Genomic DNA, 62,631 nt, shown 5'->3' on the forward strand with positions numbered 1-62,631 from the left:
CGCATATTTGTAGAGGCTCTTGACGCAGGGCCGGTCACCGAGATTGGCAGAGTGAAGTTTCCGATTATTGAAGTGTCATTTCCGGGGAATTATTCCATCGATTAGGTGCCGCTTAATGGAGAGCAGTCCTGAAATGTGTTGCTCAAGCGTAGGCTACACCTCGAGAGTCGAAACAGCGCCGCTTGATCTTCAAGCTTCTTCGTTTCAGAAGTCACGCGCTAACCAACTGAGCTATCAGGGCGGACATGCATTCTCTTTGAGTTGTAAAAGGGCCCAGTTTTGAGGGAGTAACTTCCCCATAGTTTTTCCGCAAAATCATGTCCGAGTGGAATTTTCATGCATAATGCTTCTTATCAGTAGCCTATATCTCAGCATATAATCACTATCGAAGTCCCACCGCTAAAATAAATAGCCGAATTACATGAAACGTATTTATCTCGAAAACAACCTTGTGGAACTTCACAATGTAGATTCTAACGATCTGTTTTAGCCTGATGCTGCGAGTTCGTTGTGGCAATATCGAATTACACTAGCTTTCGGAACACAGTTCCTTAGTCATGTGCTATGAGTGATGACGAATGGTGTTGAATTCAGTGAGTGGTTCTTTAATGTGGCTCTTTGGTTTAGCTTGAGGCTGCCGGCTGTTGAGTTTCTGTGTTGTTAGGCGCTATTGCTATGAAATTTTGTTGAATCAGTTGTTAGTAGATTAGGTGACGTAGTTCTTCCCTTTCGGCACGGTTGTTGATTTTTGGATTTTGTCTGCTTATGAATATGGCCTCTTTGAAACGTAGGCTAATTGTACCGCGTCATTTTCTCTGGCAATAATTTTAAATTCAAAGTCGGCGTGGCACTGTTGTTGATGATCAAAGACCGAACTTTTATCTGAGCTGAGGTGTTCTTTGATGCGGGAGTGGAGTGGGCAGATCGTGCTGCCTATATAGCTTTCCTTGCATTTTTTGCATGTGATCATGTAGACACAGTTCTTGGTGGTACACATGTCGTCGTTTCGTAGTTGGCAGTTTTGCAGCCGGCAGGGTTCGGATTTTTGTGTTTTTTTAAGTGCGTTTCGGAGGGTTCGTAAGCGTCGAAAGAGGCGGACTGGCAAGTCCAGGTCTTTGAAGACTTTCTTTATTTTACGATCCGCAACCTTGTGGAAATTGGGCCCTTCTTGAATTCACGTGTTGAGTTGAACATACGGTACATGTAGCCTAATCAACCAAGTCTGGTTACCTGTGCAAGTTATTGCGCAATTTTAAATGCAAATACTGTCCAAATAATTACCACAAATGTAATGCCTTTTTCTATTCGTCGTGCTTGAGTACGGATGAAAATACAGTGAAGCAATACAAGAAGCTCAATCATGGTCTGTTACCAGACTTATTGAGTTGTAGTCGAGATCTAGGACAAGAATAGTTTACCGAGCCTTCTAGATCTCCAACAAGTGGTGACCCAGACCTGATCATTAGGGTGGAGTGAAACATAGGTTAAAAATGAAAGTTGCTAGAATCAATCTGTAATAGTTACTAAAAGTTGTGATGTGGTAAATGTATTCACATGCTGAAATATTTTTGATTTTGATCAACGTTTACGTCTGCCGCAAGTCCATTGAAGTTTTCACTGGTATTTTGGAGCTATGACGTCATCACAATTAGCAGATCGTCACTTTTATCTAACTTCTACCTTCGGTACTTCTATCTAACAATATCAGAGTTGTAAATTACACATAAATCGTTGCAATGCAGTGGAAAATACGTCTTTTAGAACGCTTGTTGCATGTATATGATCAGCTGATAAGAAAAAACACGGATTTTAAGCTATTTTCTTCAAATTTCTGTTCCTTTCACAAGTTCATCACCACAGTTTAAGCAAGTATGTGCAATGAAGGTAAAGCAAACTACAGTAGAAAAGTGTTTTTCTTAATATGACAATATTGAGATTTCGGTTGCCTGTTTACTTTTGATCCCATATAAATATTGTAAACGCTTTTTAAATCATCAGCTTATACAGTACATGGGCGTTGGCAGAAATATTGCAGGGGGAGGGGGCAAACATCTTTTAAGCCAAATTTCATCTTGTGAGCTACAACGAGTGCAACGTAGCTAAGTGTATTGATGAAATGTAACGTAAATTTGGACGGCACGAGCGAAAACGTTACAATTAAAGATATTTCCAAGGCATACTTAGCGATAGTTTCCGAAAGCGCGAAAAAATAGTCCTGGAAAAATGTTGGTTTACTTCGAAGAAAATTGGATGAAAAAGATATTATCGCCCAAAGGTAAGAAACATTTTTGAAAGTATCGTTTTCATAAGGAAAGAAACGTTTATAAAACCCAAATCCAGGGGGACAAGTGCCCCTCTCTGCCGACTCCCATGAGTTTAAATCTCATTAAGCACACCATTTGCCAAAAACTCTCGTTTTGTATTGAATACAGGCATTTCTAATTTTGACTGCAGTCTACTTCGAATGAATCCGTCCTGTTGTTTCTGACCACACTCCGCAGATGCTGCTTCAGTAACGAGGCGCACGGCCCTTTCCATGGCTTGCGTGTGATACGGATAGCTAGGAAATTCAAGCTCTGGAGCTGCAGCATCTTGAATGAAGGACATTAACTGACTCTCCCGTATGTCTCGAGTTAGCGGTAGTTCATATCTCTCTGTATGCTGCCAATCAATCAGTTCAAAGTATTCGTTTGCTTCAAAGATCAAGAGTGGAACTTTAAAGAGACGAATGGAATCTCCATGACCTTGTTTTCTGGAAAGTATCCTTCTCAGTGCTAATTTTCTGTTGTACAGACGTTCATCTACCAACATCCACAGCAATAGGTTCTCTTGGTGAGCAAAAAAGGCATTTCGGTTGATACCAGGGACAACTATTGCTTTTAGTTCAGCGCTAAGACAGCGCGACTTTTTAACTACGTGAAACAAAGTGTTTAGCTCCTTTACAGTAAGTAGTACAGGAAGGTTGCGTTTTCACTGCAAACCACGTTGGAGCGTATAACTTGGCAATGTAGGCTACTCCACCAAAAGTTTCCTTGCTTCAGTTGTCCCATTAGGTCATGACGATGTCGCCGCCAATGTGCGGGTTCAACTATGGCAGGAGAGACTGGCAGCCGGACCGACATTGGCCAATATGGAGCTCACACCCATGGAGAGCCTTCCTCCCAGAAAACGTGAACCGTGGAAGTATTGGCGATGCCTCAACCGCTTAAGAACTGGTATTGGCAGGTGTAAAACCTTGATGAGACACTGGGGGTATTCCATGGGGAGCACAAGTTGCAAATGCGGACAGGAGCAAACGATGCAACATCTACTCGAATGCCCTGACCTAAAAGCAAGGTGCTCTGCACAGGATTTGGCCGAGTTCAACGATAGAGCAAGAGCCTGCGTGATGCTCTGGGCTACGGCCGTGTGATACACGATGAAGAAGACCAACGCTCTCAGATTTTACAGGGATTGTTTCGTGAAACATAAAGCTTCAAAATGCGATTGGTTGTTGTCAGCCATCTGGAGTGATTCATCTTTCTTGGATTACAATAGGCAAGCTTGGCATCACAACGCCCTGAGCTAATTGCTTTACAGATGCCATACAAGTACAGTAGGCTACTGCTGGTCTGTGCTTAAGCTCACGTCAATTGAAGGCAGTTGAATATCAACAGCCTCAAACTCTGTGACTGGTAAACTGTCACAGTCTTCAAGTTTTTTACCAATGGAGCCAGAAAAACTTAGTGGACCAGATGTAACTCCATCAAGATAATGCATCAAGTGTCTCAGTGGTAATTCATTAAAATGCAACAGACATACAAACCGCTGCAATGGCTTTTTCAGGCCCTTTTTAAGAATTGCATATTTCCGATTATGTTGCTTAAATGGACTAATTGAATCGTAAGAAATATCCTCTATGACGTCACATGCGATGGTTTTGTTGCGGAAAAAAATCTGAAGCAAATTGTGATATTTAATCAGCACATCCCTTGTAATCTTGAACTTGCTTGCGGCAGACGAAAACTTTATTTTAAAACGCTGAAATTTTCAAAGTTTAATAGTCAAGCCACACTACAACTTTTAATCGCTATTACAGAGCAAAAATCAAAATTTTCTTTTTTCACTCCACCCTACTGATCATTGTACAATTTAAATAAATATTTGTCTTTCGATGTGGATTTAAAACTTGGATTAAGTTAGTACATCAGTCATGGCATTTTGGCTTCTTTCTTTTGTTGTTTAAAAAGAAATTGGGCCCTTTTTGAATTTATGTATTCAATTGCATTTTCGTACAACTTATTATCAGTTTTCGTAACACGAAGGAGCCAAAGCATAGGTTGGGAGACAATAACTGTTAGTTAGTTATTCGGCTACTAACTACTAATGTTCACCTGCTACAAGCAATCGTTCTATCTTCAAAAGTTGTTAATTTAAAATTAGTTAGCCTACAACTCACTTTTTACAAAATTTGCGTAGGTTGTGATTACGTTTATAAATGTCAAAAAGATTCATTCCGTCTCTAAAAAGTTGTTGTTGCCAAACTGAAGCAAGCTTCTCGGCTGATATTTTTAACTGTAAAAAAAAGTTGGAACTGCGCTGCAAAATCGAATAGCACAACATCATAGAACGTCTTATCACATTCTTACCGTATTATGACCAGATGACACATTACAGTACGACATAACCACTTCCACCATTACCAGGTCGGTGAGAGAGTTCTCCACTGAATTGATTATACGCGGGTTCGATACCTTGTCAAGCTATGCCAAACAATAGTTTAGCTGTAATTTACTGCATCTTATTCGCTCAGCAAAGGAATGGGCTCAGCGTTATCATGTACTTGGCTGAGCCAGTGTTGCTGTCTACTTCGAAAAGCACCGAAAGCAATGCATCTCCGACAGAAATACAGCGCTACATAAAAATACATTATCACTGTATTATTATTATTACATGTAACAATTGATTCAATCATTTAATTACGACTAAAACCAATGATTTCATTAATCAAAAAGAATATTTATACAATATTTCACTTATTATTGGGAGTTTATGCCGGAACGTTAAATTCCGGAGTATAAATACTTTGAAATCCAATTTATTAAGACAACCACGAGTAAAAGAATGATTTTCCTGCACGACGTTTGTTATAAAATTGAAATTAAATTACTCCTGCCATGAAGAAGCCTGGTCAGGCAACATCGCATCAAGTGAATGCGGCTGGCTATAAATATCAGGGAGATATTCATTGAGTGCGGTCGGTGATGAGTTGATCTCCAAACATGAGTTGACTTTTGAAGTAGCTCCAGTCATGTTACCACAATAATGATCTGGTAGTACTAAGAAATTTGAAGCGGTTCTTGGAGGCTGAACAATACATGGCGTTGCAAAATATGAACGTGACGTGGCTGGGTGCAAATCAAAGGAATTTCTAGAATGACTTGATTGTAATTGAGTCGTTTGTGATGCTATGGACTTCTGAAAAAAAAGGCAATTGTACCTAATAAAAGATTATAAATTTTGACTATAACCAGAGCTGTAAGAACTCGATTAGCAGTTTAAAAAGTATTTGTCCATCAAAAGTGTTGACCATCTTTAGCATATCACTTTGTAGATCTTCTTTGCCCTTGACGAAATTTTAATATTAGCTATCTTTCTTTTGTATCATGCAAACAGGTAACTTCCCTCATAGTAGTGGCTGCGGTTTCCACCGTGCGCTTTCGTTTTTATCTTGTCTTTTTTTTTCTGTGGTCGGCAACGCGCTTCCCAATAACAAGAGCCCCAGTGCAAGGTCCCAATAACAGGATATTATTCTATTGACAGGAGGGAGAAGCGGATTATTGCTGGGGATGAAGGTTTTATGAAGCCCAAGTTAGGTCTTTTGTGGTACTTTTGTTTAGTAAATTAATATGACAACGCTTTCACATCTACTGTAATAGAATGAAACCACGCCGGTAAATGAAATAATAAATGCTATTAATATTATAAAAAGTTAGGCCAAAATTGATCTATAGCAATTTGCAGTTATGTTTTCTTGCAATCAGATTGTAAATTTATTTACAAACGTAATTAAAAATAACTTGCTGAAACCTGTAATTTCTTTTCAAACTGTTAGTTCTATGTATAGGACAGGTTAAATTAGCATGCACTATGGTGGTTTAATAAGTGGATAAAAATTGGTTTAAATTTACTATTGAGCAAATTTTTCACGGGCAAGTTTTGATTGACCATTAGTGTAAAATAATAATTCCTTCAAGCACTTGTTTAAACTCACCCTTTGCTTGGCTGGTAGCGGAACATTCCGGACTTCAATGAATCTCTGCCTTACGCAAGTGCCTCGTTATCAACACATGGCAAAAACTAACGTGCTTACTATTTCCTCCTTAGCATGCAATCGATGTTTTGCATCTAGATGTTTATAAATATACGCGGATGATGCAACTTTCTTGACAATCTCTTACCTTGCATACAGTCAAAATGTTATTCGAAAGCATTTTTGCTTGCTCATAGCTATGGATGTCGACAGATTGGAGAACGGTGTCGTTATCGTCACTTGTACAATATTCTTGGCACGCTTGTGGCTCTGTAAATGATGTGCAATTTGTGCATGTCCAAATTAACAAAATATTTCCTTTAATTGCTCTCGTTAAAAATTCGATTATTGTGTTTATAAACCAACTGTATTGCCATCAGAGATGGGCAAGATCATCTGTTTGGATAATCTTGAAGATCAAGATCACTTTCAAGATTACTTTTTGGGGTAGGCTACCGTACTTGAAAAAATGCAGTTCTTGATCGATGAGGGTGCAAAACAACAAACAAAGTTTGTTTGTAAGCAACCTGATTAAAGGTAATTGGTATTACAAACTTTTGTTTTTAACTACTCGAACACTGGCCTAAAAATTGTAGAAAGTTAATGGCTGTTGCTATCATCAATCGTTGCTGTAGTTTGAATAGGATCGTAAGTTTGCAACCTCAAAGCCGAGGGTTATTTTTGGACTACTTCGGTCGTGTATAGTCGACCCGTATTGGATGCCTGCGCATAATTTGAGCTGCTATACAGTTATATATATTCATCAAAAGCTTTCAGACCATCCAGCTCTGATAGAGGTAAGCGCAAATGGTTGTCTTGATTTGCATCCAATGGAGTAGTTCTCCAATAGATCTCTTGGCAAAGAAACCTCAAGATTGAACGGCGCTGGTTCGGCTCTCGGGGTATGTGCTTAACTACGCATTTCAAAGTCAGCCCTCTAATCAGCGGCATTTAGTGAATGGAATGATTAACGGCCAACAACATCAACAATCAGAAACTTTACTCAACCTATCTCGGTAACCGGGCCTGCATCAGTGATTCAAAGCCTCTACAAGTATGCGAAACTGCCAGGATTAAGCTCTCAAAGATGGAATAATCTCAAAGGGGGATAATCGGAAGAACATGTTTGAACTAGGCTACACAATTTTTCATCAAACTATTGTCTGGTTAATATTCAAAGCTTTTATTCGTATTGCAAAGTAGTTGTCGTAAATAGGCAAATTATTTAAATTAATTAAATTCTAGGTAAATTGGTTAATTGGCTTAGGCTACCCTAACCATGTCTTCCTTTTTTTATTATTCCCAAATGCATTGCTTTAATTAAAACATGGGCTGCATTGCATCGCAGCCCCTATCCATTTTATTAAAGTCAGACCTGATTTTTTTTTTCAACTAAAGGTTATGCCTGGTGTTCATAATTTAAATTTTTTACAATTTTACAGCTAAATTTTTTATAAATGGTTTTTATTTTATTCGGCTTATCTCATTGAGCAAAACAAAAGCAATTAAACACAGCTATCAGCAGCTATTTCATCTACAGTCGGTTTTTCATTGAGGTTAAAGATAATGCAACTATGTGGCCTAAGTAATAAAAATTGCAAGCAATTTAAGAGAATTTGGGTAGAGAGGTAACTCTTTTAAACCATAAACAGACATAACTAAGCAACAACACTACATTTAACATTATAAAAACAAAAAACAACAAGCGAACGTTTTCGGCTAGTCATATAGCCCTTTTCAAGCCTATAAGAAAAATACATTATTGAAAGAAATGCTAAAGAATCATATAGTATCACAGCAAAAAATATGGTCAAATCTAAACATTTGAGAAACTGCCTCGCTCACACAAAATGATAACTGAAAATTACACAGCGCAACGGGTCAAGTATTTCAGAGGTAAAATTAATTGATTGTTCAGACAAGGACTCAGGCAGATTACGCAAGAATGACAGAAGCACAAGAGATAGTGGCACAAAACAAAGTAATGCGAAAAGCACAAGACGTGATAATTTAATCAAAAAACTGTTAAAAGGTAAGAAGCTCCGCAAGCAAATAATTGCCTGTTGAGCCCTGGGTTTAAAGATTTGATGATCAATGCCTCATGAATTTTGGTTTCGAATTCGGACAAACACTTACGTACAATTTTGAAAGACTGCAATGACGGTTTATTATTTGAGCACGATTGGCAGTTTCTAATATGGTCTTTAATTGCACTGTTTTTATTAAAATTAGCCAAATTCAAATGCTCTCCCACTCTCGTCACCAAATGTCGCGTGGTCATACCAATGTATGACGATCTCGCATCATTTGCCTGCCTGAGTCCTTGTCTGAACATTTGCCTGAGTCCTTGTCTGAACAATCAATTAATTTTACCTCTGAAATACTTGACCCGTTGCGCTGTGTAATTTTCAGTTATCATTTTGTGTGAGCGAGGCAGTTTCTCAAATGTTTAGATTTGACCATATTTTTTGCTGTGATACTATATGATTCTTTAGCATTTCTTTCAATAATGTATTTTTCTTATAGGCTTGAAAAGGGCTATATGACTAGCCGAAAACGTTCGCTTGTTGTTTTTTGTTTTTATAATGTTAAATGTAGTGTTGTTGCTTAGTTATGTCTGTTTATAATTTAAGAGAAATACCGGAGCGGTATACCAAAAAAACTTTTGCTCTTGCTTCGCTCGCCGGTGCGCCACGCAGTGCTCCTGGTAAAAAAGGTGAAGGACCACTCTTCTATAGTATAGAACCTATGCTTTTTCTCTATCTATCACTTTTTGATATCCTGTTAGAAAGTCAGCCGCGATAGCTCAGTTGGTTAGCGCGTGATTTCATAAACGAAGAAGCTTCAAGAATCAAGCGGCGCTGGTTCGACTCTCGGAGTGTGCACTTGAGCAACGCATTCTAAGGACTGCTCTCCATTCAGCGGCACCTAATGAATGGAATAATTCCCCGTCAACAACATTTCAACAATCGAAAAACTTCACTCTGCCAATCTCGGTAACCAACCCTGCGTCAAGAGCCCCTAAAGTATGCGAAACTACCAGGAATATCCTATCAAGGCTTTGTCAGTCCGGGAATAAAGATTCAAAACGAACCAACCAAAAGTCGTCGTATGATGTTGATGCAATCAGACGGTAGCCACTTTAACAAGTCGAAACTCTGCCACTGAAATTGACTACAATGCAACCGCCAACCAATCAGAACGTGTTATAAGAGGCTACCGTCCAATTGTGACGCTTCTAGCATTCATCCAGAGAGTTAATGCTTGTTTTGAACTTTATTTGGTAATTACAGAAGAAAAAGAGCAATAGCAGTGGTGAGAATCGAACACGCGTCAATGAAATGACTACTTTCTAGCCCTAACCCTAACCCCTAAGCCAACCAGCTGACAAAAAATCCATCACTTAATTTGCTTTCTATGATGTTCTTTTCGCCAATTTTTACGTCACTTTAACCGTAGCTTATGATTGGTTGGCGGTTGCATTCTAGTCAATTTCAGTGGCAGAATTTCGACTTGTTAAAGTGGCTACCCAATCAGACAGCCCAGTGGTTGCCATACCAACAACTCTTATTGTCTCACAAGGCAAAAAACAGCAGAAAAAAAGTTGAAACACAAAGAGCTATGCTTTAAAGTGCTCAAAACAACTATTGTACCGTACCATTTAAAATATATCAGGGTAATTTTGACCCTAGTCATGCATAGCCTACTTGATGAAGTGCTGCAAAACGTCCTTTCTCTCAGACCTGATGCAACAAACTGAGCTTGCAGGGTCAATTTGACGCTGGTTGTGCATCCGAAGGTTAAAGAAAAGCTTGTACAATGTGTACATCGACCAACAATCAGTTTGATTTACATTGATCGATTGGAATGATCAAATGCTTATGAATGTATAATTTACGTTTGTAAACGTTTTTTGCATTCTTATTTAACTACAGGCACCCTGCCTTCTGCGTTTGACGAAGGTCAATGTAGCCTCATATCACTACAGTATTGTTAAGTTTGTTTAGGCGCTGATTTTAATAAGAGAGCGAAAAGTCATTTTCAATTATCGGTATTGCACAACTTAGTCTACTTTTCTGAATGAAAACTTCTGTCGTTGTCACACATAACTGATGACAAACGAGAGTAAAGGCTATGTACAAATTCCATCTGGCAGAAATAAGGCCGGCTTATCAGTATTTTTAGAGATAGGGCCCACACGCACTGGTTTTTCATTAACTTTTTTAAAAGTTGCTGCTCATCTAGACAAGAGAAATTCAAAAGCAAACTATAGTTTTTGTGTAAACTAGCATATTTCATTTTTAAAGGTTAGATGCTGATTGTTTATTTCTGACATAGAACTGATCTATAGGCTGTTCCAAAATTATTGTCTCACCTGAGGTAGAAGGTTTTACGAAGCAAGACGACGCCGGATCCAAAGTTTCCGTTCTCCAATTGTCGGAACCAAAATGGCTAACCGGCAAAGGCTTCTGGCTTGATACTCTCGGGCGCCATTGCTGTTTATTTGAGTCTCGGAACCCTGCTAAGGAAACTGAGGTAAGTCGGTACAAATTTCTCTTTCCAGCCATAAACAGCAACTTACTTAATCCAACACAAAAAACTTAAAATAAAAATATCAAAAATGTCAAAGACTAGGTTATAAGCATTAAAAGATGCACATTTTAAACAAAAAAAAATGATAAGAAAAATGATTTAACATATGCGCTCACTGATATGAACGTATCTTGACCTTGAAAAGTTATATTCTCGTTTGCTAGTTTTTATTTTCCAATTTTTTTAATTTTTATTTTCATTTTTTACTTTTTTATCAGATTACCATTAACTTGCTTTTGTGAAATCATTTACTGTAACGCAAATAATGACTGGTGTTGTTTTGAAGACAGCCTGATTAGAGAGAGTCTGCAATTGTGTTAATTGATATATGTTAACTTAGGCCAGGGGTCACCAACATGTTCCAGCTGTCGTGTGTTAGGTTCCGAAAGTAAAAAAATTGATCGGTGAAGCGTTTCTTTAAAAAATACACATTTGTGAAGCAAAGCAACAACACTACTCTTGCTGTCTTGTTTCAGTAGGCTATCAAGCATGCTATATCGTTCCAGTTTTGTCGCTTTTATCTTTTTCTGGACTTCTGCTATGTTTTTCATTTCATTTCGGTTCAAAAAATATTTTGAATGCCATCCTTCCACTTTTCGATAAAACCCTACGCACGCCACTACAAAGAGGTATTCGAGTCTTGCACAAAAAATATGCGCAGCACATAAAGTTACTTCAGGATCAAGAGGCGCTGGTTCGACTCTCGTGATGTGCGCTTGAGCAACGCATTCTAAGGACTGCTATCCATTCAGCGGCACCTAATGAATCGAATAATTTCCCGTCAACAACATTTCAACAATCGGAAACTTCACTCTGTCAATCTCGGTAACCGGCCCTGTGACAGTGGTCAAAAAGCATCTACAAGTATGCCATGTAAATCCGTTGTGAAGATGCTTGACAAGTGGTACCCTGTTACATAACCGTTCGCAATTTCGAATTTATTTCTTTGTATTATTCTGTTAAATGCATTGTCGTTGCTTGTCTTTAAAGCTTTAACAATAGGCCTAATCGACATTATTGAATTACTGTAGTTTAGGTAACTGGAAATAAATATTGGATAACACAGACTTGATAAACTCAGAGTTAAATTTGATAACTACTTAGTAGGGGAAAGTCGGGTTAGTTGACTCAGCAGGTTAGTTGACTCAGCAGGTTAGTTGACTCACCGCCAGTTTCTAACAAGCCATGCGTAAAGCCGCGAAAGTTATTCCGTGGTTTCATTGGTCAGATCATTAAATGGCGGCCATGAAAGGTTCACTTGTCTGAATGCAAGGGTTGAAAAGTTATGCAAGAAAGTATATTTTTGACTACAGAAAGTAAATTTTGATAGGGGTGGTACGTAAGGTTGTATCTCTTATTGTCGATGAATGTATAAAATGTTTTTTTTTTAATGTTATACCTTAATTATGATTGCAAATTGTATATAACTTTGGTTGGTCTTCTCAAAGCAGAAAATCAAAGGCAGACATTTTTTCTGATTAAGGCACTGACAGGTTAGTTGACTCGTTGGCGATCGTCCTAGTTGACTCAGTGAGTCAATTAACCTACTAGGTCTACATATTAGTAGATTTGTTTTGAATTGCAACCAATTGTAGTGTTCGTTCGTTAATTACTACTGTGTTTTGTTTGCTACTAAAGGGTGGTTTCAACTGTCCGGCAGGAAAATGCCCCATCAAGTGTAATACTGTATGGATGCACCAGCTGGAATTATCTCAATTGTACAAACACAACAGCTGATTTCGTTTGTCAACCATTAACTAGGTGCTACACACAATTCCTTTAATGCCAATACATGCATTTCGCATAAATGTCCATTTACTATATACCTATTCAGCGTGAGTCAATTATCCCACAGGGTGAGTCAATTAACCCACATCATCGGGTTAGTTGACTCAATTCGGTAACAGTTTTGAAGCATTTGAAAATTATACCTGAAAGCTCATTATCGCACTGAAACAAGTCCTGAAGTTAAAGTGAAGCTTTCTTTATACTTGCTGTAGTTTGCAGCTTGGTAGAAAGAAACTGTTTGGAGTTAGATGCATTTAAGTAAAAAATGAGTCAACTAACCCGACCTTCCCCTACATTAAGGTCTCAGAGAAGCTTTCTCAGTTCGAGGATAAAAATTCAATCAATAAATTGCTTTTTTGTAAATAAAACGTTTAAAATAAAAGTAACCTAATTTCTTACTTCATGAATATCGGAAGCAACAGCACAAATAACTTTTCATTGACTTTGCTGCCTCACAATTAGCCTGCTGTATAGGCTATGAGCTACTATTTTCTTAAAATGTATGCTGTCAATAATAAAATCATTCTCTACACCAAGCAAAGCTAAAGCTGACAACTTTCTGCCCATGAACGTTCTCAGGTCAGACAACATAAGGTTCCACTGACTAAAAGACACTTCACACATGGCAATAATAACCTACATGTTGCAAAATATAGAACATTCTAAACACCAATTCTTAGACTTAAAAATGCGTAATCTCCATAACAATAAAACGAATGTATCATTGTTAGAACCGGAGGAGGAGCTGGAACTTTATTGTTAAAATCTCAAGTAACAGCTGACTTTGATTTCTTCTTGAATGTGAATTGTTATACAAAGGTGATAACTCTCAACAATATCTTTTAATAGCTCTACTTTACTTTGTATAAGCCACAATCACAAGCAAAGTGACATCACCACTTTGTTTGTGGTCGGGGTAGGACTTGTCAACCAGGTTTAACCGCGTCAAGCGTGGAGGAATGACACAATAAAAGCGACGACGTTTAACATTGCTTACTTCACAATGTATATATTAACGACCTATTTCAGCCTGATGCTACGAGTTTGCTGTGGTAATAGCGGTTTGCACTAGCTCTCGACACACAGTTCCCTAATCATGTGCTATGACGAATGGTGTTGTGAGTCGTTGTTGAATGCTAAAAGCGAAACTCAATCTATTGCATGAAGTACTGTATATAACTGACTGATTATCATGTATATTGATCTGAGCAGCGCCGGTCTTAGGGTATTTCGGGCCCTGTGCAGAATATACTTTGCGGGCCCCAATGACAATGATCCAATTTCAGTAGCGTAGCTAGGTATTTTGAAAGGGAAAAGGGGGTGGTTTGGCGGTCAGCAGGCGAAGCCTGACGGTGTGTTTGACGAAGGCGACACCTAGCGGCGGAGGGTCTGGGGGGCGTCCTCTAGACAATTTTGAAAAATTACTTTGAATTTGGGGCATTCTGAGAGCACGTTCAACAAAAATTTGGGTATAAATATTATGTAAAATGGTGCTGTCCGGGGGCATAGCAAAAGGATAAGATCATGTTTTCTTTGGCATTTTTCGGAAATACAGCTATGTCTCTATGTTGAGTCTGGATGCAACCTATTTCGTCCCCTGAACAATTCGCACCCCGATTTCGTACCCTAACCCTGGTACGAAATAGGTTGAATTCTTAAACATTTCTAACGCTGACGTGATTGCATAGCACGAACAATTGTTGAGAGAATATAATTTCCAGCACATTCTAGGGCGCAGCTAGAAAATGTTAATACTGTATCCCTTAGCTTCCATTTAAGCAGAAAAGCTTTGGATTTTTAGGCTGCTTCAACGTTTGATGACATTGAATCAACATAATAACGGTGAATTCTTCGCTAAAACTGGATGGGAGTAGCCTACCTACTTCTACACTAATCAGCGCAGTTTAGTTCAAGTGTTACATCACAATGTCTGGCTTTGATCTCCGAGTCATATTGATCAGGCAAGGTTGGTTACAAAATTAAATTAGCCTATTCGAGTGGGCTAAGTTGTGGTATTACAGTAAGAAAGAAAAGGCCCAGAAAAAAATTTATAAGTGAGAATGAATACGATGAACCTACAGTAACAGTAGCCTACTTGCTCTCCATCACTTTCGCTTACATCATTACATAACACGCAAAAATAAACCTAAGGATAAAAGCCTAGTGAAACTTTGCACAGCAGAAAACAATAACATTAGTGCAGAAGTTTTCCGACTCCTGCCCAGAGCATTGTGACGCAAGATAAGCCACACCACCTCGTTTGGTGGAGGTTAATCAGTTATGTTGTGTATTGGGCAGCTACAGGGCGCTTTGACTCTTCAATGGTCTGGTCTGATGAAGGCCTTTCAGAGCGAAGAAATATCAACATAAAGTAATTAAGCATGACAATCGAAGTTAAATCTCGTGTGTCCGCCGTGAGACTTAATTTGTCCGCCTAGATAGCTGCTCAGACTGGACACGTTTGTCCGCTGTCAACAAAATCGAATTTCGACCTATTTCGTCCCCTGAAAAGATCGAAAGAAATTTTAAAATGTTTGCGACAACTCCGATCAGCGATTTCGGCTAAAAGTTGTTTTTTTCCCGATCTTTTCAGGGTACGAAATGTTCAGGGAATGAAATAGGTTGTTTTTTTATGTTTTCTTGTCGCTAATTCCTTTGTTGAATTCACTTGTTGAATTTTTCCATTGGTAATGACAAAATTACTACATTTTCTGAGTAAATTGCGGGCCCCCTAATTTGCGGGCCCTGTGCAATCGCACGGTTCGCACACCCCAAAGACCGGCACTGATCTGAGCATACAAAGTTTTCATTTCAATAATTTCTTTAACGCATATCCTCCTAGCGTCCGTTTAAACTGATAAAAGTGCAGCTTTTGGAATTATCTGATAACGATAAATTTAGCTAATTGTTGTACCCCTTTTAAGATGACTTTTGTTTGCTTATTTGAGTTTGAAAGTTCAATATTTTTTTGCAGGCTTATATGTTTTAAAAAAGACTTTGTAAAACAAAGCAAAAAGCATTCATTCCTTTTAAATTACACCTATCTAAATCTACCTTAAAGAAATAAACAAAAAGCTTGGATTCAGGAGAATATAGGTTAAAATCAATGTTAAAATCAATTTTTGCATTGACGACAGTTCACCAATTCAACTTGCCTTTAGCAAACGGATTTCGATCTATTTTCAACTTGGTTATTTGTTGGTTTTGGTAGGCAGTAACTGTTGTGAAAACACATTCTTCAAATATAATGGTTGTGAGATCATCCCGGATGACATCATCGACACGGCGATATTGTGGCACTAATTTTGCTAAACTGATCGGCTCGTTCTCACTGCACTTAATGATATGTATTCTCGGCAGGTACTTATGCATAGAATGAAGAATTACCTAGAACAGAACAACAAATTACGTAGTCAGTTGTGTGTGTATAAAACATTGGGTGAATAAAGAAGTAAAGAATTAAGAATTCCAAGCTGAGTAACAATAATTTAACCAAGCAACGCCATGGCACTAACAACTAAAAATGACAAACCTTTATACAGCATGTCAAGCATATGAACAACTGTTTCAAATTTTAATGAAAGAAAATAAGAACTGCAAACGCAATATAGGGCCGCGAGAGTGAGTAAGCACTTTAAATGTTAATGTTAATTTAAAAGAGTTTAAATGTTATACGGCAGAGGTCACCAATAGGTTTCCCGCCGGCCACATGCGGCCCGCCACGTTGTTATGTGCGGCCCACAGAAGGCATCATTATACGAGTGGCCTATAACCAAACATAACAATCAGATTGTAGTTCTAGGTGGGGGTCGCTTAAAGCTATTCAAGCGCAATAACCAGCCACACGATCCCAGTAGGTTGGTAAAATCGTGTACAAAGTGGAAGTTTTTCCCGGGATTGATAAAATTTCTGAGAACAAGATTTCAGGGAAAGAACAAAAATAAAAAATAAATTGCGTGGAGACCTGTTTATTTAAAATGTGCCTATTTGTGAAACAAAGAGACAACACTATCCTTGCATGGCAATCCTTTTCTTTCTTATAAGAAGTTGTATTAGACTGAATTTCATCGGGGTCAAATATCTGGGCATTCTTCAAGCAGCCACTTGATGGTAGAGAGTCCTCTAGCGTTGATAGACCAACTACCCTTGGCGAAGTAAAAATTGGACAGTGGTAAAGTGTAGCCTACTGTGTGCGGTTTGTTCCTCTGCACCACAGTTGCATGCCGCATATGCTGAGAGCCCCATTTGCGTATCAAGAATCCGAAGTGACCAACACTGGGGCAATTCAACTGTACACAGGCAGGTCGACTAAATTTCTTTCCTGGTAGCATAGGTTCAGCGTCCGGGACAAATGAGTGGAGTCTGGCAGTGTTGTGTGTTTACTCCTTTTTTCAGGTTTTAGTGAGCATTGGCAAAGTGCGCAAACCTCGTTAATTAGGCAACTGTTGAAGAAGTCAAAGATTTTATTGAAAAGCTTGGCCTGGCTGACAGTAGCGTTTTTTGATTATTGTTGTTGCTACTGCAAGATAAATACTAATAGCATGTAACGCTGGATACTGGATATAAAATGCCCTTTTTTAGCATAAGAGTCAACTAATCTGAAATGTTATTAATGCTGCGGCCAAAGCTTTTCTTGGTGTCAAAATGGCACGCAGGGAAAAAGGCTGACAACTCATGTTTTATTGAATTTGAAACTAAAATGCACATTGTTTGCCGTAGGTGCGCACTGCGCAGTGATTTTGGTATGTGGTCTGCTTAATCTCTTTTGCCACGTTAGTTCATTCTTAATAATTTCTTATTTTATTTCATGTATGTGCAAATCCGTTGTTAAGATGCTTGACAAGTGGTACCGTGTTACATAACCGTTCGCAATTTCGAGTTTATTTCTTTGTATTATTCTGTATGCATTGTCGTTGCTTGTCTTTAAAGCTTTAACAATAGGCCAAATCGACATTACTGAATTACTGTAGTTTAGGTAACTGGAAATAAATAATAGATAAGGCAGAATTGAAAAAACTCAGAATTAAATTTGATAACTACTTATTACATTAAGTCGATAATAGTAGGCTACATAGTACATTTAGTCGATAACATTAAGTCGTTTCAGGTCGATAATAGGTTCCAACATAGAGATGTGTGCTTCAAACCAGTCTGTGTTCTTCACTCTGCCAATTAATTGATATAACTCAGAATTGTTCATCTCACCAGTTGTTATACATACATTCATACATGCATACACACACACACACACACACACACACACACACACACACACACACACACACACACACACACACACACACACACACACACACACACACACAAACACACACATACATCATATAGTGTATAGTGTTCCCAGTGTACCTACTGCACTGATGAGACTGTAAGGCTGAAACGTTGTGCCACTATCTGCAGTTACATCATAATTCATCAACAACTAATCACAACCTAATGGATGGAATAATTCCCGAGCAACAACGCTTCAACATCGGAAACTTCACTCTGCAAATCTCGGTAACCGGCCCTGCGTCAAGAGCCTCTACAAGTATGCGAAACTATCAGGAATAACCTAACAAGGCTTTGTCAGTCCGAGGATAAGGATTCAAACAAACCAAATATCACTAATTGCAAAAATAAAGTTTAGGTTTAAATAATTTTAACTGCGTAAGTTACATGTTAACGATAAATTCTGTCGATTGTCTTCAATTTTCCTCCACCAACTTACGTGTCCCTTTTTGTCCATTTCATAATTAGTGAGCTTCATTTTATCAAAAGTTATTGATCGTCTCATCCATATTTCTCCTTTAGCCGGAGAGTCAGGGTGGATGTACGTTCTAGGTGTGAGGCAAGCGTCTGTAGTGCCGGCCGCCATCCATTGCGAGCTATGGTACACGTATCTAATAAAACATTGCATTTTGTTCACTGATCCATATAGGCCTATAGTGTGGGCACATTTGTCATTAAAAAAGGTTTCGTGTTTTTTTTTTGTTAAAAGCAAAAACTTTCTTGATTTTGTCAGATGATACAATAAAGATGAAAAAAATTAGGGTGGCATTTTTTCTGTGCACTCTAATGACCTGAAATTCCCTATCAAAATGGCCAAAATGAAATTTTGGCCCAATTCATTAACAGTAAAAAACTTACAAAAGTACTTTATGACGTAATACTTTGTAACAAAGTTACTTTGTGACGCACATACAGCAAGCTTATTGAATCATTTTACTCAGCTGTTTTTCATCATTTGTGACGTCATAGATGAATGACAGTAGGCTACCAGAGAGAACCCAAGCTTGTGTAACGGTTTTTACAGGTTTACTCAGGCTGCTGGGTAAAAGTAACAAAGAAGTGATGCCGGAGTAAAGGGCGAAACAGGCTGTTAAAGATTTTTAATAAATTGAAGAACTCATAGTGGCTGCTTTTTATGTAGAAATAGTTTCTGGCGATGATCTGTGAAGCAAACAGTCTGCGAGTAGTCAGAGTGTCTAATGATAACATGTGATGCACAAATAAACCACTATTGCCCATGAGCCATGATCATTTAAATTATGCACGCCTTTTACCACTTTACATTTCTACAATGCAGCAAGCAGAAAAAGAGCACCCAGAGATCTTGGCAGAGTTCATGAAAGGGAATTTCTGCGTAACCAAAGGTGTTGCTGGATTCACATCAATAGGTGCAGACCACGGGCTTGAACAAGAAAATCGTGAACTCAAGGTTATTGGAGGCATAGTTGGAATTACACAGAATCAAAAGTCACTGGACAAATGCTTTCTCATCGCATCCGAACTCTCAAATTTGCAGCATGACTTTGAGAAAAAGTACTACTCTGGTAGCAAGGCAAAGAAAACGCAACACCATGAGCTCACAGGAGGAAAACTCTCCCGAATAACGCAAAATGCTATCAAACTCAGCGTAGTATTTCACGAGCATAGAAACCCATTTGAATCCTCTGACGAAGATAAAATTTACAATTTGCTCACTAAAGCAGTTATAAATGAAACCGCTACCAACGACATCCTTCGGCGTGATGAGATTGAGCAACAGATTTTCGAAAGTTTCGTCACTGAACGAGTGAACGTCTTGTAGAAGGAAAACTTTCCGTGTGGGACAAAATGACCAGAAAGAAACTGTCCATATTCGAAAGTGCCAATGCTAATGCAATTGCAAACATCAGCATGGGAGACAAGGTAATCAAAATTAAAGAAGAGCGAGGACTGTTGCAGCGTTTCATTGTAATATCAAGAAGTCGACCGGAGATGGACCTCAAGGAATGCATCAGAACGTATGAGTTTGGTGTGGTGCCCCGATCCCTGTTTGCTTCAGATAGATCCCTCCTGCTGGCATATGATAAGGCATCAATGCTCCGTCATCTTGAGAAGCTGATGGATACCGGTAGTAACAGACAACGGGTACAAGTTGACAAGATTGAGGTAACTGTTACTCAGCGGTCTGATAACCATTCATTCCAAGTACCTTTAAAGATGACGGACACAGCAGTTGGATATACCACTGTGGACATACCAGATGAACTGACAACTCACCAAGTGATCATCATTGATGGGAGGGCTATGGTAAACGCAGTTACCAAAACGGAACAAATGAAAACATGCCAAGACTTTGCCGAAGCCTTTCTTCAGATAATTTGTAACATGGGTACATAGTATGACGAGATCAGGTTAGTGTTTGACCGGTACATCGAAACATCACTCAAGCAACAGATGCGGACAAAGAGGACCAAAGGAAAGTCAACATATTACCACGTGAAAGACAACACTTTAATCCAGAATATTTCCCTGAAGGACTTTCTCTCAAGTATCCGCACCAAAGGAGAACTGACCGAGTATTTAGCTGAAAAGGTTGTACATCACAGCAAGAGCTCCAAACAACAGACTGAAAAAACTACTGGTGACATCGGAAACACAAACCAAGGGCAATGTTAATATTCCAGACTCGCTCCTGACTCACAGCCAAGAAGAGGCAGACACTTTGATTATTCTGCGCGCTCCAACTGTTCTCAATGAAACAGAACTGGTTGTCAGTTCCCCCAGACTCGGACATCTTGTTGTTGTTCATCTACATGTATCCACACTTACCCTGGTCTACAACTTTCCTTACGGGAAAGGGCAGATTGAAGAGGGACATTTGTGTGCGAAACATATACAACAACTTGGGACCAAAACGTGCTTCTGCACTTCTAGGTTTTCATGCTCTGACTGGTTCCGATATGACTGGGAGATTTGCTGGCAGAACCAAAGACTTAAATGCGAAGATGCGAAGGAAACATAAATGCGAAGGAAGGTGCAGCTGCCACAAGAACAATATTCCATGTACAGAAGTCTGTGGCTGTGGTTTCAGCTGTAAAAACAAAACTATCCAACCAGTGATAAATGACGACTGAAAAGTTGAAGATGAATTGCTTTCTTTGACATTCAATAAATATTATAAATTCCGTAGATGTCGGTTGTTAACGATAACTGCCATTTAATCAGAAGGCCTAAGACTTCTTACATCTTTCGCATGTAATACGACTTGAAGGATCGAACATTAATTCAAGTTTCATTGTATTTATATCAGTTCATTGGCTTTCTATAGTTGCGTATTCTTTGTGAAAATGCATGCATTTAAGTTAATACAGTCCTTTGTGTAAAATTACAAAATCACGTAAATAGCTTAGCATACGTTTCGGGTGCGCGGGGGGTATTTTGAATAACATTTTAAAATTTGGCACATGTATATCATATATGAAACCTAAATTCGATGATCCCATTAGATTTCCTGGCTCAGAAAACATATTTTCAGATATTTTATTTGTAATTGTAGCCTATATACTTGCGAAAATATTGCATAATTAGTGTTGTGCCCCATTTTGGACGCCATCTTGGATTTTGTGGCCCAAAAATGTTCAAAAAAAATGCCACCCTAATTTTTTTTAAACTTATCATGTTTTCTTTCAAAAACAAGTGAGTTTTTGCTTTTAACAAAAAAAACACGAAATTACAAATATGCCTTCACTACTACTGTACTTGGTACATCTACAATTCTACTTTGAAGGCATTACGATCAATAAGAAAAAAGTAAGGAACAGTGCTGTGTTAAGCCTTTTGTGGGCCATGGTCCAGAATAAGTTTGGGCTCCTTTTCGTAAACAGACTTATGATAATATAGCGACAGTGTGTATTTGTTTATATTTTTACTTCGCCGATATGGAAAGTTGGTTCACTTCAACAAACTTATTCACCATTTTAGAAAACAACACAAATATAAGTAACACCATGGCCACCTGGAGATGCGGCCTGATTTGTCACATTTTGCAGATTTTGATTACAGCTACTGCTAGTGCTTGACTGACATTTTTTGAGATGTTTTTACTTTTTGCGGTTTCCTAATGACATAAAACTTTTTTGTTGCCTTGGGGAAGCAGTGGCAAATGAGAAAAAGTAAGTTGAAAAACGCAAAATCAGACTGTTATTGAAAATTAACAGTCTGACTAAAATCTTCGAAATCAAATTTTCTTTGTTTTTTAACATGTGAGGATGTTAAAACCTATTGTGTCATCTGGGGAAAAGAATAAAGAAAGCGTAAAAATCTAATTTTTAGAACAATTTATTTAAACGTTCGCCCAAAGTTAGAAAAACCTGGAAATTTCTGCAAAATGTGACAAATCAGGCCGTATCTTTAAGTGGCCATGGTAACACCAAACAGCTTCACTACTCGCTAACAACTTTGTAGTATTCAGAAAGCCTGCATACTAGTGTGGCACTAAATCGCAAAATCCGTTTTTGGGATTTTGTTTTATTGTGGTATCACAAACCAAACTAACCAAGTGGTTTCTGATCACACACAAGGGTTGGTTGGTTGGTTAATAATGGTTATGCTTGCTGAGTGTTTGGGTGTGTGGACGGCTCCCGGAGCGGACGCACGAATGATGAGACAGGTAACAATTCAATTTTAAGTGGAAAATTGTAAACCTGCAAGGTGTAGTGGTATCCATTTTGAACTCTGAGCGTTGCGCGAAAAAAAAAGTTTTAATGACATCACATTTATAACAACGGACATTCCATCTCTAAAAGAAACCCCCAAAGAACTAGCCTTATACCAGCCCATGTCCGGCCAGAAAGTGAACAAGAGAAAGACCCAGACAATGGCGTCCACACCTGATATGGCCCACCAAGTTCAGCAGATCTTTCCAGAAGCTGCGATCTTGAACAATCTTGCTTGAACTTGGACATCAAAATCCTGGGCATTTGGCTAGGAACAATCAAAACAGAGCTTGATAAAATGAACCGGCAGACGGCCATCTGGAAAACTCAGACAACCGCAAACATCCACAAACCAAAAAGATTCTCCCTCCATGGAAAGATCTTCACCATCAACTCTCTCTTAGTTCTTGTTAGCTTGCATCTGAGTGGAGTGCTGATGCTAACACAGCAACACATTAAAAACCTTAACAAAATCTTTTTGAATTTCCTCTGGGAGCCTTCACCATTCGAACAACTCCAGAGAAGCAAAACACTTCCTCCTGCCGAAGATGGAAGCATAAACATGGTGGATGTCCAATCCAAACTCCACTCAAGTCGCATAGACAAAATTCGTCATCTGCTTCTCATAGAAGATGCCACGAAAATCTGGCACGATTGGGCCATGTTCAATCTGAGTTACAAAATGAGGGACATCAATCCTCTTTTGTTTTTCAACAGCGTTCCGCATGCCTCTAATCGAAATGAAATGTATGCAGACATACTTAGAACCTTTTGCAAATTGAAAGGCATGAAACACGATTAGGAAAACATCTCCTAGACAAACATTTACCTCAACTTGAAAACCTAAAACGAAAAGAAGATTGACACGGTTGACCAATAAGGACAAACGATCCATTAAATTAGAACAAGATTCTTCCTAAAAACAAATAAATTAAGACCTTCTTTCCTCCTTACCTATCTTCCACGTCCTATCGGATAGCTCATTAGGGATACAAATGGGCTGACTGATAGATCAATACAACCCAGTAGAATCACAAACTGCAAATTTTTCAGAAAAATTTATGACAACGTGACTCATGTCGTCAAAGAGTGCTCTTTTGCGAGTGGAATATAGAAGCACCTGAAACAACAATATTCTGACTTAACCAACGAAGACATCGAAATAACAAAGGACACGATCCCCTGGAGATAAATGAAGAATCTAATATCATTGATCAAAATGAATCTCGCCAAGCACACCATCATCCAAAAGAAGATATCTCTGGATGTTGGCAACACATACATATGGAGCACAAGACAATCTAAACCCAGCCCTGTGGGTGATCATGACAAAAACAAAAGACATAACATAAAAACGTAACATTCCTTTTTCATCTGACGTTTCTCTTTCTCATGAACCTCGTCCTGCGGTGAGAAGAAAAAAGAACCAGTCGAGACTCTCTCCTCAACCGCCCCTCTCAGTCGTCTTTGATGGTAAGGATGACTGATTACAGCGGTGTATCTCACTAGCTCAGTACAGTCGTAGAACATCTTTGAATAAGTTTATCCTCTCTACCTACGGACAGACCTGGTATAAAAGTCAAACATACATGTGCCACAGTAGCGTGCTGAAGATATGGGTACTGTCCGGCGGTGGAATTACCGTCGGTTCCAGCCGCTGAAGAAAAATTTGCAGACTACTCATACAGAGTTTTCGATCCATACTCTCCTTCCACGGGTACCTCAGTCTGGCCTCCGCGACCTAAACTGGTGAGCCCTCCCTCCCCCGGGTACATCGCTACCTGAAAATCACGCTGCTCTCCGCTGCCGCATGGTGTGGCAGGCCGGTTCTCCGAAGTCTCTGACCTGGCTATGTCTGTTGTGCTTTCTTTGAGGTGTCATTTGTTTGTACCCGTGCGTTGTCGATGCTGATAAAACAGTTTATCTCCAAAAATTGCAATATTTAGAGTACTGGTGTTGGAAACAGCAATGTCGCAATGTGCATTGACTGCCATCTAGTGTATTGATCCTGTATTTGGCAACACTATTTTGCATGCATGTTCCGTGCTATCGGCGTTATTACTTTTAGGAGTGTGGTCCTATCAATGCTTCTCAACTTTTACTGGACTTGGCTCAACTGAGAAATAACGAAACAACGTTTTGACGTAGCCTATCTAAAAATCTATGTTGTTCAAGCAAGTAAAAATATAGAAAAGTACTGAAGCATTGTCTTTCTCATACGATTCATCGAGGAGCGGCAGCTTGAATTGCAGCCTATCAAATACAATATTTCAGTGCATTGTATGCAATCTCCACTTTTTCAAATTACGTCACAATAAAACAATCGTCGTTTACAGGAGCTGCGATATAATGCAGCCAGTGATATCACTGTAATCCAAAAATAACACACTTAAATTTTGTTAAAGTAAACCAATTAACTAATTTACCTAGAATAATCTTAATACTCAAACTGCTTCCTTTCACAAGAACAGCGGCTCTCGACCGGGAGTCCGCGGACCCCGAGAGGTCCGTAAAACGACATTTCAAAATTAGCTGTGCTTTATTTGTGTATTACAATGATTTTCAAACTGTGTGTCGCAAATGTCATCAATGCGTTGCGAGATCAGCAAATTCTTTTAAGTGCGTCGCTTCGAAAATTATGAAACATTTGTTTCCTTGAAGAAACGCAATATACTAAAAGTTCAGATAATTTTTTTAGGGTTCCGCGACCGCTTTGAGGCACCAAAAGGAGTTCTCCAAGAAAAAGGTTGAGAACCACTGCAATAGAACAATCTGGGACTACAGTTCTAATGAACGCTGGGCTGGTATTGGGCTTAAGTGTTTTTATAAGTGGAGTGACATTCATGTTTCTCATTCATTCAATTTATTTTATCCGATTATAATGAGAAATTAATTTACCTGTATCTATTCTTATCTAAAGGTACCACGTCAACCGTCATCAAGTAATGGGAATGAGGTTGAAGTCCCTTGACATCTATTTTGATCGAAGGAAACATTCGCCTGCAATATACAAGCTAAAGTATAGAATTGTGGAAAATTGTTTCTTGTGTTACATTCCCCGGGAAGGTAGGCTATGCATGTTTATGACGGTTCAAATGCGATTATCCGCAATGTCAAAATAAGTTGCTTCATCACAAATCTTAATCTTGTTTGTTAACAAAGAGAAGACCGGTGACTTCAGAAACGTGAGTTGATATTCACAGATAAAACCTGTGAGGTTTGGGTGGCAAATACTTTAAATGTCGCTGATAATGAAACCTCCCTTTCCACCATTTTCAACAAAGAATAAAATTAGGGATGGTTCCAAAAAAGAAACAAACAAAATAACACAGTAGCAAAATATTTTTAATTTCAGCATATTGTCTTGTAATATTCCGTCTAAACAAGGGGCAAGGTCTCATCTTTTGAAACCACTGAAGTGTTTCAACCCAACTGGGACAATTAGTTCATGAACAAGAAGCAGTGTTGCTTTCCCATATGTACGTAGAGGGATGGATGTCCCAACATGATCACTCAAGCAATTCTCGTTGATTAGCGCAGTAAAAAAAGATACATGCTATGGTAGGTTGCTACAACCGACCATTTCAGTTGTTAAATAAATTTGAGCTATTACTCGAGCTGATTTTTAAAATATGGTTTGCGCAGATTTACAGAATAAGTAGGCTATAGTTTTCCGAAAATCTTTAAAACTGTTAGGCATTAGTCGATTTTTAGCTGAATGTCATCAAAAGCAAGAGGTAACACGATCCTTGTGCAGCTCACGTTTTGAGGGATGTTAGTTCAACACTTATTAAGAGCATCCTGTTATGTTTGAGGCAAGATGCTCAGCAACAATACTTGAAGATTTGCTTCTCTCCCTTTCCCTTTACAAAATCTAATTTTCAAATACCAGACATAGGCTATGGGTGAGGATACGGCAATAAAATGTTTCGTTACTTGTCTTTATACAGAAGCAGAACGATGAATACCTTCCAGCTTTCGTAATGATCATTTCTGTGCCAATCTCATGAAACTTGTTCCATAGTTCACTGTTGGACAGCTCAACTGTGATAGTTTTTTTTCTCAATTTTCTCTCCGCATGATTTGGAATAACTGTATGAAGGCTTAATTTGTCATTTATTTTTAATCTCTAAATTTACTTTTAGACCTTTAGACCTAATGTTTTGATAAACGATATAATACTAATGTAAACGTAGTTTTATTCGTTAAGTAAACATGTCAATTATATTGGTGAATTTACTTCAAATTCAAACGCGTGCACTACCTTGATTTGTGAAAATAGGGGCTCTTTTTGTATTCTTCTGGCTATTGACTTCTATAAAAGGTTGATCTTTACCGTCTTCAAGAAAAGCAGCGACCACATTGTCATTGTCATTTTTAGCACAGCATACAGAGGAGGTTATGGGTAATTGAGAACTGTCTACGTCTTCAAACAATCCAGTGATAACAGCCTCTTCATCGTAAGGTCTTGTTTCTGCGTGGTGGTGGGAATATCGATCTCTGTCTTGGCAGGGCAAAGAAGGATTCATTGGTGGACGCGTTTGATTTTGCCTTTGTTCGTACATGGGTAACAATATTGAGGTTGAATCGGAGGACGGCGGTAATGTCTTACTTTGAGATTTTAAGCGTGAAAAAGTTTTGTTTTTGCACGCACACTTATTAGAAGAGTTGATATCTGTTGCAAAAGTGTTTTCTAACTTTAAAAAATCTTTGCACTCATCCGCAGATTCAATCAAATCAATTTGATTTTCTCCTGAAAATATTTTGAAAGTTTACAAAATGATTAAAACTGAATAATTACAATACATATCTGTAAGTGCGATCTGTTCCCCAGTATGGTGTGAGACATGGACCTTCACCGCAGAAACTAGGCGTAACGTTGGAGCAGCTGAAATGTGGCTTTTACAGTAGAATACTCTAAAATTTATATACAGATCATATCACAAATGTAGGCTACAACCAGGGTTGGAAGTCGTTAGTCAAAAAGCAATGACTATTTCATTATTCGATAGTGCTCAAAAAAACAATGACTTTCTGCTATCGATACTTAAAAAAGGCAATGAATAGCAATTACTAGAAATATTGTATTTTATTGTATTTGCGTATTTAACGAGTTAACGACTCTCAGTCTCACTGGCATGGTTTTTTTGAACTGTGTTGCCGCAAAATTTTCCTTAATCCTTTAAAGTTCGAAAACCGGAGGGGGACTAGGTCGGATAGTAATCCGAAAACTAAATCTCGTAAATTCGTTTTGACGACGAAGTAAGTGAATAAAAAAAAATGTTTCAGCAGTTCTCCTAAATATCGATTAGTGAAAAACGAATAATGATTTTGTTGCTTGCATAAAAAAGCAGTGAATAACGCGCATTCATTCAATATTTATTTTTAAAAGGAATGGGTATAAGCATTCGATATTTAGAAAGCAACGAATAACGCTATCGAATAGTGACAACTAGTTGTTACTTCCACCCTGGCTACAACAAAATAATAAAGTTATGAACAGTAGGTCTATAAATCAAAGGCAGCTCCAATTTCTTGGATACATAATCAGGAATGAAGAGTAGCCTACCAAGATGGCTATCTGAGCAAGTGACAACTGAGCTAGCAACATTTCAGCAAGTGGCTAAAGTTGGCAATTAATGATGAAACTGAGCAAGCCGAAGCTTGACTTGTCACAAAGCAAATGAGTTTGAAAAGCGATGACCAAGCAACCGAACTGAGCAAGTAAATCTCATTGGCTAACTTGGCAGTAGCTGAAATGTACCGGTAATTGCTGACTTGAAGCACTTGCTGAGTTGTCACATGCCGAGTGGTCTGACGACCGATATACCGGTATTGGTGAATACTGAATAATACCAAAATATTGCATACTGTAGGACTGTAGGTGTAAGACAAACTTGACTCATTAAAATCTGTGTTTGCACAGGATTGTGACATATAATATAAGATTGCGACGTATAATTGTGTGGTAATGATCACACAAAAAAGATTTTTAAAGTAAGGTAACAATGGCAGTAGGCTACTATCCAATAAAATTTTATTTATAAAAACTCAGTAGTTTACTTCCCAGGGATGTCTGTTTCACTAAAAATTGAAACTTTTCGGGCTTTTTCACATGTGAAAGTAGGCTAATTGTGGGAGTATAAAAAAGGTAAATTCGTTAATCCATATTTCCATCTGCTATCGATTCTTTTATTAGAGATCCAGTGAAAATACCTGCAAGCAGCTTTTCGTCAGATAAAACCAAATTTTTCCTAACTGATACCTAAATGCTCCGCATCTTTATCTAAAATGGACGCTCTTGGCTTACGCCGATTGAGCACTTTACTGGAGGCACCTTGCTATGCATTGCGCAAAGCTCACTGCTTGCAGTTTGAGCACTTTGGCAAGGTTGGCAGTAGTGCCATTTTTGGTGTTTAGGTACCACAAATGGGAAAATGTCACATATGGAGGCAGGGCCAGATTTAGACCATGAGAGGCCCTAGGCTATTCCATTTGTGAGGCCCCTCTCTATTTTTAAGCTCAGAATTTCTCTCTAAACAACATCACATGTCATTGCTTAATGTTAAAAATATGAGTGCATTAAACTCTTTCTTTTTTCATTTTCCACATGCATGGGTGCAAATTTTTAATTAATAGAATAAAAATTTACTGTAGTTTAGGCACCTTTGCTTTTAATTTTAATTTCTTTGATCAAACAACCGTTATAATAATTGTAAAGTTTATTTACGAGGACATAAAAAATAGTTACAGCCATCAAATAGAGTAAGACTAGGCTACCAATTTTTTTTCTAGCTTTCGTCAAAGCAAAATCATGCAAAAGTTCATCAAAATTTATCTGTTTAAGTTTGTAACTCTCAATGCACAGAATGCTCAGTGCGGGCAACCTTTCTTGAGACATCGTCGATCTCAGTTTAGTTTTGATGCTTTTGAGCCTTGAGAAAGATCTCTCTCCTGAGCAGTTAGTGACCATGAAGCTTAGAAACAGTCTTAATATTGCTTCCACATTAGGAAAGGCAGTGTTAATTTTTTCCTTGGACATAATTTCATAAAGGTCTCCATGAGACAAGGAAATAGATTGATCTTCTGTACCAGTAGGTCCACGTACAAATGAAAATGTAGAAGTTCATCAGCAAGTTTCGGGTCAACATCTTCCGGATACGCTTCCTTTAAAAGTTCTACGCCTCGTACAATTTCTACCTTAGTTGCTTTCAGATTAGCAAGAAAGAGGGACACTTCTGCAATGTCACTGTACACAATAGCTCTTCTTCTTAAATTGGTTTCAAGTGCGTCGAGCATACGGATAAAGGGATTTATTTTAAACTTTTCCTTTGAAGAGAGTTCACTTACAGCGTCAGGTGCATTATTTTCTCTGTCTCCTTGTGACAGCTCTGTAGTTATTATTCGGCAAGGTTGCTTTTGCTTGCTGATCAAACTCGTCAAACTCATCTCTAATTTCGCTTAGAAAGTCTACAAGTGAACTGTACAATTCGGCACAAGTACTTAATAACAATTCAGATTTCTGAAGGGCTTTGCTAACTCTATGAAAACGACCTAGCACTCTGGACCAAAAATGCAACATAAACACAAATTCCAATTTTTCCATTTTTTGCAAAAGGTTTTTAGCATGAAGTCTGGTATCACCCTTCTCACTTACATTGGAGTGCAAATGACTGAGAGCATTGGTGATGGGCTGTAACTTTCCAAAATAGCTTCCGTGGCTTTTGCATGTGCATCCCACCTAGTATCTGACAAATGTTTTGGCACTTTTGATTGCGGTTGCAAAAATGATTTTAGAACTGCCCACCTCTTTGTGGAAGCTGAAAAAAAGGTGTAAATTTCATTGATTTTCAACTCTGGTGAGCTAAGGTTATCACTATCATGGAGAGCATTGCACGCTTGAGGCAAAATTCCCTATTCTTCTTGCAAATCATCTAAATCTTCTTCGTTAACAATAGAAGGAAAGTTGATGCTGCCACTCTCAAAATTAAAAAAAAAAACACTAGATTCTCCAAGAAAACCACTAGATTATTTCAAACACCACTAGATCTAGTGGAAAACCACTAGGAGTGGCAGCCCTGATGTCAACTACCGATACTGTTTTTTGCAGAGAAGACTACGGTACTTTAGCGTAGAGGCTTCCAGCAAAATGCGCGTAATAATTGCCTTCTTCTTCGTTTGAACCTACTTCGCCACTTCAAGGATCGAGGGGCTCTGCCTTTTACCACCCTTGGGCAGTGGCGGCGACGCGGTCTAGATGTTTGGGCAGGTGTCGAGCAGCCATTTAATTGATTCGTCATCCAGTTCACACAGACCACGCACACCATTTGGCGCATGGTAGACGGCGCAGTTACAGATGGTGTGGTCTGTGGTTTGTTCCTCCTTGCCGCACTTACAGATCGCGCATGGAGCCATCCCCCATTTGTGCATGTTGGAGCGGAACAGTCCGACGCCAGTACGCAGGATGTTGAGGCAAATGCATTCCGGTTGGGTGGGGGCCGGTGTCGGAAATGAAACTTTGAAGTCTTGAGGAGTTCTTCTTCCACTCCGAGCTCCATTGGTGGTCCGCCCAGGTAGTCGCACTGATGGATTAGTCTTTCATAATTTCATAATTTTCTTAATTGCCTTTATTATGATGCAAACGACGTAATAATGACTGTTTACAACGTGGTTGAACCAGTTGTGCATAGAATTTTCTACTTCGAAAAGCTTGATATACAGTATATAATACTTTAGGTAGGGTTTAAACTTGTCAAGTTTTTAAAAGAATATTACAAACTTCGAAACCGAATTTCGAGGCCCCTAGACGTTGAGGCCCTAGGCTTCAGCCTGCCTAGCCTATTCATAAATTCGGCCTTGCATGGAGGTGTATACCTCCATGCAAGGCCTAGGCCTAGGTATATACCTCCATGGCCATTCCAGTGTAAACACTGCACTGAGGAGACTGGAAGGTCGAAACGGTGTGCACTGTCTGCAGTAAAAAAAATATATATATATATCTAACGAATATGCGGTAAACATCAAACTCCAGGTCCCCTGAGAAGGTTACGATTTTCTAAAATCATGCCGGACCCGGGTCCAAAAGTTTTCCTTGGACTCTCTTGCTACTGGAGACAATTGTTTATTTACATTGACGCATTGAACGCAAATTTTTTAATTACATTGCTCTGAAATTTTCAAATCACACTTATAATTACATCACTTCCAACTGTAATTAATTACACGTTGCAGAAAAGAAATCTTGTCGACCAGAGCGATCACTAATTGATAACACTGCCTCGTTGGTGTGTTTTGTGGTTTTTGAGTGTTTACTGTGGACAACTCTTTATCGGCAATAAAATTGAAAGAATAATAATAAAACACAACCTGAAGTTGCCAGATGAGGGAAGATGTTTCTCGGCAAGCTGAAAGAAATTAAAATTTTAATAGATAAATGGCACTCTTCAAAAACGCAAGCACAGATTTAAGTTTCCTACAAATCTGTTAAAGGCCTACTAAATGAAAATTTCAAACGGGAATTAAGCATTAAAATACGTAAACTGAACATTCAAGAATACATTTCAAGAAAAATTACCGAAAAAAAATTAAGGCCCAAAGTCCAATGTTTCATTTATTTTCATTTTTTTCAAAATAACCAAAAGTGCAAACATTGCTTGAGAATACGTCACAAAAGACAGCAATAACAAAAGCCACGTTACCACATCTGATGTTTTGAGCAAACTGTCTGATGTTTTGATGTTGAAATCTGATGTTTTGATGTACATACATACGTAGCCTACAGTCAAATCGCCCGCAGTAACAATTATTGCGAGATCAGCTGATTGCTAGTCTCTAGTGACGCAGACTGTACAGTCGCACGCTTCGCTGCTCAAGCCCAATCTCGTTTTCAAAGATCTGACAAAAGCACGCGCGCAATGGTGGTCAGACCGCAATGGGGAAAATTTTATTGAACGTCGTTTTATGGTAGCATGTTAAACAGAAATAACGTGGAAAATCGCCAAGTCAGGTTTTTCCTTTAGTATCCCTTCACGTTAAAGACATGAAATGCTATGGCTATCTTTATTATGGAAATGCTAATGGAATGCTATGGAAAACGTATTTACTGTATTAATGAGACCTTTGAGGTCAAAACAGTGACGTCCTGTTTGCAGTTATGTCAATTTGTATCGAGAACACTTTACCTTGCAGTTGAATTTTGAGTACAAGACAGGTTAGAAGCAAAATAACTCGGATGACCCAAAACTTTTCCTTCCACGACTTGCTCAAATGAAGAACGTGAAGCAAGTCGGCTAGCTTGCTGAACTTCAGCTTCGGGATTATCGTCCAACGAATAAAATGAGTTGTAGCACTGGCGATGTTCAGATATGCCAAAACAATTGTTTTCCTTTTCTTGATCTGAAATAACATGAAAATTATAAAATCATTCTGACTTGCGAAGGAATTGCACGTTTGAGTAAAAGTTTTTATTACTTTCTGCGTTTTCGTGCTTCCCATGTAGAAGTAAGTAAGAAGTTGCCTGGTCATCCCGATATTGAGACCAATTTCTTTTTCTGCTATCTGTATTCATCATCTCCGAGGAGAAAGTAGATTGGAGGCCATGGTGAGGTTGAAAAGTTTCGCAGTCTGATGGGAAATCTCCTAGTACCAGTTCTGGTGAAGTTGACATGAAAACGTCTGACCAAATAATGAATTTCAAAGGTTCAAAAAGATGAAAAACAGATAAAAGGTGTGAGAAATGATACATAAATCAAACAATTAGTCGGCTACAACTAGACTACAATTGCTGTTTCTCTTGACATAAAAGTTGGTTCTTTGCTGGGAATTATTTTTCTTGGATTGTGATCAGTTTAAATGCAGCGTTTGGTTAAACAAATTTTCAATTTAATGCCTTCACAAATTTTATTTAAGTAGCCTAAGAATAATGATTTTTGTGCCCAAAAATGCTTTTGGAGTTTAGTGATTACTTTATTTACTCTTCCACCACCATGTCATAGTTTTCAAGGTTCTCTTTAGTATTAGACAAATGCAAAAATCAAACTTTCCATTCCTCTCACAGCAAAAGCAAATGTATTGTTAAAAAAGAGCTCATGATCTTTCTAGGACAGTGACAGGCTTTCAGATTGAGACGAAGATGCTTTTATCGGTAGATCTTTATGAAATAAAGCGGTTTTCAACAATAATTTTTTTGTTTTAACTAGGGCAAGTAAATTCTATAAAGTCAAGATTTTTTTAGTAACTTATTGAGGTGTGGTTTTAAATAAGAGTTCAGGACACAAGGAGTAGGTTTCAAAATTTTAATTTGATACCAGTACAGCAAATCAACCGTTTTTTTTTTAATTAACCGTCTGCAGACGTTTGCAGGCGTTGAATCAATGTAAAAAAACGGTTGATTTGCTGTCTGGGTACTTCAATAAAAAGTCAAGTTTTTATCGTTTGGTCATTTTTTCTGTTTTAAGTCAATAAATTCAATTTTGTGTAACTGACATATCCTGTTTTAAAGATTTTTTTTTCAAATGTTGAGAAAAATTGATAGTAACAACTTTTTGTTTATCAATTTCAATCTGTGCTTTATTTAGCTTCTTAACATTAAAAACACTGCAAAACAATGACGACGTTTCTACAATAATGGACAAAAAGACGAGAAAGTTGATTGAGCGCCGGTGCGACACCGCTCAAGAGCATGTGATTGCATCTTTAGCAAAACACCGAAAAGCGTGCTGTCGATTGAGAAGTGACACCTCTTCGACCATAGCCCTTGATTTCTTTTATGGTTATGAACAGTGCACTGCTCTAAGGAGAAATTATTACACAGCCTTCTTTGGGCCATTGCCTATTGAACTGAACATCACATCACATTTTAACTCTTCTTCTTAGTGAACGTGATGTTCAATGTGAAGTTAGTTGCATGTTTATATAGCCTTCAATCATGCCTAATATATTCTGTTGAGGATTTCATTTTTTTTTCGTTCAAACCGCCTTATTTTAAATACAAAATGCAAGAAGCAATGGTTCATTTAGTCAAATTTTCGTTAGGTCAATAAAGTCAATTTTATTGAATTTTAAAGTCATTTTATTTGGATTTTTGCATCAAAAAAACTTGCCCTGGTCATAACTTGAAAAACTTAAGACAATGGATTTTGATTTAAATGATTCTGATTGGTCAAAAAATGTTATGTTATCCAGGTACGATATTTTGTGCACCAATATATTAAACAAGTAGGTTGGCGCAGGCTAAAGATACAGCGAACAAGTTTATGATTGCGAAGTTTTTACGCTATTGAAATGTTAGTTTGTTATGTGGCTCCCTCCTAACCCAAAGGTCTCAAACACACGGCCAGCGGGCCGTATGCGACTCGCGAGGACGTTTTGATGCGGCCGCAATGCATATTTGAAATGTTCAATACTGGACACTTAAAATCCACTCTTATTCACTCAACAAAATAAAATTCACTCTAAAATTGCTCAAAAAATTTGAAAATGCCCATCAAACTTTACTGCCCATCAAACTTTACTGCCTTTCACATTTTACTCGACTTTTATTTAAGCGCTAGCCCTACTGTCCTGCAATTTTATTCCATTCGAGAAAGCAATATTGTTACATCACAATCACATTGCCTTGTCACTTTTTGAGCGCTATATCAATAGAAGCCTTGGTAGCCTATTGAATTTTCAACACTAATAGCCTTTTAAAGCTTTAACTTTTGAAAGCTATCTTACTTCACATTGCAACAAAAAGGCTTTAAATTCTAATTTCATTTTACCACATCAATTTCTAAAAATAGAAGTATTGAGTGTGCGACTCTCAAAGTTAACAACTTGCACAAAAGTGTTAATATAGACTCTTAGAGTACTTTGTGAAAAGCCGGTACACTCTCTGCGACCCCTAAAGTTCGTTACGCGACCCCTTGCGGGGTCGCGACTCCCAGTTTGGGAAGCCCTGGGCTAGATAATATCAAGTCGCCGACTTTTTGGCTCAAGCAAAACCCTTTGTTTAGTTTCCAACGTCTTTAAAGTGGATTGGAATGCCTGTGTCACTGTCTTGTGTTGAACTCCTGTTTACAAATCCCTTCACAACGACCTATGCGACGTCTCCAAGGCTAATGTTCAAAGCTTTTTTCCGCTGTTTATAGAAGTCGGTTGCAAGAGTTTTGCTCTCCAGGTCCAAGTTTTAAAATAGGATTTGTGCAAATTTAGGACCTGGAGATAAACTAAACTCAAGAAAATACAAAAGAAAAATTACAATTTTACCTTCAAAATTTGCAAAGAAATAACAAAGTGTAATTTCGGAAAAAAGTGGAAGAAAAGAGAAGACAAGAAGTGTAAGGCTTCTAAATGGAAATTCAATTCTATCAAAAAAAAATACCTGTGCTTTTATCAATCTATCATTTTAGCACAATTTAGCAATTTTCTGATCAGTTTCAAAAAAAGATGCAATGACAGATTGACATTAAACTTTTTTACTGAAAAGTTAAGTGCAAGTAACTTGATGATGTTATAGGCGTAAAAAAATTAAGGAAAATTAAATTCCAAAATTGCAAGAAAACCTGATGTGATAGAGAAAAAATAATTTCATTTTTGGTTTCAGTCCCCTCAAATTACCCCAACACAATTTTGAAAGTGAAATTAACTCAAAAACGTTTTTTTGTATGCCAGTTTTATTAATAAAACGTTTGGATTCTTTACCAATAAAAAGTACTGTGAAATTTTTTAAATTCACGATTACGATCCGCTACTTGGGAGCATAGCAGGCCAGGGGGCAGTCGCCCCTCCCTCCCAGTTGTCAAAAAATGTAGAAAGTTTGGGAAAAAATGTACAAATATTTAGGGAAACTATGCTAAATTAAAAGCAATAAACTGTTTTAATTAAAAAAAATCCAAACTTACATAAAGTAACTTATGTTCTGTAAAATTTTCATTTGCGCACTGATATTGACATTGACTTCAAACGGCGAAGCGGAACGCTTCGTACAAACCTTTAAAAGGGCAATGGACAAAAACTGCAAGGGAGAAGTGAGAAAGCAAGATGCTCATCTGTTAGTACTTACGACGTACAGAAGCACACCTCACCCATGCCTCGACTGGAAGACTCCAGCTGAAGTTCTCCATAGGCGCCAGCCAAAAACGTTATTGTCTTTGTTCTCTCTCAAATCGAAAAAAGTAATTCAAAACAAGAACCTGCATCTCATAACAAGCGAAGCTATGAAGACGGTTCATTAGTTTATGCTCGAAACTATGCATCTGGTTCGAAGTGGCTACCGAGTATGATAATAAAAAGACAGGGACGTGTCCTGTACAACGTACGGCTTAGAGAAAGCCGTGCAATATTGAATTCATTAATTTAGTGTGGTAATCTCAGGGGCGACGGAACGATTTTTGACTGGAGGGACAGGATTATGAAAAAGGGCACTTTTTTAAGGTTTTAAGATAAGATATAGCGATAATGCTGGGCCGTTCGTTAATCGTTTTTCCCCTATTCGCTATATAATCGAAATGTAAGACAGATGAAGATAAATGAATGAAATATATTGAAATTGCTTGAACAAGAAGAAACGAAAGATAAATTTCACGTTCATAGCGTCACAATCTGCTGCAAAGTATAAAATGTGTTCACGGGATAATTTGTAACAAATATCAAACCAATCCAAAGTACATTTCACGCGCGTCGGTTGCTCGAATGAGCTCATTTGCAACAGCTTCGAAGTCAATGGTGTCCATCACCTGTTTGTGAATAGTCGCAAACATTCGGTTATTTACTGTTGTCTGTCATTGTGGTACGAAGTCACATTTTTACTCTCTTCATGGCGCTAAAACTGCGTTCAGCATTCACCTTTCCTAATTTCACCCTATATCGTAACGGCTTTACTTGCACTTTTCCTTCTAAATAATTTTAACTTCCAGGTTCTCACACTCTTTGCTATGCTAAGACGTTTATAGGCTACCATTCCTTAACTTTCTTACAAATATGTATCACTCAGATCTTTTATCTAACTAAAACCAAGACCACGAGGAACATTTTCTTTTTCTCATAAATCAGCCATCAACAGTGATATACGCGCATACAAAAAATATTGACGACGTCAGCGTAAACGCAAATGTTCGAAAAATCATACGCGTCAACGTAACTTGTAAAAAAAGTTGGCGGCATCAGCGTTAGCGCATACACTAGCGTAAACTCATTTTGTTTGCTAGGTGCCAAACATTCACACGGTATAAACCACTCGAAACAAACGAGTTTTATTTTGACTTTCCACGAAGAAACACAAGCATCTGAAAGTGTTCATCTGACATTTTGCTGTGTTTTAGTTCCAATATGCCTTTGCCCATTGAAAACATTCTTTCAACTGCAACGCTGGAAGGTATTGGCGTGTTGTAGCAAAAAAAAATACATTAAAAAGTATGTGTTGACGCTATGCGCTAAAAAAACGCGAAAACTTTACGGCGTAGCCTCAAACGCAAACTATCTAAAAAAATGTGGCCGCAAGCGTTAGCGCAAACAAAAAGTTTACGCCGCAAGTATGCGGCGTAGAGATGGGGCGTATACGTACATCTCTGGCCATCAACAATACCCGGCCATTTGGCCCTACCTTTGGACTGGTCCTATGCAATGCAAAATGGTCCTTAGAGGTGCCTCGAATCATTGGCGTTTGATTTTCACAGCTGGTGGTAACATCAAACATGGTTGTAACAAAACTGTCTTTGAAGAAGCATAGGAGTGGTAGAATTTCAATAAATTATGTTTGTGACCTACACAATAGCTCATTATCGAATAGCCTAATGATACAAGAACTACATAGGCTACCGGTATGCAAAAAACAATGGCATGGAAGGGCATCATGCTATGTTATAATGATGTAATCTACTGTGATACAGAATTTTGTGTGTGAATATCATTTTGAGGCAAAAATGAAAGATTGTAATTAAGCTAAAAGCGAATTATAGAAATTAGTATGTTGAAACATGTGCAGTAGCTCACATGACCTTAAAAGGGCACATTTGCCCCCCTTGCCCCCATTCAGAGAAAATTTGAGGGCAGGGGGGGCGATCGCCCCCCTGCTTCCGGCGCCCCTGGGTAGTCTCTGCTCCTTTGTGGCCATGTAGGTTTAGATTTTTTTTTCAAAAGTTGAAACATTCAAAAAACTTTTATGATTTTGAAGTTTCAACTTAATTAACTTTACTTCTTATAAATGGCATTTTATACTGTACTAGAGATAAATTGCATTCCACAAGGAAGCAAAATTAAATTTACTTTGAAGTAATTGCAATGTGACTGAAATTGATCCCTGCTCCCTCTGTCAGGGGCCAAAAACTTAAAACTGCAGCATATTTTTTTATGTTCGAAAAGGTTTAGTTACTAAGTAACCTAATTTAGACATAAATCAATCATTAAAACACAAAACTAAAAACAATCAGGCTGCACAATGCCTTCTTCCACAAACTAGGGTGTTAAAATATTTTCACAACTTTTTCCAAACTTGTCACCGGGTCATTGTATAACTATTCTCACCTGGAAACTTTACAGCAAATCCCGTGGTTTGGTATGACAGAAATGTGATGGTGTTTGCATTGCTATTCCAGCGGCAGGTAGAGCTCGGTCATTGAATGCTGTCAACGAGATGCCATGAGCTTCATCAGTGTTGATGTTGTATATTTTTTTCCTTTTTACTCAACCGTGTGTCGCTCTTTTTTTGGTCGTATCAAGGACGATCAAAGTCATACTAAACCATCTGCTAATCCCATTAAATGTGAGTTGGTATTGTCAGACGTGTCAATATGATATGGTCAATATCATCGTAATTATCATCAAACAAGCCACTTGAGGCAATCATTTAAATTCTAGAATCTAGAAAATCTTTTAAAATATTGTTTGAAAACTGAAAATGTTTTTATAAGTTGAAAGCCTGTTTGGTTGCAGTAATCAGAATCAATGACAAAAATGTCAATTTATTAACATACAACAAAAATGAGTTGTACCAAAGAATTTTAAAGCATTCTTAAAATCGATTAGGCTACAATTTTTAAACTGGTTCTATTTGAATAACTGTTGTGCCTGATGGTTGTTATCCAACAAAAACGTTAGGTGGCGCTTGACTTATTCTCGTTAGTTTTTCTATAATTGTTTTAGCTCTGCTTGCTGCATTGAGCACTTTGTTTGCGATTGCTGCAACTTATCTCTGGAGTAAAATTATTCACATAATTACATAGAAACAAATGTAAAACCATTGTAGACTTATTTGTAAAAAGTTAAAACCAGTTTTGTAGAAATGTTAATTGTGTTCATTGGTAGTTCCAACAACGAAGCTAACCTACTTTACGATGGAAAAAAAACAATCGCATGTTGAATTAGTCACAATGACAGCTGTGACTCCAATTGCTGCTTCGTCAGCTGTTAAATTGCTGCCCATATTAGCAAGAGGTAACATGAAAAAGTGAATGCTTTTACAGCTTACAACGTAAAGTTTCAACGGCAAGATAAACTGGACAATGGTTCTCAAACTGCGGTAGAGAGAGTCTTTCAAGCGCTACTTGAGAAGCCCCTTTAATAAGTTGACAAGAGTTAAATTCAATTAAATTTTATATTTCATTGCTGGCGCGAACATGTAGAAAATTGCCTGTAAATAACCTGTAAATAAATAACATGTAAGGCATTGCCTGCAAATAGTGGGAAGAAGAATCGTTTTTTTCTCAAATCCAACTTTAGCTCTGGTTTTAGAATACAACAGGACATTCTAAGACTTCTGGAAAAAAATTGAGGTCCAACCTCCCTCCCTACCCAGAAAATTACTTTTCGCATTTAATTGGCCTAATATTGAATAGATGTCACTTTTTGTTGGTCGCCGTACGATCAGGTCTTTCCAGGCTAGATTGGAGGGCAGAAGTCATCAGCCACTCAGCAGTCTCGTCGTCCACGACCCTCAGTCCGTGCGCACCGTGTGGAGGCCGGTGCGTTAGGCAGTGATGAATGACATGGTCTGCAGTCTGTTCTGTGGCGCCACACTCGCATTCTGAAGAGCCATGCCCCACTTTTGGATGTCTGAGCGAAAGTGGCCGACGCCAGTTCACAGGTGGTTGAGCCTGATCCAAGCAAGCCTTGCGAGTGACATCCCCGGTGGACGGGGATCGGCGTCGGGTATGAAGTCACGGAGCGTAGAGGTGTGGTTTTGGAACTCCGTGTTCCACATGTGGTTCGTCCAGTGTTCCGCACTTAAACTTCTTTTTCTGCATTCTTAAGCAGTTGTTGTGCGGCAGGCGCAAAGGGGCGTCTTGATTTCAGCCGCTGCTTTATTGGTGGTGGTCGCTTAAATGTTGCATGGAGAGGATGGTCCGGGTCCAGGGCGCGGCGAGCGAGAGAAATTGTGGTTCCTTTACGACGTAGCTCAGCAGGTTGGATACCTGCCAGGATGGGCAGGCAGTCCGTCGGGGTGGGACGCAGGCATCCGGTCACAGTACGCAGTGCATCGTTGATGGCGGTATCAATGTGGTGGTTGTGACTTGTGAGAACTGCGTCACCAGACTGGTGAGCAGTAGGCTACGCAGCGGCGGAATGGCCCGTTTCGGCTAGTCCGATTTGGCTAGTCCAATTCGGCTAGTTTCCTATTCGGCTACAGTCCAATTTGGCTAGTCCGATTCGGCTACAGTTTTGAATTGTATTTTGTATTTTATTCCACAATGTCGTTTCTTTTGCATTCTGACAAAGAAAAATAAATTGAAATGAAATTTAGCGCAAAATGTTTGAACTATTAATTGAAATGTTTGCTCACATAAAATCGACATATATCCTACGTCACCGTCTGTATCTTAGAATATATTAGAACCCTCAACTATTACAAAATTCCAAATCCAACGACGCCTTCTGTTTATTTAAAGAATATTGTATTTAAGTATTTTATTCCACAATTATCGTTTCTTTTATAGTTGAAATTATCGAAGCTTTAGATGAGTGGAGTTTAGACCTAACCACGGAGATCTTAAATCACATTTATGACACCGAAAACATCCCTATAGTGATATGGTACGTTTAGGGATGCACAATACAGAATACCTGGCTATTCTAGAATACTTAAGTTCGAATCCAGAATTTCGAATCTATTCTGAAATTACACGGCAATTTTTTCCAAATAATATCGAACAAAAAGCAAAAATATTTGAACTTTATTTTGAGTTGTATTAGTATCACATGTCAAACAGAGTATATATATGATAAATCAAGCATCATACGATGCATCATCATACGGTCACACGGAAATGCACTGCCTTTCTGCAGTTCTGAAAAGTCGCTTGGAACAAACAGTCCACGAAGAAAAAAGTCGGTGCGCAAGACGGAAAATATCAACTTTACATTTGTTTAGCGTCGCACACTGTTCATTTAACAGATTTATTTTCGAATCCTGATATCCGAACGGAAACTGCAAATGCGATTCGAATACATTGAAATTCGAATCTCTAAGATTCGATATTCTGTGTTGTGCATCCCTAGGTACGTTCCATATTCATAACTTTACCATAGAAAACCGGAGCAACAGAATGCTCACTCCACAGAACAATTAGCCTTGTGAATCATCTAAAAAAGATCTTACTCCGAATCATGATGATGAGAATGAGACAAAAACTAAAATCGGAAATTTCAACAGCACAGTTTGGATTTGTTCCAGACAAAGGGACCACAAAAAGGAATTTTTATATTAAAAATGATAACAGAGAGATGTATGTCCGATTCTTCTGTTTATTCAGAGAATTTTGTATTTCATTACACAATATCGTTTCTTTTGCATTCTTGCATTTTATCCAGTGTTTACCTTTGAGTGCCTTCCCAGGCGGAAAAATCCGTCATTTATACATTGATTCAACGTCTGCAGACGTTGATCAATGTAAAAATGATGAATTTTGTTGTCTGGGTTCGTTCAAAATAAGTGTTTTACATCAAAACTTTATCTTATTAAGTCTCAGCGAAAACGTGTGAACGAAAAAAAGACAGTTGCCAAATAGCGTTTGACATAAAAGATAAAGTTAAAACCTAAGTGGCAGTTTAGAATAAATCTGGGTTTCGGCGTTACATGACCTATATTCCTTTGGTTACTTCCTTCGTTAGACTCTCAGTTGATGTTACTTTATTATGGCAGAGGAAGCCAACTGTAATAGCTGGTCTGTTACCAAAGCAAGTCTTGAAAGATTGGATGCCTGTCATCGAAGACATTTACGTGTCATAACTGGTCATACTTGGCCAAACAGTCTTATCTCGAACAAAAATCTCTACAAAATATGCAACAGTGAACCATTGTCTTGCAAGATCTCCACCATGAGATGGAACATGTTTGGACACATTCTGAGACTTCACCAGGACTCACCTCCTCAGAAAGCCCTTGAATTTGCAATAATTGGCAGCAAAAAGTACCAAGGCCGAACCGGACGTCACCGTACCAATTTATTACAACTGCTGAGATCTGACATCAGAAAAGCTGGCCTGGGATCCTTGCTCAGCACACCACATCTCCATCGATTGCAAAACATCGCAAAGGACAAAACAGAATGGAGATCCTATCAACCTTGTTGAAAGACTGATCGAAGCCAGCGGATGCCAAACGATTTGGCTACACTGGCGGCGGAGACAGTTACAATAATAATAAGGAACTAGCCGAATCGGACTAGCCGAATTGGACTGTAGCCGAATAGGGAACTAGCCGAATCGGACTAGACGAATTGGACTAGCCGAATCGGACTAGCCGAACAGTAGCAGACCCACTCAGCGGTGGTATGAACAAGGGCTAGGGTAGCTTTACGATCAGTTTTGGCTCCAGCTCCCCAGCCGGAACCCACCAATCGCCTCAAAAGTGCTACGCGTGTAGATAGTTTTTTGCGCAGTGACTCCCAGGTCCCGGCGGTGGTGAGTGACCTGTCCAGGGTTATGCCGAGATAAGTAGGTTCGGCAAAGTATAGCAGGCCTTCCCGATCAATGCTGATGTTTATCTCACGCTGTGCTTCCCGGTTGTTAAGATGGAAGGCCGCCGACACTGTTGGTTGGTTTTTGAATCTTTATCCTTGGACTGACAAAGCCTTGATTGGTTATTCCTGGTAGTTTCGCATACTTGTAGAGGTTCTTGACGTAAGGCCGGTTACCGAGATTGGCAGAGTGAAGTTTTTCGATTGTTGAAGTGTTGTTGGAATATTATTCCATTCACTAGGTGCCGCTGAATGGAGAGCGCGTAACCACTAAGCTAACGGGGCAGACAAACTGTTCTTGCCTTGCAGAGCTGTAGCTTACATTTTTGGAAGTATGCTGATAACTTAGTGTTTGCATGTCTTGGCTGAGGTTCCTCTCCACAGCCTGCCAATTTCTCACTGAGTGCAGGAGTGCCAGGTCGTCTGCGTAAGCATATTTCCTGGGGATGGTGAAGGGCAGGTCGTAGGTGTACTGTACAATTGTACATGTTGAACAAGAGTCGGCCTAGTCTGCTTCGACGTCTGCAACCGATTGTGAGGGTGAAGCTGAGGTTTTGGACAAGTTTCATCATCATATGAACCGTGGGTCTGTCAGGGAGCAGACGGAGTAGCTTGCAGGTAAGGCCGCTATGCCATACGGTGTTACAGGCAGCCGTGAGATCAACAAACACAGCGCGCCAGCCTTCTTCTTAGCCGAAAAGCTATCCTCACTCTCTTGGGTCATAAGTGTGACCTGGTCTACGGTTGCTCGTTCGTGTCGGAAGTAAGCTTCCTCACGGGGAGCTGCGGATGCGGATCTGTTATCGGTTCGACACGGGCGTAGATGAGTCTCTCTAGGATCTTGAAGGGGATGCAGAGCAGTGAGATTGGGCGATAGCTCTTCGGGTCCCCTGGGGGCTTCTTCGGCTTAGGAACCGCAACAGCAAGGGCTCTTGTCCATAGTATAGGAATTCTTACTTGGCGCAAACAGCGGGAAAGGAAGTCTTTTAACCAGGACTTTAATTGGTTATTTAACTAGTGGCTTCGTTAGTAAGGAGGCGGTAGCATGGAGTATCAACTCCGGGCATAGGTGGTCAAGGCCCGGGCCTTAACCTGGCTTTATGTGCTGAAAGGAGGCGGAAAATTCCTCCGTGGTGAACTCACCCGAGATGGTTTCCCCATCTGGGGTCGTTACCCTCCAGAGGTCCGTCATTTCTTGTAAGACAATTCTGTGTGTTGCACGGTCTCTCGGTTGAGGTATTTTGCCGCTGATGTTATTGCATTACAAAAGTCCTGGTAGGCTTCTTCCACGTTGTTGGTGTGTGGCGTGTGGGCAGTGTTTTTTTTAAGGTGTTTTGGGGGACCGAAACGGTCCCCCAAAACTTCTCCAGCGGTTTCCCAAGGTTTCCAGCGGTTTCCCAAATTTCTCCAGCGGTTTCCCAAAATTTGGACTTGCAACTACAGTAGAAAAGTAATGGTTGTTTCTCGATAATACGAATATAGCCTACAATCAATAGTTCACGTCCGGAAAAAAAGAATAAGTGGAGGTACAGCTAACAGCTGAATCAAAGAGTTATTCACAAAAGAAGTGCACCTTCGATACTCGTCAATATTTATTTCTGATATATGGCGCATAATGATCAGTTTTTACGTGTGGAAACATAACAAGCAGAAGCCAACATATACATTTTGTTTGATTGTGCAGCAAAACTTTTTTGGCGGCCGTGTTGGGCAGGCTGTTTGGTCGCTGTCACAATCATTTAAGCTGTGCCTTGTCGAATAATTCATTTTATGTTGCTTTGATTGTATGTAGTTATGGCTATTTTTTGGTATTTAAATGAAACACTTGCGGTCTCTTAAAACTACTTAGCGGTCACCCAAACCAAACCTTAAAAAAAACCTGCGTGTGGGGGTGGGAGATACTGTGTGGCTTCGTTGGTGAGGAGGCTATAGTACTCCCAGTTAGCCATTCTGAAGTTCCATCGCTTAACAGGCTTGCTCGGGACAGGTTTGTGAGCGTTGGAGTCGTGATGAGCGAGGATTGATGTTGGGACCTGGGGAACTTCTCTAGCACACGTCTGTCCGGCTGGCAATTATCGGGGTCATCACTCACAAAATCCAGATCGGGGTTTGTACCAGTGTTCCAGCCAGGGGCGTTGACAGAGGGGTTTAGGTGGTACTTTTGGACCCGGGCCCGAAATATTTAAGGAGCCCGGATTTAAAAAATTCCCCGCGACTTTAAACATTATCAAGATCTTAATATAATCAGATCTAAAGGAATTGCCATCAGAGGTTAAAACAGCCATTTCAGCCGTCAGATGGTAAAGTACCGGGCCCCCTTCTGGGTCAGGGCCTCCGAGAGAAATCAGAACTGGTCGGGAAACAATACAAAAAATGGGTCCCCAAAAAACAATTTCCAGCAAAAATAAAAGCAACAAATTTGTATCATGCGTTGCATCATATTTCTTATGCTGAACTTGGCCTACTTTCCTCATTTAGAACCTGAATTTCTTTAAAGTTTAGAGTTTTACCGCGTATCGTTATGAAAAAAAAAAAACTTCTTTCAATATGAAAATCAACCAAAATCACTCGACTACACTTGCAGCATACTGATCATTGTTCCGCACTATTTTTTTCTAGAAAAATTGTAGTAGGCCGAAAGTCGTATGGTGTGCACATCGTATTTGCGGTGCTTTTGACTCTTTAACCAGTCTTTATAAACATCGTCACATGTGTGCATAGACTCCTTAAGTAAAGGACTGGAATGTTGCGATCTCGGGGTTTGTAACTTGAGTCTGAAGGATTAACTTGAGTTCTGGGCTGAAATGACTTCTAGAGAAGCTAGAAACACAATCTTGGATTCCCTATTAGGGTTTTTGAGGATGGCGAGTTCAATAGTGTTACTTTCAAAACCATCTGTTGTCATTTTCAAGGTCAAAATATTATATTTTAAGGTCAAAGGACAGATTTTTGGTCATTTTTGCCCATTTTTGGGTCTAAATCGTAAAGCAAAACTGTTTGAAAGAAGTCTGTGACGAAATATGCCATTACATAAACATCATATGTACTTCTCAACACTGGCTATTATCTAAAGGAGTCTATGATTACAATATAATACACAAATTGACAATACATGACAAGATTCATTCTATTGGATTGGATTGGGGGATTGGCTTCATTCTATTTGAATAAGTTTCAGGGAATGCTGGAGTAGCAGACATTGTATAGGTTCCTGTATTTTTACTAATAATATCATACAAAATAATCCAAAGCTAAAAACAAAAATATATTGAACTGCAACATGACTACTGAGGACAAGGCAAAGATGGATGAGATACTAAAAGGAATGGAAGAGATTATGAAAAGTCAAAAAAGGTATGAGCAAAAGTATGCTATTGTACAAACCACTGCTGTACCCCCTGCTGTTGCTGTGTCTTCATCTTTTACAGATGGACTTCAGCAGGCCCAACACTTGGAGCTGACGGAGCTATCCAAACAAGTTTATGCTCTTCAAGAGCAAGTTTGGGAACTCCAACGCTCCGTATACAGGACAGAGCGCAAGCTAGATGACCTGGAGCAGTATGGGCGAAGCAATTGCCTCATACTTCATGGATGTACTGACGCCCCAAACAAGGGAAGTAATGTAGATTACTCGAAATATGTGGTAAATAAAATTAATCAAGTAGTTAAACCAACTAACTGCCTTACTGTGAGTGACATAGACGCATGCCACCCCTTGCCATCTAAAAAACTCAACAAACCAATAATTATTAAATTTGTTAGAAGGATGACAAGGGACGAAATTTTTTATTTAAAAAGCAAATTAAAAACTGATTCTGATGGTCCTAAACTATCGATCACAGAGTCCTTGACCAAACGACGTCTGTCATTTCTTCGTCAAGCGAGAGATGCTTTTGGTTTCAAGGACGTCTGGACATCCAAAGGAACAGTGTGGTGCTTCTGGAATAACAAAAGGCAAGTGATAGACGATTTTTCAGATATTGCAAAAATTTTTAACCATGAGGCATCTTAATCTATTTTGTTAGGCTATAACATTATGCAGTTTTCAATTATCATTTTGAAGCTAAACAAATCATATGATATTTACCAATGACAATAAAACCAAACTCAGGAACCTTTTTACTTTATGCATTCTCTTAAACCTTAGCTTCGCTATCTTTTAAGCTTGGCTTTAAACCAACCCTATCTTATACCTTTTTGTTTTTCAATTCCTTGTTTATACATGATAATAAAACCAAAATGTAACTATTGTATAAAAACAATCAGAAAGAATCAAAAATATATTAAGTGTTTAACTTGTCCCATTGAAGTTCATGTCAAATGTTGTAAAAAAAATGCAAATTATCATGACATACAAAATTGGACATGTACCTTGTGCAGTGACTGGAATCCCCCTTTTGTCCATCTATCCAACACCGAATTAATTACACTGGTTGAAAGCCACAGTGTATCAACAAATCTTACCTTCAAGCCTGATCATTTGAATGATATGTTTGCTAGCACATCTTACACAAATAACAATGACATAGATGACCTTTTTATGCCTAACATATCTGAAACATATGTAGACTCAACAACTGTCAACAAACTAAAAATGGACTGCTCACTGGGGCCAGTGTTCTCTTCATTATGCATCAATGCTCGATCTATTGTTAATGTAAAAAATTTCACCAAACTTGAGGCCCTGCTGATGTCTATAAACATCAGTCCTGATTTAATTTCTGTAGTCGAAACATAGATTCAGCCTAATTCAAAAGGTCCTTACTTAAACCTACCGGGCTATACATTCATATCAAATGCTCGAAAAAACAGTCGCGGTGGAGGAGTAGGAATATACTTAAAAAGTGATATTATGTATACCAAGCGTGATGACCTAACCATTATGAAAGAAAAAGTATTTGAGTCTATTTTTATTGATATTTTTGTTGGTGGTAAACAAGTGACCTGTGGTAGCATTTATCGAGCACCTGTATTGGAAGCTAAGTCAAATTTGGAATTTCTTGATCTGCTTAGTGAGTGCATTAATAACATAGGTACATCAAAACAATGCTATATAATGGGAGATTTTAATTATAATCTATTGGATTATGAAAACATCAATGTAGGCAATTTTACAGACTTGATGTTTTCAAATTCTTTTTACCCACTAATTAATAAACCTACCAGTATAACTGACACCAGTGCAACAGTCTTAGATCAAATATGGTCCAATGTGCAAACAGGTAATGAAACTCGCTGTGGAATTCTAATTAATGAAATCTCAGACCACTTCCCAGTTATGCATTGTACAAATACTGGAAAACCCTCAGTTACATGTCATCAATATACCAGATCATTTAATCTCTCAAACATACAGAATTTCTCAAATGCTCTGGAAAATATGGACATCACTTGTTGCTTAAATCAAACTGATGATGATGAAGCTTATGAGTCATTCATAGGAGAATATACCAGTCAATTTAATAAGCATTTTCCTTTGCAAAAAACACCTTTAAAAAAGAATAATTCTTGGTTTGATAAAGAACTACTACATCTATTACGAAGAAAAGAGCGTTTGTTTAAAAAGTACATATCAAATAAAACTATTCACTCCAAACAGAACTACACCTCTGCAAGAAACTTATACTTCCATACAGTTCAGCAAAAAAAGAAGGAATTTTATAAATCTGAATTTGAAAAGCAAAAGTTTAATATGAAAGCTACTTGGCAAACAATCAACAATCTATTAGGTAAATCCCAGTCTAAGACTAACCATGGCATCAAAATAAATGATAGTACAGTCACTGACAGATTAACTATTGCAAATCACTTCAATGATCACTTTTCCTGTGTTGCCCATTCCCTTACAAAAAAAATTCCCAAATCAAATACAATATTTTCAACATATCTTGATTCTCCATGCTCTGAGACCATTTATATTTATTAAACTACTTTAAATGAAATAAACAATATTATTCATGCTATGCCAGCAAAAACTAGCAGTGGCATCGATGAAATACCATCCATAGTTGTAAAGTCAACCCCAAACAACATACCGTACTGCATGCTTTAACTCATATATTTAACTTATCTTTAACGAGTGGAAAATTCATAAATTCATTTAAGTTGGGGAAGGTGATACCTATCTTTAAAAAGGGTAGTTGCAAAGATTCAAACAACTACAGACCAGTCAGCCTACTACTTGTTTTTTCAAAGATATTAGAAAGACTCATGTACAACAGATTATACTCGTTTTTAATTAGACATAAATTTTTCTGTAACAATCAATTTGGTTTCAGAAAAAATCATTCCACAAGCCATGCTGCTTCAATGCTAATAGATAGTATCACTAGTATACTCAATGACAACCACCTTGCATTAGGAATCTTTCTTGATTTATCTAAAGCATTTGACACCATTGACCATAAAATATTGCTAGCTAAATTATATCATTTCGGAATAAGAGGCGTGGCCTATGATTGGTTCATGAGTTACCTGAGTAATAGAAAACAAAGAGTGGTTTTCAATGGCACACTATCTTCTAATGTTAACAACATATCTTTGGGTGTCCCACAAGGGTCTATCTTAGGCCCTCTTCTATTCCTGATTTATGTAAATGACTTTCCTAACTGCCTTCAACACGGAACTGCAATTATGTTTGCAGATGACACCACCATTATATATAAAAATAAAACCGTTTCTACGGTATATGATACGGCAAATCAAGAGCTTGTATGCATAGATCAATGGCTATCAACAAATCGATTGTCTCTAAATGTCACCAAAACCAAACATATATTATTTTCAAGTCAAGGAAGCAAGACACTATCATACCACCCACCCTTGAATGTTCGAAAAAGCAACATAGAACAAGTTGCCTCAATAAAGTTTCTGGGAATAATTGTAAACGAGCATTTGTCATGGAAATCTCATATGGAAATCTTGCTTCAAAAAATAAGATCAACAGTCTGCGTGACAAAAAAAATTAAGCTTTTCCTAAACAAACAAGCACTTCTCTCCATTTACCATTCTCTAGTTGAGAGTCAGATATTATATTGTATCTTAACGTGGTGTCATGAAAACAAAACTACATTGCAAAAGCTACAACGTACATGCAATAACTTTCTTCGTATTGTATTTGACATTCACCGCAGAGAAAGCATAAAAGGTGTAATGGAACTCAATAATTTTAAATCAATTAACCACATGAAAACTACAGAGATTGCAACTTTCATGTTTAAATATTCAAAAAAGCTGCTTCCCACAACATTCAATGATATACTTATGTGTAAACAATCAAGTAGCCTAACAACAAGAAGTAATTCTCCTTATATTCCGATATGTTGCAGAATTAACACCTGCAAACAATCAATACGGTACATGGGGCCAACAGTTTGGAACAAGCTTCCAACTACTATAAGAAATGAATGTAAAACTGTGAAAGGCTTTAAATCAAAAATAAACAAGCTAAATCTTCCTTGAAATAATCCCATCTAAGTATTACATCATGCACCAAACATACTAATATTTTTTTATTTTTTTTTATTGCCCAGCAATGATTAGCCAATGTGTGTAGATTTATTAGCAAAATAGTAAGATTGTAAGTACTCCTACTGGCCTTCTGGTTCTTGTGTTTTTTGTCCACAGAAGTTCTACAGAGTCTGCAGAAGTTTTTCCATCCTTTTTGACCAATCTCCATCTTTCGGTGAAGCGGTGGCCATGTGCTCCAGCCAGTTGTTTTATTTCAATATCTTGGACTGGATCGTCATGCTATTGTCTGATTGTTTATCTATTTTTTTAACGTAATATGCCAAATTGGATATTTTTTGTCACTTTAATATGGTTTAACGTGTAAAACATACGGTAACTCAAATTTATCATATTACTGGGACATACCACTACTACATCCCAGCTGGCGATGACTGTCATTTTTGCATTAATTCAACGTTAACCAACGTTGGATCGGTGTGGAAGTGGCGAGTTTAGCTGACAGGGGTCTAAAATTATCGCTTTATCAACGCAACTTTTATCAAAGCACGCTTGATATCTTTAAGACATAACTTCCCTGGGTATAATTGAATTTCCGCAAGATGATGATGTTGTTTTTGCTAGTTTGATTTATTTGTTTTTTGTCATTGTTTCATGTCGTCAAGTTATAGACTATCTATTTTGTGAGTCGTGCAAGGCCTGGTGCGTTGCGCTTGAAATGGCTTTGCCCGTGGTAGGATTTCTTTGTGGGGTTTTCTTTGCCTGCCTTGCTCTTTGCTATGAGCTAAACGCATCAAGACGTGTTCAGTGCTTCCACTTTGAAGGATTTTATCTCGAAATCGGGATTTTTCAACGCTTCGAAGGATAAAAAAGGGATTTGAAGAAAAGAAGGATTTTTTAGGGATTTTTAACAATTTTACAAGGAGATTTTGTCTTAAAAAGGGATTTGTTCTTTTTAGCAATTTTAAAGAAAATTTTATTCATATTCCCTTTCAAAAGTTCTAAAAACGACTGGAATAACGATGATCAGCTGGTTTCCGTCGCCACTCGCCATCCGGAAACCCTCTCATTCTCACTTCTTTCACCCATTCTCGCCTTTCCGTCGCTTCTTGCTTGGTTGATTTGTACCGACTGCTGTCTTATATTCGTCACCAGCCATTATTCTGCAGTGCAGTCCAACGTTCTCATAATTCTACTGTTTAGCCTACTTTCAAGTTTTAATATTATTAGCATAACTCAACTGTTTCAAGTTTTAATTAATTAGCATTCATTCTGGCAGCACTCGCCAAGGGTGACTGATTTCGCTTATAAAACAGACTGGTGTGGTAATCTTCCTTCTTTTCGATCTACGCTCTCACCACGGGAAGTCAGTGACGTTTCTGAATCCGCTCTGATCGCTGCAACGATTGCCGCAATAAAGATGAATTCTCAAATATAGTGTACAAACTACCTCTGCAGACTGGGTCTCCAACCTTCCATGGGTTTTATTAGGTTTGCGCTCTGCTTTGAAAGAACAAATCGACTGTTCTGCCACAGAATTGACCCTTGGCACACAACTCCGTCTGCCGGGCCATTTTTTTACTCTTTCCGATGACACACCTTCATCTCACACTCCACTCGTCAATGACTTCATCAAGTTCATGGCCGCGTTGCGTTATGCTCCTACCCACGTAACGCGCAACCGCCAAACTCACATTGACGATGCCTTATTCTCGTGCTCCCATGTCTTCATTCGCGACGACGCAGTTAGATCTCCACTTCAGCGTCCGTATCAAGGGCCTTTTCATGTTCAATCACGTTCTGACAAATTTTTCACTTTAGACCTCGGTTCGCGCACTTCCAACGTATCCATAGATAGACTTAAACCATTCTACCCGCTTGCACCACCTGACGTCACCCTTTCACCTACAAACACACCTCGTCCACCGTCCGCATCTAATATTAAAGACAACTGTTCTACCTTTTCTCAATTGCCTTTCCCACAATCAGCATCCATCGTGCGCGAACCTCCATTCATTCACTTTCAGCCCAAAGCGACTCGTAGTGGACGCATCATCGTACAACCTTCCAGGTTTACAGACTAACCTCCACTCAACCAAATTTTTTTTCTACTGCAATTTACCGTCCTGGGTAAGACGTCAAAACTGCATCCATTCTACTGCAATTTACCGTCCTGGGTAAGACGTCAAAACTGCATCCATTCTACTGCAATTTACCGTCCTGGGTAAGACGTCAAAACTGCATCCATTCTACTGCAATTTACCGTCCTGGGTAAGACGTCAAAACTGCATCCATTCTACTGCAATTTACCGTCCTGAGCAAGACGTCAAAACTGCATCCATTTCTCCATTGCCCTGCATGCATCGCCTTTTTTTAATGTGTCTGAACTGCTTATGTGTAACTTTCTAGCGGTCGCTACTTTGCATCCATTTTATTTCAGACGCGCCCATCAACACGGTTGCTGCGAGACTTGATGCGCGACTTCAAGGGACTTCAATACAGCACCACGATGATGTCACGACAAGCTCACTGATGAGACCACTTCAACATGGCACCACAGCACCCCATGTTCTCCACGACTTGCACTGAGTTGAACAGTTCTCATCACATTCCTCAACATGAGATGCCTCCACGGAGATGATTTCAATACGGCTATCCACAGCCACCGACGCAACCAATATGGTCAACCCCATATCTGTCGCTACTCCCTGCGACACACCTTCGACGTGCAGTTGCTGCATCGTTCATCATTCAAGCCTTCTCTGCGTCAAAAGCACACCGCGACGTCAACCCAACCAGTGCCGCTATTTTGCGCCACTTTTGACATGCAATGGCTGCATGTCACACAGCTTGCAACTATACAAGCTGGCCTGTTTCGTGTCATACTCGTCCCATATCAACGAACAACTCAACAGCTGTCGTGCTCGTCATCCATTAATGGACTACTAAATGAACTGCTTATCACCTGCTGTCGTGCTCATCATATATCATCGAACTTTCACATCAACTGCTGTCTCGTACTCCCTCATCCAAATACTCGAACTAATAGTATGACTTTATAACATCCTGTCTCGCACAACCGAGCGCGCTACGTTAGGCTACATACATTTTTTTCCTTTTTGGTTTGCTTCTATGGGTGTCAGGTCCTATCTCTTCGGAGGCAGGACATGGACAGCCATGGACGCTTACCTGTTTGTATACATGCTTAACTTTTTTCTTTAAAAACGCTTGTAAATATTTTTCTCTCATGGCTGATTTTACAGTTGCGCCCCAGTATTCAATTTCAGTTTCTAACCCTAAATCATAACTTACTGTTTTCGTCATTCACGACATCTCTCCTACGTATCAATGTCGTTTTGACTGGGGCCAACGTATGTACCGACTGCTGTCTTATATTCGTCACCAGCCATTATTCTGCAGTGCAGTCCAACGTTCTCATAATTCTACTGTTTAGCCTACTTTCAAGTTTTAATATTATTAGCATAACTCAACTGTTTCAAGTTTTAATTAATTAGCATTCATTCTGGCAGCACTCGCCAAGGGTGACTGATTTCGCCTATAAAACAGACTGGTGTGGTAATCTTCCTTCTTTTCGATCTACGCTCTCACCACGGGAAGTCAGTGACGTTTCTGAATCCGCTCTGATCGCTGCAACGATTGCCGCAATAAAGATGAATTCTCAAATATAGTGTTGCGTTTAAGTCTCCTCAACCCAGCAGCGTTACACATCAATCCAGAAACGTTACAGATTTCTATTCTCGGCATTTTGGGAATTGGAGTTTAGACGTAAGTTCAGTGAGTGAGTTAGTTTTAATTCTTTTAGTTAAAATTTGGTAGTCCGTTGATTTACGGTTGAATTTGAATAGCAATGACACAGTTTAGTGAGCTTCGACGTACAGTGGTATGATAAGCTTAGGCTAGTGGTATCCTTCCGGTTAAGAAAAGTTAGTTATAGCTTATGCTAATCCATTATGGCGTGATAATACTAGAGTTAGCTAGGCTGTGTGTAGGATATGTATAGTGTACAAAGTCAGACTGAGTCAGTATCATGAATAGGACTAGTATCTTAAAATTTTTCATCAGTCTCAGATGATTGTGAAGATGTTACTGACAAGGAGAAAAAAGAGATAGCCTAGTCTATAGAGTTGAACAAGTTAGCACATCAAGGAAAACCAAACTAGACACAAAAAATAAATTTGTTAATGGATGGATATTGGATACGGTAATTCGTTACCGTGAAACCTTACCACTTTGCCCGGGTGGACAACTTTGCCCAAAATTTGTGACTTGTATATCCGATCACAATACGGTTTTAATGATTTATTGGTTTTGTTTAATGGATGATATTGTTAAATATGAATATTTTATCAATTGTTTCAGCAGAAAAAAATAACTTTTTAAGATTATTTTCATTAAGTTAAATTCAAATGAAAATACAAGGGAAAAAAATGCAAAAACTATGTGCTGGAAGTTTCACATGGGGGTCAAAGGTCATTTACCCATGCAGAGTGTTTTCCATATGCAAAGCTTCTATATTTATTCATGAGTATGTGCAAATGAGTTTTTATTAAATTCAAAGAAGTTTGATATTTTTTTGGACATTTTAGTGCTTGTGACCCCTTATTTTGTGCTTTGGGTACAACTTTGCCCACTCCTCATGATCACTCCAGCGAACACAAACTGCCTATTTCTTGCATATAACTTTTATAAAGTTTGTACCTAAGGTCATGAACTTGATTACAGGTCACTAAAAGACACATTGCTGTGATTGCTTAAAATAGCATCATGAATATGAGGTGATACCTCATTCAGCTAAATCTCTAATTGCTAGCAGTTTTTAAATCAGCAGAAACAAGCTGGGTTGATGGCTATGATTTTTTCTCTGTGGTTTAGTTATAATTTTTAGGATAAGCTTGCACACAGCTCTGGTCCCAGAGCTACAGCTTGCTCCATGACTAGTGCTGTCTACCAGGTTGACGTTCCAAATCACCACATTTTGGCACTATATGACATATCTGACGACGATTGTGCAGAAAAAATATGGGAATCTATATCAATGCCGACATGCAAACAACAGCAGCTCTTTCAAAACCAAACAAAAATGAACTAATGGTGTCTAATTGGGTAGTGGTGGAATTTAATATTGGTTCAACCTCCCGAAACACAATGGGTGACAATAGAAAATTGTATGTGGGTTGCGGGCCAAATCACAAGAAAAGTTTCCAATTCAGTTTATGAAGTCAAATTCTTAAGGCCCCCATACAATTTGTCTTGTGACAAGTACTCATGGCCCTTGAATGAGGATCAGACCTTTGTGGACTTTAATGCCATATCTCGCGTTCTTCCAAAACCAATCGTTGATCGACGAAACAATATTGGTATCCAAAAATTCATTTTTGTAACATCCACTGTTGCCGCTGTGTCACAGAAAGGTGTATGATTGATGATACTGTCGTTCAGTAGTTGTTCATATTTCTTTACTGTTCTGTTTATGTTAGCAATTTCTATTCAATAAACAAGTTGATTTCAATGTACGCTCATTAAGCCTGGTGTGGCTAATCGCGACCATGAAGGTAACCAATTGTATAAAGTCCCTACCAATTGGGCAGAAAGTTATTTTTCTACTGTAAGTTATTTTTAAAAACACTGCTTGTGGGCAAAGTTGTACGATACTATGTTGAAATTGCTTGATCCACAACTAAATGTGTAAAATATAGCCAAAAAACTAGCTGTGGGCAAAGTTGCCACTTTGGGGACAACTTTGCCCAGCAAAATAAAACAAAAAAAAAATAATGAAAAAGATTACTTCTGATAATGTAAGTTGTTGCATGCTTTAGCACATGTCTTTGCAAACCAGATAAGCCATTGCAACAAGAATTACGGTACCTCCTTTACAACAAAATTTACAACAAATAATTGTCAGCTAACTCATGATATCTGGGCAAAGTTGTAAGGTTTCACGGTACTGGGCATTTACCACCTGTACATTTTCAGTGTTAGGGAGAAGTTAGGAGTCTGGGTGGGAAAGATTAGAGTGGTACCGGCACCGTAATTGGTAAATGATGTCCAGGACTCCAGGTGGTAAATGTCCCAGAACCGACTGACAAGCAGTTTTTTGGCTGGACAGTGAACAAAGGAAGTAAACCATGTTATTGTAAAATATGTGTAGCCTACTATTCTAGTAAAACAACGTTGCTTCGACATATTGAGCTATAAACAATAGGCCTAGGCCTGAATTTTCATCAGCTTCAGATGATTGTGAATATGTTACTGATGAAGACAGAGAAAAAAGATGTAGAGTTGATAAAGTTATTGCATCAAATAAAACCAAAACTGCATACAAAAATAAATTTGTTAAAGGATGGCAAACTGACAAGCGGTTTTCAGGCTGGATATTGAATAAAGACAGCAAACCATATTGCAAAGTATGTGGCACTTTTGTGTACTGTACCAAAACAGGGTTAATTCGGTACGCTGCTACAGAAAAGCATCAAGCTAACTTTAATTCGGCAAGAAACACTGTAGGGCTCTCGGCAATGTTCGAAAGAAATAATGGCACTAAATCTAATGACATTGAAATAAAATGATGCTCAGATTCCATCCTATAGCAGGCCTACTCAACAGTATGTTCTGATTCATAAAGTTATGAAATATGTGTAATTTCTTGTATTAACTAAAATGACAACCTTTATTCAGGTCATACTTTTGAAGTACGGTACCAGTCGGTAATAAATTTCATGAACAGCAAGGGCAACGCTGATGCAGAGTCAGTCTTAGAAATTTAATTTTGTATCAAGATTATCACCTATTCAGTCTGTTCCAATGACTATTGTTCCTCTGTAGCCTGAATGAAGGTAATTTGGCTCATTTTGCCTTTTTTTCACCACTTAGACTACATATGCAGTGCCAGTGTTCACTGATCACAATTAGTAGGCTAATGTTTTTAATAACTGAGTCTGAGTGTTAAGAGTGCGGGGGAGGGTCGCTACTCCTCACACCCGTTTGGTCGACGTTGCCTTACATGCGAGAGTGGGAGCTCCCGATGTTGGGTATTTTAGCGAAGGCAAGTCGACCCTTGTGTTCTATCAGAAACAACTTAGGTTTGTGGTACGTAACGAAGTACAGCAAAATCCCGAAAACGGATTTAGCTGCTTCGTGCCACAAGAGTATTAACTGAGTGTTACTGTGCTCCTATCATGTAATCATGTGGTGTTTATACTACAGCAGGTGTAAATGTGTTGAGATACTTCTTGTGTGGTGTATTATTTATATTTCCTGCCATAATGCCACTGGACATTAATATGTCAAATTTATGGTATTAGATTGGGTTTGTCAACTAAATCAGCCATGCTACTGCCTGCAAGGTGTTGTTTTTTGTAGCAATTTGAATAGCCTACCGTACCACTTCTTCAATTCACTGATTTTCTGTTCTTTCAGGTTAAAACGTAACTTAGGTGAGATTAAAAACTTTAAAGTTGTATTGGCACCTTTTTTAACTTAAATAATGTCAAAAATAACATCGCCTATCAAGGAAATTTTGAAGGATTTCCGACTGAGAAGGGATTTTTCAGGACAAAAAAGGAAATTGAAGAGGATTTATCAATTGTCAGAAGTGGAAGCACTGGACGTGTTCCCCTCACGACCATCAGCACTCTTGATAACGCACCATGGCCGATCTTCATAGCAACTGTCCATACAAATCTTCAATATATCAGCTAAAGTTATGTAGGCTAATAAAGTTATAGCCTATATATGTTTATTTGTTTTGTAACATTTTTTATTTTTTTATTTTCCCTTTATATCTTAAATTTTTCTGAAGGTGTTGCGACCGTGCCAAATTTCTTTCAACTCAATAACTTACTTCGATCACAAGCACGTTTTAACGTTCGCGTTTTGTCGCTTCTACGTTTTTCTTGACCTTTGCTATGTTGACGTGTATTGTTTTGATATGATGGTCAGAAATAAAAAAACAACTGAACTGAACTGAACTGAAGATGACACAATAATAGACAATGTCTATCACTAGTTGGAAAGCTTTTCTTGCCTCCTGAGGCATCCCAAAGACTTTTCTTTGTCACTTACATTGAGGACATAAGCTTTCAATAGAATGTTAGCTAAAGTAGTGCAAGCAGCATTATTACTAGCTAAAGGTGCATCTACAAATGATAACAACTCGGCTAAATATTTAGCCTACTCGTCTGGTTTAAATTCAAAATTTGGACAAATAACAAAATCAAGAGTTGGAGACACGACAAGATCAGAAAAATTGAATAAAGAATTTGTTTGCAATTACTGCAATAGTAAGTTTTTTTGAATTTAATCAAGAATTGGCAAAGAAAAAGCAAAGTGAAGAAACTTTGATTTAGGATAGCTGTAAAATAGTTGAAATCGGCAGCCTTTTATATGTGAAGAAACTTATTCATCAAAACCTAAAATGTAAAAGAAAAAAGATCAAGACTGGACTGTAATTCTTTGGATGTTGCAACTCATTTTTTTGTTTAAATTTATCTTTTTTCCCTGGAATTTGTAAATCTGTACATCAGTTAACTGGTAGCCTAATATGTTTAGGAGCAGTACTGCCAGAGCTTTTTTGAATAAATTGTACTGTGTGTCGTAAAAATCACTTTACTTCGTTAGCTTTGTTTTATTCAAACTGTGACAACTTGCCATATTGTCTCTTCTCAATTTGCTTTCAATTAAATTTTCACCTTTTTTCTCACTAAAGGCTACCTTTTAAAATAAGCAAAAATGCATTAAAATCACCAAAAACTTATTTAATTTTTGATGTGTGTAAATGTTTTGAAAAATTAAATTGAATAATCAAACTGTATCTGAGAAAAAAAAGAGTAGTATTTATGTATTTTTTTTATTTAAGCGTATCCTTGCTTTTGATTACTTTTTTTGTAAATTCGTACGGTCACACTGAGCCGGTTTCCTGTAACTTTTGAATTGCTGGTCTTCTATGACATCACATTTTATTTTTTTAAGATGCCTTTGAAGACTCTCAAAGCAAACGTTCAGGAAACTTGTTATCATTTGAATTTGTTTTTTGTGTAGCCTAATTAAGTTTAAATCGCCCTTGCACTTGCAAGTGTTAATTGTAATTGTAGGACTATTATCACAAAAAAACAAAACATTTTATTTTTTCTATCTCTCTTCTAGGTTTGGTGGCTGTACAATTTTAAGATAGTGGTAGTTTAGCTAGTACTGTTTTATCGATGTATATTTTAAACTTTTGGGTTTTGCCATCTTTCCCTTTTGTTGGTGTCAAATTCGTATGTTTACTTTGTCGTTCTGTACATGTTTGCGCCAACAGCAAAAAATAAAATTGATTGATTGATTAAACTCAGCAAAATGAAACCAAAAAAAAAAGTTCCCGCGCTTTTCAAAGCAAGCAGCAAAAATTTCTCTCTCCAGGGCCAAATCAAAAAATGGATTCATAAAAATAATTAAGGCCTGGAGAAAAGCTAATTCTAGAAGAACCAAGCAGAAAATTTGATTGTAGTCATATCAACACCAAAACTATCAAAATCAACCAGGAAGTTGCAGAGATAATTAAACTTGAAAAGACCTTCAGTTAGGCTAGCTAACAGGTCAGCAGTCATTGTTTGTTTGTTTTTTTGCATTTACGAAGATAATCACAGCTGCCAGTAAAATCCTCAAGTTTAGAAGACAAAGTAAGTTAAAAGGACTCATTTTTGACTTTCTTACATTTTTTAAACCCAGCCATTATTTTTCACCCAACCGTTACTAATAACCTTCAACCCAACCAAGACCAATTTCAGCACAAGCTCAACCATCAACACCAAAGAGGTTAATTTATTGGAAACAAATCAAATTTCAGAAGAAAAAAAGATCAAATCTGGACAGTTTATTGTACGCTACCACTCCATTTTTTGTTTAATTTTAGTTTGTTATTCTGTTAATTTGTAGTTCTACACAATTTTGAAGTACAGTAATCAGATTCAGCTAGGTCAAGACTGACTAATATTTTTCCCCTAAGTTTCATCCTTTGTGACGTAATAATAATATTTTTGAAATCTTCACCTTCCTAACTCGTATTTTTTTTTCTCGTACTGTATTTTACAATTCGTATTCCGACATTGATCGATATCATAAACCGACTAACTTAGGCTACGTCTACGTAAGTATATCCATTATCCTCGCCAGTCTTAATTCTCTTTTTAAGCTGCATATTTTAATCAGGTCATTTTAACACAATTCATTTGATTCTATATCACTGCTTGACGGAATTTTGCCCTGAGTTACCTCTCATCAACTAAAGTACCGTAATTTAATTTAGTTCTTAGTTTCAAATTAAAATTATTACTTAGTCAATTTCCAAAATCCTTGCTAAATTAAATATTTCATAACGCAATAATAGTGTTTTGTTTATTTTCTAAAGTGTTTCTCACACCACATAAACCAGACTTTATTTGTTCTTTTTCGGTGCTTGTTGGTCACCGTCCTATTTCGTCACACATAAGTGAATTCTTTGATTATCCTGACTACAAGTTATAAATGCAGGTGTTGGTGATTTTGCTTTTAATCTGTTTTGTTGTAAAGTCATTTTGTAATCTTTCGTGTCCTGCGTTATTGGTTTTGTATTCATCTGTTGGTCATACTTTGTTTGTGGCAATGTCTGCGGATTGTAAAAATTTTTATTCAAAAAACTCCTTCTCTTTAACTAACAATATTAATAGGAACCAGCTATCGATTTTACATGTAAACATGAGAAGCCTAGTTGGCAACTTTGAAAAATTAGAATCACTGCTTGTCGAAATGCAAGAAGCACCGGACCTTATTGCTGTGTCAGAAACCTGGCTGAATGAAAATCGATTGCATTTTGTTAGCTTGCAAGGCTATAATTTTGTCCACTTTAATAACAAACAAACTGATGCTAAAATACAAGCAGGTGGTGTCGGGCTATACATAAGCAGTTCAATAAAGTATAATCAAATTAATAATTTAAGTCTAAACTTACAGGAATGTGAAGATCACTGGGTGGATATTACTTTATCAAACAATAGACAGTGCACAGTTGGTGTAGTATACAGGCATCCCAAAAATAAGTTAATTGAGTTTCAAACCAAATTCTGTGAGTGCATTGATTCGTTAAATAATTTCAAAAAACAATATTACATTTGTGGTGATTTTAATATTGATATGTGGTTACAAGAGTAGGTGCTCACTGCCTACCTACAATCCCTCCTCGGTCTGCCTCAATCATAATTGCAATTGTTTCTTGATTTATTTATTGAGTTAGTGAGTTGGGATAAAAACTTGATTTTGTATAAACTTACATTGGCTTTAACACGACAACTTAAATCCGTGGTACACATTCATTTCTCTAGCTTGCTTTTTTCGATAATGAAATGAAACTCAACACAAAGGCAGGCAAAATTGTGTCCAGAAACAACGGCTCCCGGCACGCAGCAAAAGGCGATAATCAGTTGTGAAATCTCTTTGCCACCAGGCAAGCCACGTCACGCAGAACACAGAAACAACGCAAATTCAATGTCAACAAATTTTCATCACAATTTCAATTCTAAACAAGTTTTCATCACAATTTCAA

The 62,631-nt window shown here is 38.2% G+C and overlaps 1 protein-coding gene across 1 annotated transcript; it reads right to left on the bottom strand.

Moving 5' to 3' along the window:
- Positions 1-5,029: 5,029 nt before the first annotated feature.
- Positions 5,030-26,662, bottom strand: LOC145772705 (T-box transcription factor TBX22-like). Its single transcript, XM_082584579.1, has 7 exons — positions 26,625-26,662; positions 25,555-25,656; positions 18,402-18,573; positions 15,829-16,060; positions 10,668-10,811; positions 6,441-6,562; positions 5,030-5,457 (listed from the first exon to the last, which is right to left on the bottom strand). The coding sequence occupies exons 1-7, from the start codon at positions 26,645-26,647 to the stop codon at positions 5,146-5,148; spliced, it is 1,107 nt and encodes a 368-aa protein (XP_082440705.1). The 5' UTR covers positions 26,648-26,662; the 3' UTR covers positions 5,030-5,145.
- Positions 26,663-62,631: the final 35,969 nt, after the last annotated feature.

Source organism: Aplidium turbinatum, chromosome 6 (assembly GCF_918807975.1).
Source record: "Aplidium turbinatum chromosome 6, kaAplTurb1.1, whole genome shotgun sequence".
NCBI lineage: Eukaryota > Metazoa > Chordata > Ascidiacea > Aplousobranchia > Polyclinidae > Aplidium > Aplidium turbinatum.

Coding starts and splice junctions, on each gene's coding strand:
- LOC145772705 (XM_082584579.1), bottom strand. CDS start 26,647: ATGATCATTACGAAAGCTGGAAG. Junction 18,574..25,554: donor TTAGATAAGAATAGATACAG/GTAAATTAATTT, acceptor ATGTTTTATTAG/ATACGTGTACCATAGCTCGC. Junction 16,061..18,401: donor AAATGGACAAAAAGGGACAC/GTAAGTTGGTGG, acceptor GTTCTGTTCTAG/GTAATTCTTCATTCTATGCA.